Source organism: Vidua chalybeata, chromosome 2, assembly GCF_026979565.1.
Source record: "Vidua chalybeata isolate OUT-0048 chromosome 2, bVidCha1 merged haplotype, whole genome shotgun sequence".
Classification (NCBI taxonomy): domain Eukaryota; kingdom Metazoa; phylum Chordata; class Aves; order Passeriformes; family Viduidae; genus Vidua; species Vidua chalybeata.
The window spans coordinates 95,476,601-95,533,571 of record NC_071531.1 but is presented as its reverse complement, the minus strand read 5'-3'; the positions used below and the strand labels follow the sequence as shown (position 1 = coordinate 95,533,571).

Genomic DNA, 56,971 nt, shown 5'->3' with positions numbered 1-56,971 from the left:
GGGCATTACATTGTATCTCCTTATTGGACCACAGCCCTAACGCACGCATGCTTGGATAAAACTGTGCTGCGGAGCCGTAATTGCATTGTGGCTTTTTGATGTCTACTCAAACAACATTAGCTTTGCTGTCATGTTTTACAAGGCAAAAAATTTTGGTGAAAATGTCAGCAGGATGGTATCTTTAATAGTATTTATTGATTGACCTCAAAAGGCACAGTGCAATTTAGCTGGAGCCCCTCAATGCAGCCAGGGTCAGGTTCAGTCAGTACCTGTTCCTAGCACTGCCTGGAGCCCCAATTTCATGAGTAGCTCTTATGTCTAGTGTCCTTGAAGCCACTTGACTTCCCTTCTTTCAGCCTTCGTTATTACGGCTAATGCATTACGCGCACAGCTAGAGATGCTTACTTCTAGGGAATATGAGGGTTTAATAGGTAATCTCTGGAGAAGGAAATGCATCTGCTCATCAGTGCCAGCTGCAGTTTGGTGTTCTCTGACCAGTCCGAGATATGATGGGACCTCCGCACAGCCCGGCGTGGGAAGGCGCAGTCTGATCCCCAAACCCGTTGCAGCTGTGCTGTCCAGCCGTCCCAGAGGGACGACGTTGATTCCAAGTCTTTGCCCACAGCCGGCGTTTGTCTCCCGTGCCCAAAAGCCGGGTCAGCAGCACTCGTAGCAGCGCAGGACGGGGCTGAAGTTGGCCCACGCCCCGCTTGGCCACTGTGTCCATCCTCGGGGACTGGCGAGAAGGACCCCGGGGAAGGGCCGGCTGTGGGGGCACTGGGCCAAGGACCTGTCCCGGGGCGGCCCGGCGGTCACACACAAACGCCTCACCGGCCCCGCACGGCTCCGGGCAGGGCAGGGATCGGGGCACCCCCTCCGCGGGCAGCCCGGGCCGGCAGAATGGCAGCCCCCGAGGCGGCTGCGCTCCCGCGGGGCGCGGAGCTGGGGTCGAGCGGCAGCGGGGGGTGTGTGAAGGGCGGGTTCCGAGGGGGTGGTTCGTGTGTGCCTGTGCCTGCGGGTGAGCTCTGTCTCGGGGAGCCCGTGTGCCGGAGGGGCAGAACTCGGCGGGTGCGGAGCGGTGAGCGCGGCGAGGGGCGGCGTGCGGTGGGTGCGGGTGCGGGGAGGTGCATGGTGTGAGTGTGCATGTAAGTGTGTGCGTGTAACTCACCGTGGGCGTGTGCTCGTCCGTGTGTGCTTGAGCGTGTGTGTATCTGTATCTGTGTGGATGTACGCGTGTGTGCGCGGTGCCAAGTGTGCGAGCGTGTGGATGTGCGCTTGTGCGTGTGCGACCGTGTGTAAGCGATCTCGTGTGTGTGCGATCGTGTGTGTGTGTGTGTGTGAGCGTGTGTGAGCGCGGCCGGGGGGGCGCGGGGGCGGAGGGGCGAGGGGCGGGCCAGCGGCCGCGGCACTGCTGGCCGCGGTCCAGCCCGGCGCACTAATACAGCCTGGCGGCTCCCGCCTGACTGACGCCGGCCGGGGCTGCCGCTGCCGCTGCCGCTGCGCCCTGGCCCCGCCGCCGCCGCCGCGCAGCTGCAGCCCCGCTCCCGCCCGCGGCGCGCCGAGACCCCAGCCCGCGCCCGTGGCAGGTAAGAGCCGGGGCTCCCGGCCGCGTCCTGGGAAGGGTGGAGGGGGAAGCAGAGGGGACGAGGAATAGTGCCATCGCTCCAAACTTCGCGCCGGGGCTGTCCCGCATCCCTCCCCGAGCGGTGCCGGGTCGCGGTGCGGCGGCGGCCGCAGCATCCCCCCGTGCGCCCGGCGCAGCAGCCGCGGCGGCGCCCCGGGCCGGTGTCCCCCCGGCTGGCGGCCCCGGCCCCGCTGCGCTGGGGCTGTGTGCGGGCGGGGGCTGGGGCCGCAGAGCAGCGAGATGAGACAGACCGACGCCAGGACGGCGAGCGAAAGGAGGAGCGCGGGGAAAAACAGTTTTATGGATGGCTAAACGCTGACAAGTCTTCCCGCTGTCAGGATTTCTTTCTTTTTCGTTTAAGTAGGAGAGGGGAGGGGAAAAAAAAAAAAAAAGAAAAGAAACAACAGAGCCCCACATGACACGTTTGGAAATACTTTTCCTTTCAGAGGTTATTTTCTGTTCAAGAAATCCCGCTCCTGGACACGCTCCCAGGCAAAACGGAGCAGAATTGCCGGGATTCGGGGTTTTTATTCCAGCTATGAACGGTGACTCTGATTGGCTTCTTGTCTTTTGGCTCCGAAGTTAAAACGTTACACGTTTGTTGGTTAGCAAGTAACCAACATTTCCAAAAAACAATAACCCTCGAAATGGCAAATTATAAATCACTGTAATTTTATCTCCGTGCTCTAAGTGGGGGGAAAATTCGGAGTTCGGCTCATTGGTAACAATTCGGATATTGTTTGCTAACTTTGTGTTTTCCTAGTTTGATTTTATGGGTAAATTTATTTCATGCTAACCAGGTCTGCTTTAAAAGAGGTATTAGTGGGAATAAAAATAAATGACACACACATGTCACGTGCACACACACAGACATGCAAGCCCACTGTTAATTACTTGCATCTTATAAATTAGTGAAAGAAATTTTTCAGCCCAGAATGGTCAACTATTTAGTGAAGGAGCTCTCCCTTGGCAGAAGTGGGAAATTACGTGCACAGCTTCAGGAATGTATTCAAGTTTGCAGTGGTTTGGGAAGGGCACTGCAGATAATGCAAGTTTCAGTACTCTTCAGCATCTCCGATGTGTGAAAATGTGCCCCTCTATATGTGCAAGTATTTGTGCAAGTATTTGTGCAGTAGGACAAATCTTCCCATCTTCGGGAGCATAAGATGAAGAAAGTGCTGCAAAATTCTTCTCCTCAGCATGGTAGGACAAATGTTATCACTCAAACAAACCTCATCCGTTTTAATCCAGCCAGACTACTCCCTTCTTTCAGATTTGATAAGTACCAGTGTCTGGCTGGTTCATCTTTGCTTCCTGTTAGATTTTAGAGCAGACGCTGGGGATGTTTGTGGTTTGTTTTTTTTGGTTTTTTAAATATTGAGTTAATTTGACTTAGTAGCTGAAATAAACATGTCCAAAACTACATTTAAAGTCAGTTGTATCAAGAATATCTTGTATTTACTGGGTTTAGCAGTGGCTCCCATTCCCATCTGTCCTTTGTGATGGAATTAGAAACATTTTCTTCTTCACTTTATTACCTCGCACATAAGCTGATAAACAGTAATTCTGCAAAAGTGCCTGGAATAAGAGTCAAGTGTATTTTATCACAAATCCTTATCATATCCATATTATAGGTGCAAACCGAGAGATTTCCTAATGGATGCATTGAATCTGTGTCAGTATTTGTAAACTGATACAAGGTGGAGAGAGCTTTTTTTTACCTACAGCAGCTGAAACAAATATGCAGAAAGCTGTCAACTGCACAACTTTGTGAAGAAGTTGAGAATTAGAATTTCACTAAAGAGTCATGCACACACATGCCAAATATCTGCAGAAGGTGGGGATGTGGTGTAGAGGAACTCGGCAGCATCTCAGGTTTGAAAGCTACTCTCACGAAAACAGGCAGTAGTGCCCCATCTGCGCTTCAGTGGGTACAAGACAAGGCCCAGCTCACTAAAAGAAGAGTGTAGAAGTGTCAGTATAATGTATCATGTAACATCTGCGCAGTTAATTCTCCTTTCTCTCCTTTTATTCTTTTACAGGCTTTCTGCATCTTGCATTTGAATTCTTAGCTATCTGCTGTTATCAGACGGGGAGATAGTGTGTCATGCAATCCTCTCTTCTGAGTGCTAAAGTGCTGTAATTTTGATGGCCAGGCTAATCTCTCGCTATAAAGTTTTATTTTTCCATTGTTAAATTCAAAGGACAATGACTACTAATTACAAGTGACCTTTAACCAAAACACTAGCTGGAGTTTATCACCTGTGCTGATACTGACTAACAGTAATTCCAGCATCAGCAGTACTGGGCACCCTGTTTCAGAGAAACTTAGAAGAATAAGGAGAGATAGAAATATATATATATATATATATATATATATATATATATATATATATATATACATATATATATATGCTATATAATTTGTCTTCTGCAAAAAAATACAGTGATAGCATAGAGAAATTCCATTTTCTGTGCAATGTATACCCTTTACAAATAATAATTACACGGTTGAGGAAGGAAAAAAAAAACCCTGAACAATGCATCATAAATATTTTAAATGAAAACAACACAGCAGAAATAGATGTAGTAAAGGTTGTTCTGTCTAACTGCCTGGTTTCCTGATACAGGTGGGTATAAAGAACCATTAGTGTTACTGTACATAAACAGCAAGGGATAGTAATAACAACAACAATTTGAGATAATCATCACTGTCCTATTACTGTATTTGAGAACAGGTGTAAGGAAGCACTAGACTTTGATTACAATGCAACAAAATCAATTTTTCATTTTTCAAAATATCCCATTTTATAATTTGTCTGCAATGTTTGAATGGTTAATACTGTGGGAATTTTACAGGTGGAAAAGTGACCTAAAGAGACTTGCGCCCTGTGTATTTATTATAGCAGCTAAAAATCTGTCTGTGCTTTTGCAGATGAGTGGATTTAAAAGATTGTAGGATCAGAGCCCAGATTGAGATCCTGCCTAATACATGTTTGCATTTTAATTAAAGCAGGTGAAACATCAGGTGGATTGTTCTACAGAACCATTCGCAGATTTCTGCAGCTTAGACAGACGTAAGGTTGAGCAGTTCTCTTTGAGGTTCAATTCCTCTGGACAAGGGCATAGCAAGGACATGGTGGAGGTGGACATAGAGTGAAGGAGACTTCCCAATTTATGCAGCCACCCCTACTTTAAAAACCAAGAAAAAACAGAAGAAAATCTGATAATTGATCTCTGTTTTTCTGAGACAGTGTTAAGATGGAAGTGCGTTTCTGACTGGGAGAAGCAAAGCCTTAGCTTTCACATCTTTCTATCCAAACTTGTTTGCTTCCCACTCTTTTTTCCTTGTCAGTAGCATCACCATCCTCCCTCTGCCAAACTTAGCATCATCTTTGCCTCTTCTCTTTCCTCATAGGTCGTGATACTTCCAGATATCTCTTGACAGTTTTTCTTCGTGTTACTTCTTACATTCCTCCTTCCTTTTCTGTGTAGCTGCCAAAGCATTAGTCCACACTGTGGCAACCTTCCAGCTTGATACTGCAACCTCCCATTTCCCAACAAGCTCTCTTCTCCCACCCACGTTCTGCTCCCAGTTCTGCTCCCAGATGCAAAATTCTGCATCTTTTGCTTTTCTTCCTGAAATATCTCCCATTCTGGAGTCTCTCTATATGCCTGGCCTTTGTATAGGTTTTGAAAATATTCCCCACATCCTGAGTTCCCCACAACTGCTAGCCTCAAACTCACTGTCCATTAAAAGAGAGAAATGAGGAGGAAAGAAAATTAACAGACCCGTGGGTCATTGGGCTTCCTTTCACCCTCATTACCTGGCTACAATGGGAGCCAGATTGGCCACTTCTTGATAACGGTGGTTCTGTGTTTGCTCGGCCTGGTGGTGTGCTGGGTCACGCAGCCGTGCTGCGCAGAACAGCAGGCAGGAGCTGGCAATGGAGGTGCCCTTTCCAGAAGGCCTTGTCTGCAAAGCTCCACCTAATGAAGAATCCTTTATAATGTGAATAACCCTGCAGCTGAGGTCAATACATTTCAACAATGCCTAATCTTTTTTTTATGTGTGTTTTCTTGCTTGCCTTCCCATAACAAAAAAACCCACCAAAAAAAACCACCAAAAAAACCCAAACCACCCCCCCTGCAAAAAAATCCTACCTTTTTTTTTTTTTCTTTAAGCATTCCTTTGCAGAATTCCTCATCAGATCGTACTTTACAAAGCCATCCCTGTCAGAGTACCTGTGTGACAGATGCAGAAATCGAGGCACCTGAGGGAAAGCTGTTTACCCTGAGGCCTGTGGCAGGAAGTGATCCCAACACTGCCCAGTAGGCACAAAACTGACTGGAGGCACAAGCAGTTCATGTGGCTTTTCAAAACTCTTTCAGGGTTACTTGCTGGTCTTGCCTATCCAAACCTACTTGTCTCTGTCGAATTACTGTGGCCCAGCTGCCAAGGTGCAGTTTATCGCCCTGCAGCGTCTGTGAGGTAGCTGATTTATCTCTCTCTCTCTCATCAACAGATCTTGGATTAATTCACACACGACATGAAACTTTCACAAAGACATCTAGAGCAGAGAAATCAAAATCCATTCCCATGGGAGGCTGCAGCTCCTATGCCTGTCCTGCTGCATGGTCCTACAAGAACCACCTCAGGCTTCTTGGTGGTGGCGTCCTTGGGAGCCTTGGGCTGTAGGGGCTGCATGGGCTAGAGCTGAGTGTTAGAAGAGGAAGGGCAGAAACAGCTATGAGGGGATGGGGTATTCCTTGCAATCCTGAGATGGATTTGAAGAAGAGTGAAATATTTCTTTTAAAGACTCAGGGCCTGATTTGTGCCTTCTGCTCAGTGTTTTCTGAAGCTGGTAGTTAACATGACATGTCATCTTACATGCTAAAGAGAATTTAGCCTTTGTTTTTTACTCCCAGGCTCAAATGTAGGCATATGAAGCCTGTTTAATCTCATAAGCAAGTGTTCTGGCTTACAGAGAATCTGAGCACCCACATCTTCAGCTAAAGTTGGTGGGAATGGCCAGCTATTTCCTTCTTTCCCCCACAGGAGAGAACTAGATAGGCAAGTTCCTTGTTCCTTTTGTTCTTAGCCCTACTGTTGGGAAATAACTTCTACAGTCAAAGCATATCCAGATATTTTTCATAGAAAATATCCTGGTCCCTTGACCAAGGCAATCCCTGCCACTGAATCAGATCTTTACATGGATAAAGCACACTAATACTAGTGCTTACCTCTTCTCCACAGAGTTTGCTGCAGTTCTCCAAGATGTAGGCTATGTGGATAGTCCACCCTTCCTCCCCCCAGCAGGGTTTCACAAGCCACTGAGGGCTCAATTAGCACAGATTACTGAGGATGTTCATGCAGGAGAACCTATATGTCAATCTTACTGCATTAGCAATTTCCCTCAGTGATGCACAATGGAAGCCTTTTAGGAAAAACAGATTTGAATGTGATATGGTTTGAACACAGTGAAATGCTAGTGAGATTCCATGGACAAGTGCTAGTGTGATGTATACAGAAAGTGTCTTGTGTGTGAAATCTATCCCCCCTATGCCGTTGGCCAGGCTGTCTCACCTGCAGAGAAGGAAAGGTGGCCAGCAGTACTGTTGCTTCCTCCCCAGGCCTGCTGCCAGTCAGAGGGGAAGCACTTCTGGAAGTTCTTCCTTTTGAGTTTTTTATCCAGGATCCATATGATCTATTGATCTATATTTCACTTTCCAAGCTGTGAGATGCTAAATCATCTCACCAGAACTGAGTAATGCTTCAGATAGACCTCCCTGAGGTGGGATGTGTTACCATACAATGTGAGGAGAACATTTGCTTTATCCTTTTTCCCTGTGTGCACTGTAAAGGCACAACCAGGTATGCAAAAGTGTATTCTCTTCTGACAATTTAAGACACTAAACTTCCAGAATAGATTCCCATCAGACTACAGTGCCACATCCTTGGTGAAGTAATTGTTCTTTAGATGTATCCTTATTCACAACATTCTTAAAATCTAAAACTAAGCAAATCCTTTTTCTAAAATGAGTATTTGGGAATGACTCCAAGAATGCCAGTGATTGATAACAAGGTTTACAGGATTCGATTAGTGTAGCTATAAACTTTAGACCAGCATGGAAGCTGAAATTCTTCTCAAGCTCCTGTCTTCCTTTTTGGAGTGTTTGTTCTGGAGGCACTTGGCTGCATGCTTTGTATTAGAGACAAATCAGCTTTTATTTTAAAAGCAAGAATTATATTTTTTGTGTATTTCTAACCGTTCCATTTTTAGAAACACCAATGGGCTTTGCTGCAGTTTCTCTGGGAATGGTGGGTATGTGAGGAATGCAGGACCGACTGGCTATAAAATGGGGATAGCCAGAGCCATGAGAAGACATTTTGGCTTCCTAGGGCAGGTTGATGCATCTCCTCATCACCCCAATGCCTCCTGCCTTCTCCCAGAGATACATCCTCAGAGCTCCTCCATGGCATGAGTGCTCCTTAGCCCTCAGCTCTGCTGGAGGAAAGCAGCTGAGAGAGGGGCTTTTCCTTGGAGGGGCTGGTCTGAGTCTGAGCAAGGCAGCTTCAGGAAGGAGTAAGGCAGGGACTGGGTGGATGGGTCTTCTTCCTGCCTGCAGGGAGCAGGGTGTGAGGCAGAGAGGAGGATGTGTCCCCGTGGGATTGCATCTTAGAAACTTCGGTGTGGCCCAGACAGGGAATATTGTGCAGTTCACTGCTTATAAACATCACAGTCACTGGTTTCCTTTAAAAATTAATACCGAGGAAGGAAGTGCAGTCAGAGAGAGATCATAGTGATAAATCCAGCTTAGTATTTTTACATAGACTTTTGTTGTGGTAATTTTGTGGGGTGCCCTCAGATATTGTGGGAGATTTTCAAAGGCAAAAATTGGTGGGAATGTCCAGTCCTCTGGTTTGGGTTGCTGTCCTCAGCAGCTGGATGCAAGTAGCCCAGGGGTCAAAGCCAGTGTAGCCATGCTAGCCCAGTGCTGCACCGGAAGAGAGGGGCCCATTCACTTGGTTGTAGTAGGGGATGTAGGGTCATCTCAAGGGGTTTCCCAGTCCCTTCTTCCTCCCCAAGGCCAGCACAGTTATTCTTGAAGCCAGCTGTGTAAAATGCATTCACAGACAGCAGCAACTGTCCCAACACTTATCTATCCTACTCATATGCTCTCCCTGATTTTTCAAGTGGACATGAAAGATGGATTGCCCCTATCCTGTCTGCAGCAGATTTTGCACATGGGGGTACTGTTACCATGCCCATGTAACAGAACATAAGAGGGAAGAACACCTCTGTTCTCCTCATCTTATGTCACACTGACAAACCTTTTTGAACCATCTGCCAATGTGCCCGTCCACAGTCCCACAGTATGAATTGGCACATACCTTCTTAATCTGGTATCATGGGTATACCAAACATGACCTGTGTACTTAATTTTCTTTTGCGACAGAATTTATGCTTCTGAAACACTTCTGCAGATGTTTGGCCTGTGGAAGAGCACATAGCTGTTTTAAGGTGTGCAGCTTATATACTTGAATCTCCTCCTTTGTATCAAGTTAGAAGGTGTTATTCCTGTCAAGAGAAGCTAAAAGATGCTGAGTAGATGAGGTAATGCTTGAGTGGTTACATGGGTTCAGAAAAATTATGTGCATGTCAGAGATTTTTAGCTACTAGCATCAGATTTTGTTCTTACTTTATTTGGGAGGCAGTGAGTTCAGGTGAAGGCTCCATAGGGTGAACAAGTGGCTGGAGAAGCATGATATTTGCTTTGTGATACTGATGCCTGCACATGAAGTTCAATGTAGAAGGGTTTTCTGAACAAACTTGAAAAAGTCTCAAAAAGATAGGTTTCAGAAGCTTGCAGTATTCATTTACGCTTATACAAATAAATAAGATGTTGCCAGGGCTGTGTGAAACATGGATAAATTTGAGCCTCAGACACTCTACCTCCTATCATTGCATCTCTTTTTAGCTGGAGAAGTCCAAGGTCAAACTGGGGAAAAAATTTAATTTCTTAATTAAAAAAAAAAAACCCAACCTTCTTTTCATCCTATTAAATTAAAACCCTAGGTATGTGTTTGTGGAAGAAGTTGGTAACATTGTAATGAATAATTCATTCACTTTATTTTCTTGTGTGTGAAAGACAGTGGTTTCCAATAGATTCATAATAGCATCCTTGTCTCAAGGGTGGGTCCCAAGGACAACAAAAAGCCTCGGGGGATCCCAACTGATGTTGAGGGTGCCATGAGTGGAACAAGTGATTTACATGCTTCAAAAATAACATGTGGCCACTGTTGCTGAGCCATGAGCTGATTACTGGACTGTGCCACTCAGGCTGTGCCTTCACACTGCTCTCCTGGAATGAGCGTGCATGTGAAACTTCTGCTGCCCAGCTCCAAGTTGCTGTTTGGACAAAAAAAAAAAGGTTGGTGCATGAGGCCCAAGGGAAGGTTGGAGAGGTTCACCACTCATTTGAGACCCACATATTTGTACACACTTTTGTTTGTTTATTTGTTTTAAAACCCTTTTCCTTGCTGATGTATAGAAGATCCCTGTAGCGAGTAGCAGTGATGATTTGACTCGAGAGGTTCTTTGCCAGCCCTGGGTGTGTGCAGACTGCTGCCAGCTGGGCACATTTGAAAACATACCAAGAATCATTTAATTTAAGAAAACTCGTGTGCTTCTCTCTTTCATAGTAGGTAGAAGTAACTGAATCAGTGCTAGGTAAAAATAACTAAACAAGAGCATGTTGACTGCATTCCTCTTTACGTTGATTGACTGAAACAATTTTCTCCCTTCCAGTTCTGTTGTGATTTAGTTGCTGAGTGTCAAACTTCCAGCTATAATTGTCTCACTGCTCTGTTTTCCAGCCGCATGCATCTCCAAGAACTGCACAGCTTATGTCTAGACGACCCTCTGAGAAATTTCCCTCTGTGGCCTTACTTAGCTGTTGCAGTGACACTGAGACTGATGATGTCAGGCATTCTCGAGACAGATAGCCATGCCTTTCACCAGGCAAGTGCTGGAGTGGAGGCAGCACCTTGAAGCTTTATGCTGAGACCAGAAGTACATACACATCTGCCCACACTTGTGCTTACATGCACATACATAGATATGCTTTTGAGGGACATTGGACACTTTGCTTTTATGCAGTGGTGTCTTAAGTCTGTTGTCGTTAGCATCCATGAAAGTTTTCCTTTTTGACTTCTGAAGAAAGCTTAGAGTGAAATTTAACGAGGACTGGTACAGTTTCCCTGCTGTGCCTATGGGAGTGAAATTCCCCCAGCCTGAGGGAATGGTACGAAGCTGTGTCAGGGGAGGTTTAGGCTGGGTATTAGGAAAAGTTTCTTCACCCAGAGGGTGGCTGGGCACTGGAACAGGCTCCCCAGGGAAGCGGTCACAGCACCAAGCCTGACAGAGTTCAAGAAGTGTTTGGACAATGCTCTGAGGCACATGGTGTGACTCTTGGGGTGGCCTGTGCAGGGCCAGGAGCTGGCTTTGATGACCCTAGTGTGTCTCTTTCAACTCAAGATATTCTATGATTCTGTGATTCTGTGACGACTAAATTAGAGGAAACTTCGTCATGCATGTTGGACTGCACAGGCATTCTACTGAGGTGGGATGTGAATCTTTCCTGACACAATGGATCCTTTTTGCATTATATAATATCTAAACTTAACAAAATCTTTCCATAGTGGAGATGTCAGCATGTTTGCACTAGACAGAGAGGAGGGCAAGTTTAATTTTCATGAGCTCTGGAACCCCTCTTATTGATTTCATCAGGACCTGGCTCAGTTAGGAAACCACAGTCATGGTGGGCTTTCCTCTGCTCCTGACATGTCAGGCTCTTTAGTACCACAGTAGAAATTACTGAAGTGAAGTTCCTGGAGCAACATATTTCTCCTGTTGACCTGAGGACCTACAGGTTATTTCTATACCAGAAGGTGAAAAATGGGCATAGGAGGAAGAGGAAATATCCTAGTCCCTTCCACTTCATGTCCATTTTGCTGGCTCTTAGCCTTGCAGTCATTCAGACTTGAGGTGCCTTATCTGACACAGCATTAGCTGTACGCAGTGCCTGATTTTGCTGGGTTTTTTTTCTAGTTATTTACCTTTATGTGGAATGCTATATACACACATATTTTTCTGAAATACAGATTTAGGGACTCGGGGATGAGTAGGTCAGATATGGATGTCAAAAATTTGGACATACTTATGTAGCCAAGTAGATTCTACTGAAACACCATTTCTATGCTAATAAATTAAACATGCCTTATACTGTTCTTGGCCCCGAGGCATACTTCTGTGTAATGGCTGTCTCACCCTCCAAAACATGGTGGCTCTATGCTGACTTATTATTAGGAGTGACCCCTGTTCCCTCCTAACTCTTGAACTACGCACAAAAGTGTTTTGGGGTAGTGCTGTGGGCACAGACCAAAGCCATTCCAGATGCTGTGGTAATAACATGCTGCAGGTAATAAAGTGCCCAGAGATGTTTCCCGCCGCTGTTGTGCCACAGCAATAGTAGACAACTCTGTGTCTAGGGAGAATGGAGCCAGTGAACTGGGCTGACATGTTTCCAGTCCCACCTTCTCCTGCAGGCCACAGAAAAAAAAAAAGGGTGGATCCATGCTCACGTCCCAGATGTCTTCTACCTCTTCCCTAAATCTAGCTTCAGATCTTAGGCTATATTCAGTGATGGAATAAAGATTTACAGCATGGAAGACTGACTGTGTTTAGTGTTGACCAGTCACTTAGCTGACAGATAGACAAAGCCTTCCTTGTAGTCCCAGAGGAGGGAATTGTGTTAGGAATGTATCCTGAACGATGCCTGACTCATCCTCATGATAGCACATCATATCTGAGGGAGATAGAGCTGGTCAGACCAGAACTTCCATCATTGTATAATGGACATGTGTTGGGAATATGGATCAAAACTGTAACACTTCCCTCCCCACTGCTACCCTAAACTGCACCAAGCATCAAGAAACACAATGGATCATCAGCACAGAAAATAGATCAAGTGTGGGGTTGAAACATTTCAGTTGGGTAGGCAAGTTGCCAGTTACCAAAGGCATATGGTTTAAGCAACTGCTGTCCTGAAAGACTGTTAAAATTAAATTGTGAATTGACATCTCTGTTGTTGCAGCCCTGGAGCAGAGTGGCTACCACCCTATTTCACAATGGAGAATCTAAGCGTAGCAGCACAGGGCTTAGTCTACTGAATAGTGTGCAGTATTATGTAATTTAATAACATTAAACTAGGATGTTCTGATAATACTATTTGAAAGCTGTTTAGTTTATTTAATACCATTTATATTTTATATGTCAGTTGAATTTGGGGAAAAAATATTTCAGAAGAAACTGGGGGGAGCGCGGTAGGAAATTGTGCAATGTACTTATCTGAGACTACATCACATGGTCTGCAAAGCACGGCTTTTGCTTTTATACACATAGTCTTGGCAACTCTCCCACCAGCAACAATAGTGCTCAGACTCATACTGATGTCACTGTTGAGTTATTTAATTTGACTGAACGAGATTAATGTGTTTATTTAAAACCTTGGTCAAAATGGAAAAGAAAATCTTGGGACAATACTTTTATGTGAATATGTATGTTTTCACATCTGATGATTGTAATGTTGCATTAACTTATCAGGAGCAGTTGTTTACACATGCCAGTGCCCAGGAGACCCCCTCAGATAAGAAGTGTGAGCCATTTTCCCTCTCAGCATAGCGCAAAGACTTCTACACTGCTACTGGTCTGGTGGGCTTTCATCCCAGGCTTTCCTTGCTTCTTGTTGCTGCTTTCAGGGTTGATCCTCAGTGATCCCAGCATTGTTTTATTTTCTCATGTGAAGATGGGGTTTGGTGCCACCAGGCAATGACAGCAGTGTGATGGTGGATCCTCCACAGGTTCTCACCAGGGCAGCAAGGGACAGACACCTCCACTGCACAGGATGTCTGGATGGGGCTGGTGCTGGGGCTCTGCAGCCTGAGCCTGCTCCTGCATAGACTGGAGCCTGCCTGCCTAAATTTTATCCACATCATGTTTTACAAACAGATTGATGTGTTTTTTTTCCTGTGATAAATCACTCTGATTTTCCTTCATTCTCACATATAAGTGACTAAGTGTTTGGAATAGACTTTTTGGAATAGGCTTTGCCTAGAGGCATTAGTAACTATTTAGTTAAATACTCCGCATCATTGGACTTTTACTAATACAGAGCAGGGAAAAAAAATCTGGAATCTGAAGTTTCTTTTGTATGGTGAGACAGGTTTCCACTGTTCCATGGAATTGATCTTTGATGAAGGGCATGAGCTAGGGGGTTTCTGCCGTGCTCTGTCAAGAGCCTCTCTTGACAGTCGAGGACAAATGGACACACACATAGGTTGAAAATGTAGAAATTGCATAAATCAGAGCTCATTGCTCTGGTGGGTGCCTGAAGCAAGGTGTGCCAGTTCCACTTTCCAGTTTTGTAGTTCCTCTGTGCATATTTTCATGGTGAGTGGCATATGAAAGTCTTGGGGAAGAGCAGCTGCTGCTGCCAAAGAGTTGCTTTCATGATTTCTCCTCTGTGGGGCCAAGTGCTTCCATCCTCCTAGTGCAGTGGAAGGTTTTTGGGAATTTGAGCCCCATCTCCCACCATTGCTGCTGTTGTGGAGGAAGGGAAAAAGCTTGTTATGTTTCCACGTATCAGCATTTCTCAGGGTGATGGGCATCTCCCAAAGGGAAGTGCAGTAGGGCATAGGGATGGGCATGAGAACAAAACAGAAGAGCTGGGAGAAAAACAGCTCTAGGCAGTCCTTGGTCCTCAGTAAACACAGCCTGTCCAAGAGGCTGTGCTGCCCTGGGTCACGTGTGCTCACACTGCAGCATGCTCCGAGCTCCGTGGCGCTGAGGTATCTGAGTATGCCAAGGAACCAGTCTTTGAGACTGGCCTCCTGTCTCACTGTGTTGTACCTGCACGTGCCCACAGTGTCCCCAGGTGCCCTTTGAACTCTTACAAGACCTGTACATTTAAGGAAATTGCACAAAAATATGGTTTGTGAAGCTGTGCCGCTCCCCGTGCTGGGCAACATCTGTCTCCTCAGTGGCTGCATTTAAGTGGTGCTGAGGACTGTGAGCAGGCCTTTATTGGTGGGGCAAAAAGGTCCACAAGCTAGACTAGGGCAGTCATGCAGCTGTTTTTCTAGAGGCATCTATTTGGAAGCTGCTCCCATCGCCTGCTTTAAGTGCCCTCTGTGTAGTTCAGACCTTTGGACTTGCTGTGCACAGGGGGTCCATGAAATATATTTAAAGCAGTAAATAGCTTGACATACAAGGATGTTTTTTCCTCAGAGTTCCAGTCAGTGGAAATATGTAATTTTCAGCTAAAATTAGACTGGCTCCAGCTATATGAAGAAAAAAAAAAAAAAAAGAAAAGAAAAGTCCTCAAGAACTAAACTCTTTCTGTTGGACTTTGTCAGATGTAGCAACTCGTAGCAAAAATAACTCAGGATCCATTCAGCACAAACTGTGTCCAAAAGTCTGTGATTTGGATCCAGAAAGCTGTGAACTGTTGAAGAGAGAGAAACAGACTTTATAGGCAAAAAAGGTTTTTCTCTTCCATGTAAGAAAATATAAATAAGTTTAGAGAATACTAGTAAACCTTTCAAAAGCCTTAAATGAAATCTAGGAGTAGTTTAAATTAATTTTGCAGTTAATATTTTACAGCTCTTGACAGTACAGTGAGATTGGAGTGGCAGAGAGGGAGTTGAAATCAGAACAGTATTCTACTCATTGCTTCCATAAAATTTGATATTACAGATTTATTTTCACAGAAGATGATTGGGCTGAACCTACAGCTACCAGCATATAAAAAAGAGGGTAAATTTTCTTTTGTACTAAAAATAATCTTAGTTCTGCAATCATTTGCCTGGCTGCATTAAACTCTAAACACAAGTTGAAGTGACTGGATACTTTACAATTTCCATGGTCCAACTCTAAAATGAGTGGGGTGGATAGTGCGGAGGAGAGGCTTGGGCCCAAAATAAACATTAAAAACCAAACAGAAAACCACTGAAAATTAACTACACATTTTGAATGATTTCTCTTTCAAAACATTTTATTGAAGGAACAATGGAAATAGTGTGTGAAGCCTAACCATGTATTGTGTTGCTGTTCCAGGCTTCATCAGCAGTTTCTTGATGTTTGGAAAGTTCTGAGACCCACCCTGTTGGACTACTTGTAACCAGTGCCTAAGACTACAAAAACGTACGTGTGAAAGAACCTCTCTTCCTTCTTCCACTGAAGGAAGCATCCATCATAGTACTGTGGAAACTCCGTGCAGGCCTTGCAAGGCAGGAGAACAGTTTGTGCTTCCGTTGACGCTCGTGCGTAATCTCTGCTTCTTATGCACTCCAGCACCCCTATCAGTTCCTTGTTCTCCTTCACCAGCCCTGCAGTGAAAAGGCTGCTGGGCTGGAAACAAGGAGATGAAGAAGAAAAGTGGGCAGAAAAAGCTGTTGATTCCTTGGTGAAGAAGTTAAAGAAGAAAAAAGGAGCCATGGAAGAACTGGAGAGGGCTCTGAGCTGCCCAGGTCAGCCCAGTAAATGCGTCACGATCCCACGTTCCTTGGATGGGCGGCTGCAGGTGTCTCACCGCAAGGGGCTTCCCCACGTCATATATTGCAGAGTGTGGCGCTGGCCTGACTTACAATCTCACCATGAGTTGAAACCACTGGAATGTTGTGAGTTCCCTTTTGGCTCAAAACAGAAAGAAGTGTGCATCAACCCCTACCATTACCGGCGGGTGGAAACCCCAGGTAATTATGTCATCTGCAAATGATTCGCATTTCTTGCTCTGACAGGTCTAATCTTGGTGCGTCCTACAGCAGTGCTCTGAAATGTGAAAAGGCAGGCTCCATCTGATGGAAGGATCTTGGGTCTTACCCTGCCTGCTGCTATCATAGCTCTGGCAGTCAGGGCTAGGGAGGGAGTAAGGAGTCCCTCTACCGTTGGGGTCTGCATCCCATCAGACCCCTGAGGGCACCCGGATCTTGTCCAAGGTGCTGAAAGCAGCTTCCTCTCCTTGAGCGTGGGTGCTGAATCCTCCCGGTCTGAACTGGTGACCATCTGTATGAAGTCTGGGCACCAGACTGGTGTCACCACCATGGTGAGATTTTGTCTCATTGAAAAGCAACAGTTACTCATTAAACCCCAGGAAAGACTAGCTCTCTCTTTAAAGATAACAGTTGCAGTAAAATGGCATATTTTGCAGTGAATATGAAACCAGGTCAGTTGATTTTTCCTAAAATACCTGGTGGCTTGCCTTAGGTGGGATTTACTTACCTAAGTGGAGAGTTTATGTCAAATAAATCCACCCGGTTCCCATAAAAATTTGAAATTTTCTACTGATAATCCTCTTTGGACTGCACAAAAAACTTACGACCTTACTGAAAGGTCTTTATGTCAATGAATCAGCTGTTGAAAAAATGTAGTGTTCAGTGTTGACTTCTATAGGGATCTTAGAAAGCAGGGCTGGCAAAAGTCTTGAGCAATTATCCTGTTTTCCTCTGTCCAGACTCCCAAACCAAACCAAATTACCAGGTACGCTCCTGACAGATATTTTCCTAATGAGGTCTAAAAATCCCATGTGATAAAGGCTCTACAACCTCCCCAGGCAAGTGAAGCTATTGCTTTGCTATCCTTACAGTTCAAAATGATTTCTAATGTCTAACCTAGCTCTCCCTTACTGCCAAAAATCATGGTAATTTAATTTACTAATGGATACAGTTGGTAAGTGTATACTTTTTATTCTGAAATTACTCCTTGTCTGGCATGAACTTTACTCTGAGGTGACATTAGGATCAGATAAGTGAACTGTGGGATGTTTCTTTTCACACAGATGAAATAAGGGAAAGATATTTGTTAATATTTGTTAAACAGGGGCTGCTTCCTCTTCTGGTAATCCTTCCAGTGCAGCAGAGCTGCCACTGTGAAGTTTTATCAGATCTGCTGTAAACATTGTCAAAACTTTTATATTTTACAGCTACACTGAGTGGTGCTTGTTGTCAACAGTTTTCAGTGGAAAGAGCTGATCTCACACATTGCTAAAGTAAACTCTTCAATAATTTAAGAAAAGATGCTCATAAAATATCCCATTTTTTGTTTATTGCACTTCTTTATTTGTAGGCTGCAGTCTTTAGTGTCTTCTCATTTCTTCTGGTGTAACTTCGGTGCAGTTAATGGAGTCTCCTCAGTGCAAAGGCTGACAGCACTGAATGGTGCTGATTTCAACCCTCATCTGTTCAGTGCCAGCTAACACTGCTAATGGAATAGTTCAGCAGCTGCTAAATGGCTGTCAAAGCTTGTCGTTCTGATCCTGAAACTTAGAGGCTTTCAGCTGTGAAGATGTCTCTATTGTTTGTCTGTGCAGCAGACTAGCAGTATCTCTGCTAGTAAAATAGAAGAGGGGACAAGGTGCAGGTCTGGGTACTGCTGAATTGGTAACATGATCCCAGGAACAGCTTTTACCCACGTGGACTTGTGTGGACTAGCAGCTCTCAGAGTGCAGGGGTTAGCCCACAGGAGGGACTTTGGGCACTTTGGACTTGGCCACCTTGTTTTGGAGGTGAAAGTGATTGCAGCTGTGAGGATACAAGCTGTGCTGTGCCAGTTCTCCACAGGACCCAGGAATTGTTCTCAGGCTGTTGTATTCAATCCTACAACTCTGCTTATAGAGACAACTCAGAAGCTGAAGCTCACACCTATAGGATATATTTGTATCATATAGCAAAGAGTGCAACGCACTCATGTGCTCTGGGGCAGCAGCAGGAGAGAGAACTTGCACCGCTGCAAGTGGTGCAATGCAGCTCCAGTTAGAAAGCAGTGCTGCAAGGAGGTGTTGGCAAAGCAAGAGAACAAATGAGCTTAATGAGATAGTGGTAGCAGTGAGATCACCACAGAAAAGGCTGGGAGTGGTTGATTTAGGTGCTGGTCTGTTTAAACAGCCCTCTTTTAACTGCAGGAAATCTGCATCTTGGCTGTTGGTGATCTTAGGCTTATATGAGATTCTCTGAGTCTCATCCTCTGGAGCTAAAGAATCCCCCACTGAATAAGTAAACACTGTATTTTTTATAATCCACATACCAGTATTATTTCCATATGAATGTCCACCCTTTCAGAGATAATTTTCCATCACTGCAGTCTTTCTTGCTGAGTCAACCACTCCATGACCAGGTCCATTAACTTCAATCCAGAACAAATGAGTTGTGTCAAAGATGGGAGGGGCTCATCCTTTCTTTGACAGCCCGGCAAATCCCTAGACCTCAGTTACTAGAGTACAGCTTTGAAATCTGGTCAGAGATTCAAGGGTTTCATTACCTCTGCTGTGTCCACAGGCTGCTCAGTCCCACCTTAGGCTCTGCTACTGATACTACACAGATTACACATGGCTTTTATTGCTGCTACAACTATTCCTAGCAGATTTCTTCCCAGGTCTGCTGAATAGCAAGCACCACTTAGAAAAAAAGCAGAAAATACTTCCTCTGTGTGTGCAACATCCCACTGCAGAGAGGAGCTAGGCCACCTAATCTGAAGGAGGTAGGTATCTTGGTTATGCTCTGCTTCTCCCTTCATTGTTGCCTTCAAAGAGCTTCTCAGAAGTCTGATTTGTTGTCAGCAGAAGCTGCTTAAACGTGTACCCTATTGTTTTTATAAGAGAGCATTCATATGTAAGTATTGCAAATTTGAGGGTGCACCATTGCTGTGGACAGGAGAACTTTTGACTTAGACTGACAGCTTTCATGAAGCCTGAGTGGAATTAAGATATGATAGCCTCCCAGGTGGAAGACCACCTGATGGCTTCACTGTTGGCCATGTGCTTGGGAGTAGTCATGGGCATAGGGAAGAGATGTATCTCACTGGAGAGTGGTCTCCAAAAGTAGTAAACTATCAGAGATGGATTAATGTGTGAGAAATTGCAGTGTGGATGTTGTACCTGAAATTAAAATGAAGCAGGTAAGTTTGCTTGCTAGCATCTGAAGTCACAGGCACAGCCAGGTTCCCAGCAAGAGCTGTTGAAGCTAAAGGGAATGGGAGAAAGGTATCAAAAGCAGTGGCAGGACTTAGGACATGACCATATTTGTCTTCAGTTGAACAAAGATCATCAACACTTCAGCATGCATAGAAGGAAGGATCCACCTCTGGCTCTTGGTGGACAGTAGCACATAGAAGAAACGGACCCCAATGAGTGGAGAAAATATGGGTAATTTATGAGGATAGACAGGTCTCAACACACTCAGTTACTCAGTTTTATGCCTCTGGTCACACTTCCTTCAGAGTGCTTGAGCCCTGGAGAGCGACATGTTACCAAAACAACAAGGACAACGAGGCCCTGGGGGCACTCTAAGCCACAAACAAAAACATCTCTGAGTGCCTCCCCACCACAGAGTCTTTAGCCCTCTAGGCAGTCACAGAACAGTCAGTGGAAAGAGACGGGCTCTTCCAGTGAGTGAGGTGGCAAACAAACTGTTCAGCAGAGCAGAAATTAAGAGTGCCATGGTCAGATCCGCAAGGAGTTCAAGGCTTGAAAATTCTTCCTGCTGATTCACTCAAGGCAAATCAAAGGCTTTCCCTGGCAAGCGCTGTTCACACATCCAGAGTCTCAGCTTTCATTTAGAGAAGGAGTTGAGTTCTCACAGGGCTGAAGGAAGAAGCTCCCTCAGCTGTGGTACCCACAGTGAGGCATCAGCCTCTCAACACTGCACGACGTTGCTGCACACAGCTGTCCCTTGCTCAGCACCTCTGCTGGGTGCAAAGGGATCACCAGCTCCTCATTTCTGAAGACTGCTGGTCAGAGCTGGCTGATCAGCAGCTGACCTGACAAGCATCATACCAGTTTCAGGGAGCAGCTGAGGAAAACTCCAGAAGCAGCAACAGCTCACAGCCTGGGGCTGTTCACAGGAGCATGGCATAGGAGGAATACAGCTCACCAAAACCATATCTGCAGTGATGGTACTGGCCTTGTCCCAGTATGTAGCAGTTAAAGAGTTTATTCCTCTCCACTGCCTGTGAAGAGATCCACAGGGGACTGGGCAGTGCATGCCAGATGTGAATACTTGTATTGCCTGTATGAGTCCTACCTGGGTGTTTAAAGCTAAAAGAACAGTAAAGAAGCAGAAATACCTTTCTCTACCAAACATCTTAAGAAAGTGGCAGCAGACTCTTCATGTCACGCATAGGGGCATATGAGAGGCAGAAAGAAAGAAAGTAGTCTCCAGAGCACCAATTCTTATCCTGGCCAGAGGCTAAATGAGCAATGCATTGGGCCAGAGAACCATGTATGTCTGGTGTCTTAACAGGTATCCCAGTGCCTGTGTTTCCAGGCAGGTGAGAAGATAACTTCTGCAGTGAACTCCCTGCCATCAGTCCAATCTTTTGCATAGTGTTAGGGCTCAGTTCTTCAGGTCATGGATGACTAGCAAATTCCCAGCAGTGTATTCCAGTGGTTGGGCAGACAAGTTGTTTAACCCTGCCTCTACTGCAGCATGGTGCTACATTGAGCAAGAAGCTGCAAACCCTTTGTTAGTACTGTAAATGTCCCAGCTCTCTGGGCAACTGATGTGCATTCCAAGCAGAGTTCCTGCACCTCTTCTCATGCATATGTTTTGCATTATCTATACATTATTTGCTTTATTCAATAGCAATTATTCCACTCTTTCATTAAGCTGGAAAATGAGAGTTTGCTGTAATTAAAAGTTGTTAGCTAACCTACCTAAAAATAATTTACCTTACCTAGACAGCTTTTTGGCCCAAGCAATATGTTAAAACATGTTCAAACTGTATATTCCCATCAGCATTTAAAACATTTAAAAACAAGAGCATACATTGCTATTTGTTTCCATAAACTAGTAAGGATAGACTGGAAGGTGATGTGCTGCTGGGTTTTAGGCCAGAGGAACTCTGGATACTAGATCAGTCAATACAAGCCTGCTGAATTGTCCCTGATGCTGGGACAATTCATCCTTCTCACTCAAATTGCCTCCTTATCTTCTTTGGTGGCTTTTAGATCTGCACGATACCAACTGGGAATTCATTCCCCCTACCTGTGTTGAAAGCCCTAACTAAGATAATTAGGTACTATGTGAGCTGGTAACCAATAGAGAAATCTTGGGGTACAGGAATCACCCATTGTAGGGGCTGCTCTCCTCACCAAGGACTATGGAAGACACAGTTAAAGCCTCAGGTTGAACTCTCATATTCAAAATTAGTCAGCAAGCCTCCTTGTGTTCCAGCACAGGGATGGCATCTTCATAGGTATCTCACTAGTCAGGATTTTCAAAGTGTTTTGAGTCTTAATTCTATTTTTGCTTCTCATATGTCAGAATCCAAAGTAATTTGGATCAGCTTTGGGTTTCTTAAAGGGGCAATGCTGTTAACAGCACTTATAGTGTGGGATGAAAGTGAAGAGAGTTTATGGATAGGCAGTATCTTCTACTAGATTAATTTTTAAATGGGTTAATTTGGATTTCAGTTTTCTGGCCTGCATTTTTCATGTCTTAAATACCAACCACTGACATATGCCTTCTTATGCTAGATCTTTTCTAACTATATTGCAAGACCTAAATTGATATTGCTGCAATGCTTGAGTTGCCATTTACATTTCTTTTCAAAGATCCCACTGTCTGTCTGGCAGCATTTTCAAGTACTTGACAGCATTTTAGATCTGCTGTCTGGCTTCAGATCTGTACTTACTTTTGCTCATCTGTAACATGCTGGTAGTAAAACATGCAGTGTATTGTAGAGCACTATTAATTGTTATTAAACTTGGCTGTGAATTTGGCACATCCTGGTGATAATATTTAGAAAACTTCTGATGTGTTCAGTTTTTGAAGAAGGGAGAAATAGGTAGTTTTGAAAGGGAGAGATGTGCCACACTTGTGAAATTTATGGTACCTTGCTCAAATCAAGATTTCTCATTTTGCATGTGGAACTGCTGTAACTGGCTGCAGATCTGGAGAAAAGTGTCCAAGAATTCAGCTTTTGATTCTTGGGTTTGGACAGGTTTGTTACTCTTCAATGACTTGTATACAGAGAGCAATATTTGAGCAGCATGGAATATGCCTTTTTTTAACTTACAATGAGATATACTTTCAAGAACAAAGCTTAAACCATTTTTTCTGTTGTTTTTGTTTTCAGTCCTACCTCCTGTACTCGTTCCAAGACACAGTGAGTTTAACCCTCACGTCAGCCTCCTTGCCAAGTTTCGAAACACTTCTCTGCACAGCGAGCCACTGATGCCCCACAATGCCACTTATCCAGATTCTTTCCAGCATCCTCCATGCACCCCTTTTCCATCATCCCCCAGCCACATGTTCTCCCAGTCACCTAACAGCATCAGCTACCCCAACTCACCAGAAAGCTCTTCTGGACCAGGAAGTCCCTATCAGCTCACAGGTAAGAATGAGCTTTGGGACACTATGACTGAGGCATTTGAGGTCAGGTGACAATTCTGTGCTCCCCCCAGACTGTAGCTGCAGATTGAATTGTTGGATAGAATGGACTTGGAATGTGATTTCTTGTGACTGTCTCCTGTGTATTGTTTCTCAGTCCTTCTGACAGATGCTCAAGAGATTGAGAACTATAGTCATCCTGCTCCTAGAAGTGCCTGGGTGAGATGTCATGATTACTCTGGGGGAAAAACTGAGGAGAGAAGCAGGTGTGGCAGAAAAGAGCACTTGCAAGACCTAAGTTAGGGACCTAGGACGGTCAGGGTAGGAACCTTTAGAAACTCCACCAAGGAGACAGGATAAAATGGGGAAACTGGTGTGCAGCAGTTTTTTAAAGTTTACGGCAATCCTACTGACTGTAGAAATTTCAGAAATTTAAGGTGTTTAACAATCTGGCCCAACACTTGGAGAAGTCAGCAGGCAAGTTCCTGTGACTTTGGAACATGTTCCACAGTTCTGAGATTAGCAGGCTTATGTCACTCAGATTGTTTGTGTTGTGAACTCCTGACTTAGTACAGCTCTAATTACCTGAAAATTTAACTGTGCTTTTGCTGTGAATGCAACACAGCTAAGAGCTAGTTTTCATATCAAAACATGGATCAGATTCACTTCAACACTTTAACCTTCAAACTTTCAAGTTTCAGTTATAGCAGCTTTTTCACAAAGATGAATTCAGGTCAGAATCTTGTAATTTAAGATTTTAGTATCTCAACTATGAAGCATTTAAATTCAGGTCCTTAATGATATGCCTATTTCATTTTAAGTGCAAGAAAGATGTTTATTTTGCAAGGTGTTTGTAGCATTTGAACTTCCTTTTAAGCTGAATACTTTCAACACAGTGTGATGATTTTCCTTCCCTCTTCATTCATTGGATGTGCCTTCATTCATTTCTTCTCTAGATCTGTATTTCTGATTAAATCATATTTAGCAACACTGAAACATTTCATCAAGTAGCAAGACTTGTTTGTCTTCTCCAATATTTTTGTTTCACCTGTGTGTAACTAAGCTGGATTCAGTGGAGCTGGTCCTGACAGGTAAATCAGGCCCATTCCAGCTGTGTAATGACTCTGACTCGTGCATTTAACTGAACCTGGGACCTCGCAAAGCTACTTGATAATGGAAGTGGCTCAACCTGAGCTTCAGTATATCACAGCACAAGGCATACCGATAAGCATAATTTGCCTGTGTAACAATCAGGGATGGAAGGCTATCTAAAGCAAACTGGAGTTCCATCAAGAACCTTGAGAGGGATTGCTGTGACCAAATACAGATGTAGCAGGTTTCTGCATCTCATGGAATTGTCTATACTCTCCCTGTAACCCTGTAACTAGTGGAGGAAAACAGACACTCCTAGAATAAGATTCATTGCATCTTCTTGTATGTGTCCGATACACTGTGTCTGCAGGTTCCTGTTTTTCTTTAGTGGATATAAAGAGATCTAAATGTGAATAGCTTAGGAATAGACATCAAAAATATCCCTATGACCATGTGATCCTGGGATTATATTCCTTTCTGTAACCTATTTTTTCTTCCACTATTTCTTGATTTTGTTTTACTGTTTTTTGTTGGAAGGTTATGTCATTTAAGTGCTAGAAATATCATATAGTGTATGAAATTCCTAGGTATTGAACGGTGTTTAGCTAGAATAGAATAACATGGTTTACTTGTAAGATTCAGTGGTTGTCTCATGAAACAGTTGACAACTACCCACTCTGGGTCAAGTTGTTCCATCTTGAGGGCCAGCCAAAACACAAGAAGGCATTTCAATCTGGAACCAAGTTAAACCCTTCTTAAAGAGGCCCCTGGTCCTGCAATCTTGTATATGGCTATAATTTTCATATAAGCCCATTGAGTTTCTGTTCAAATGAGGCAAAACTATACACTTTTAGTGCTTATGCACTGAATGTTCTCATTTTATAATATGAAAATGAAGTCCTTTTTAATTTGGCTTTCTAAGGCCTCAAGCCTTTCTGGATAATCCCCACTGTAGAGTCACCTTCTGTTTTCTAGCTCATGTTGCTGTAAATGAAACAAATCAGGAGCTGAGCAATTTTGACTTGATACTTTTCCTCCCAATGTTTTCATGACATCTATTGCTCTTTGATGGGAGACTGAACGAACAAACCAGGAGAGGGACAGACTTCCCTTGTAGGACAGAGGAAAAAAGAGCAAATCCAGGTGGAGTTTTGCCAAGTCTGATTTCTATAGCTTTCCATAGGCTTTTTTTACAGATTTTGAAGGAAGAGAGCTTTCTCCCAGAGAATCAAATAAAGTTAGTTTCTGCTCTTAAATCGTCCTCCTCAAGTTTTAAATTAAAGACAGAATTCTGGAAATAATAGATGAAACTGCATTACTTTCTTAGGGTAACAACAGGTGTTAACAGAGAACTTGATTTTACATGGGTCTAAGCTTTTCCTTCCCATCTTTGCTGAACATGCAATAGTCTTAATCTGGAGCCTGAAGGGAGGTCAGATTCAGATTTGTGCTTTTTCCAGTCTTCTCAAGCCAAACAGTACTGAAGTAGTAAAATACTCACCAGGAAAAAAAAAAAAAACAGGAGGAATTTACCAATATGCTGACTTAGGTGTCTTTCTTCCTTTCTTTCTCCTTTCTTTTTTCTTTCTTTCTGTAGTGGAAACTCCACCTCCACCCTACCATGCAAGAGAACCTCCGGGAATCCACAATGGACGGTCAATGGATGCAATAGCTGAAAGTCAGCTAGTGCTGTCTTTGCCCAGTGGAGGTAAATCTGCCGATGGAGAAGCTGAAAGTAAATAAACATTTGTACTATTCTTTAAATAAAAACTGTTAAGAAAAAAAATGGTTTAAAAATTGTTATTTGCACAAGAAGGGTTAGTGATCTGTAATAATAAGTTTCAGGCAGTTTTGCAGTAAGGCTGTGTGCTAGACCCATCCATTAGCTAGCAGCATAGGTTGATGTAATATTTCCATGAATTATGTGCAAAGTTACAGAGTTTAGACCTTACTTGCATCCATGGACTATTACAGTTAAAAAGCTGTTAATGCAAGCAAACACTGTTATCTACATTGTAAAGATAAACATAGCAAATCAAGGATGGTGGGGCAATATAACACACAAAAGCATTATCAATATCAGAACTCTTTTCTTTATCGCCTTCAGCTCTAGGTTTCAAGTACTTTAAAGCCTGATGGTAGGAACCTTTTTACTGCCATCTTTGTATTAATGTTATGGTACTGAAAAGAAAAGGACATGTTCTAGTGGAGTATAAAGATATTTTGACAGAAGACCAAAGTCTTTGTTGTCTTATAAGAATTCTTTAGTGGGAGGGGCATGAATGGTCAAAGAAGAGTCTGGGGTCCTGCTTGCACCCCTCAAAGCAACTTGATGACCTCTCCAGCATGGCCTCTCCTACCTTTGGGCTAGTACTGGCTAGTACTGATGCCCCTACTATTCAGAGCCCATTGCTGCAGAGCTGGAAGGAGAAATGGAGTTCCTCTGCTGGCATTTGCATTGGCTTCCTGCTACTGCAATGAAAAATCAACATTGTTCTTTTATTCATCATATTGTGTTCCTAAAGAGATGTCATTTCTAGAATGAGGACTAAACACTGCACACATGTGCACATTAAAAAAAAATATTGCCAGCCTTCTGAAACAGCGAGGAGTGTGTATGTAGCATGGAACTGGAGCAGAAGGAATGTGAAGGGGTAGTGCTAATTATGGATGGGGACACAGACGGGCCAGATAATAACAAGTTATCAGACACCAATACTTATAAATAAATTGTCAAGCAAGTTTAATCTCTTTATCACAGCTTACCATCCCTGATCACTATCCTAGTGAATATTAGTTGGAAGTTTATTAGAGGTTATGCACAGAGGTGCTCTGGGGGCAGGTGGGCTCACATGCCTGTGGTGAGCAGGCAGGATAAAGTTTCCTATTAATTCCTGTAGGACAAATGAGGCTCAGATTCTGTTACATTTTTGAGTCTTTCTCTGTCTCTGACTTAGAAAACCTGGGCAGGGATAGATCCAAAAGAAATGACCTTGCTGACATTTCTGCTTACAGTCCCACATGGAAGCAGAAAGCCTGAAAGCATGCAAAAAATTGGAGTGATTTATTACTTCTGAACTACGGAGTTTGGTATTAGGCTGAAGGCCTAATACCAAAAACTTGGCTCAGTTTTGACTTGCTTTGAGCCCATCTGTCATCTCTATCTCCTGCTGGTCTGCAGAGCAGATGTATCCCTTACTATTTTCAGTGTATAGTTCAGGCCCCAGCTCAGCGAGGAATGCCAGTGTGGTTGATATAATGCTGTGGAGTTTCCACTTTTAAGAAGAAGTGGAGCTCCTCGAGGCTTAGAGTTAAGCTGGTGCACCAACCTTTGGGACTTTAGTTATAAAATCAAAAAGCAATGGAAACTGCTATTGGGGTAAAGTATAACAAAAGTGACTGTTTAGATGAAGATATGGGAGGCTGAGAGTGGGAGGGAATGAAAGAAAACAGAGAAAAATTGCTTTTAAAATATTGCTGAAACCTGAGCAGCTGCTTAACTTTATTTCCTACAGATTTTCGGCCTGTTTGTTATGAGGAACCCCAATATTGGTGCTCAGTTGCCTACTATGAACTCAACAACCGGGTAGGGGAGACTTTCCAGGCCTCCTCTCGAAGCATCCTTATAGATGGATTTACAGATCCTTCAAATAACAAAAACAGGTTCTGCCTGGGTCTGCTCTCAAATGTAAACCGCAATTCTACTATAGAAAACACTCGGAGACACATAGGAAAAGGTAAGTGGAAATCCCCTCTCCTCAGGAATAATATTCAGAGCTCAGAAGATCCATGCATTGCATTAACAAACCTAGCTGATTCATCAGATCAAACCTAAAATCAAACCTCTGACATTACTTCTGAAATAGAAGAAAAGCAGAGGATTCTTTTCTGACTGGATAACAATCAGCAGAGTAACTCCTTACAAAGGCTGTTTACTTGGCCAGCAAAGAGAAAAATGTTGTTTATAGTTGTGTGTTCTAATTTAGCATTATGTATTTTCATTTTATTTATTGGAGCTTCTGGCAACTGGGAATATTGCCATTGAAATGCCACTAAAAGGATAATTGCTGGTGCCTCAGGGCTGCTTCTCCTCCCACCAAATAACAAAGGGAGATGGATGAAACACTTAGTAGTTGAGTTACTTAGCTGAAGAACTCTGGTAGATTTGTGTTTGTAGCTTCCCGCCCCCCACCAGTCTGATTCCCTGCTTTGTCAGCTTTTCACTGGTAAAACTGAGATTCGTATTCCCCCACCAGTGGCTGCTGGTGCAGCTCTGTGTGCTCCAGCTCTGGTGTACATATACCCTCAGCATGCAGTGTGACATGCTGCTGGTGCCAAGCACGAGGAGACCACACCTGGACACGCATGGCCACACACACTCCATCCCAGCTCCCCAGGGCTGTGTAGGGTTTGATATTCTCCCAGAACTTACTGTTGTTTGTGGTGGTGAGTCAGAAGCCCTGTGCCAGCCACTTCTCCATGCAGATGAAGCTTTGCCTGTTCTGGTATATCCAGTCTAGACTCATTATCTTGCCAACCCAGCCTCTCACCCTTAGCTGCCTGGGAATGCATTTCCCACTGGGCTAATTAACTCTAATTGTTCCACTCCTATTATCTTGTCAACCTCACCTCATTTCCCAGGCCTAGAGCAATATTTTAATTGGCTCTTGATAGTCTAGTGTTGAATGACTGAATATGAGGAAGCTCTGAGACAAATGTGATATATTTTTTGCAAACAGCAGTGAATCTGAGGGCTGGAGTAGGCAATGTTGTGCTAAGCTCTTGCACTTTTCTCTGAAATGTAAAACACTTATGTTGCAGATGCTACAAGTGTGTGCCACAGTGGTTCGTTGTGTGGAGCGCAAATGTGTTGTACATCTAGTTCTAACTTACTTAGAAAATAAAGCAAACTTTACATCTTATCAGTTCTAAGCTGTCAGAGGGATGTAGATCAAAGCTGAGCCTGGCCCTAAAAGAAGAATGACAAAAGATCCCAGCTGTCATTTGGCGATGTTACAGCCTGTGACTTTCTGCCCCAAAAGATGAAGAGACAGAACAGAAATAAAGTTGGGTAAATGCTAATGATCTTCATCCATTTAAATGTGGAGATCTGTCTTAATTGATTAAAAGTCCTTTAAAGTCCTACAATCGGAATGTGCCCAAGGGAACCTGGGAGCAGGTTGCCCAGAGAGGAGCTTAATATATCAGAGATCCTTAATTTTACTGTTCTTCCCTGTTTATGCAAATCCTAAAAAGCCATATACAAGTGAAATACAAGTGGCACCAGTACAGGCCTGCAGAAGAGCACAGAGCAGCTCCAGAAGCATATAGTTCAAAGGCATGGTGGACAGATGAAAGCTGCTGAAATGGATACAATTGTCACATGTTAACACGGGAGAAAAAAGAGTGAGTAAACAAGATTAGCTCAGTAGGATAAGGATATGTGATTGAATTGTCATCTAGAGTATCAGCGTGAAACCATTTCCTGGAAATACCACATCAAAGCTAAAAACAATCCAGAACACAATGCAACATCTACGAGCAATTGGACCTGTTTCAGCAGTCAGACTTCAAGGACAAAAAAGGAACTTTTGATCAGTGTCAAAAAGATGTGGATGCTTGGAGACTGCTGAATTTTTAGTTTCTGCAGAGGCAATGAAATACCACCAAAACATATGGACCTTTGATTTGGTCTTCTACAAATACGGATTTAGCTGCATGGTTTCCTATACGGTGCTTTCCTCTGGTGAATGAATACTAGAATAATAGAATACACACTGATTAGTGTTGTATTTATTGCTCTTAAAATGTTCACGAGAAAAAACAATTTGTAACCTCTGCTTTCAGAAGTGACATTGATACTTTTGTTACTGTAGCACAATGTTTGGGCAATGCCTTTGAAAGCATTCATTTTTTTCAGAAAATGGGTTACTTATTATACTTTGAAAACTCAGCCTTTAAAATTTTTCACCTCAGCATCCCCTGTGGTGACCCTAAGGCAGTAGCTACACTTGAAGATTTGAAATGTGGTGCACATTTATGTTCTTATTCTTCTCTCCCTACCCTCTGTTCTCACTTCATCTGATTATTTCAGAAAGCTATATGGACTCCATCAAGATCTTTTCTGTCCTTCCCTTTTATCCATTTCCATGGGAAGGAAGGTTAAGTGGTAACAGTCACGGTGTGCAGCCCCCCACAGTGCCTGGTTCAGCTGGAGCTGATGCTTTCCTGTCACTTCTGTTCCCAGTGCAGTTACCAGAGTGTGCTCCGAGCCACAGCCCTGCCACTCGCAGCTCATTTCAGATCCTGTGGGTGCTCAGAAGTCAAGTGATGGCTTGAAGACAGACTTTAAGGTTCCCATCTGAGTCACCTTGGAAGACTATGGGAGAGTGTATTTTTTCCCAGATTCTTTTCTCACTCAACCTGCTTTCCCCGTGCCATTCCCACTTCTGTTTAGAGGCTGGTTTTGTCCTAAGGATGTGCTTCTGCCCCTTGTTGTTATGACTGCAGAATGATGAACAGACTGGGAATACGTAACCAGTCTTTGTTTGTATGAAAGGCACCAGGAATAAAACTAATTACAGCTGCATTATTACAGCACAGTTACCATAGCTTTGTAGGCAGTCTACTGAGGCTCTGTGAACATTTGTGTGTGTTTGAAGGGCATACCTAGTATTAGAGAGGAGGATTTTATTTTTATTTAGTGGTGGCTTTTACAAGAACAAAGTACTGAATTCTTCTACCTCTCTTGGCCATGGGAAGGGTTCATTTCCCCTAATCTAGCCATGGGAAGGGTGACTGGGCATTTTCACAGGATGACTTGTCCCCCTTCAGGTTGTGGCTTCATGCTCACTTTTCAAGCAGTCAGGGTCCACATTGCCACACTTGTATTGATGAAGACCTCACAAAATCTCACTGAAAATAAATTTTGGATTGTTTGTTTTTATTAGCTGGTTCAGTTCCTCAACCTGGACAGCAGCCTGATCCTCAGCTGTTGCTGCCAGCATGAAAGCAGGTGTGTCAGCAGGGGCAGGGAATGAGAGAGCCTTTTCGGCACCTGCACAGACTTCCACAGCTTTAAGCTGGCTCTGAGCCTGCACTGTGTAGCAGATGGAGTGAATCACAGTGCCTCTCTCTGTCTGTCAGCTAGAGAAGCATCTACACAGTTATCATCTTACAGATGATCCCCAAATTCAAGGTTGCTGAATTAGGCTAAGATAAATTCTCCCACCAATTCAGGTATGTTTTCATGCAAGCAGATATCCTTGGTGGATCAGAGTCTTTGAAGGGATAGAAGTGCTTCCACCTTAATTTCCCCAAGTCACAGTCAAAATTTGAGTTAGTATTGGTAAGTCACTTGGGCACTGAAAAGTTCAGAAGAAAATCAGTCATTTTCTTGCTAAAGGTCACTTGGAACAGGATCTGATGAGGAAGTCATATCATGTAAATGCAAATACATGGTTCTATGTGGCAGATAAAGCAAAATACAGAAAAGTATTTTAAGTACACACTATGCTGTGGTTTTAATGTATGACAGTAGGATCCTGTAGTAAAACAACAGTGTGCAGTGAAGTGTGTCTTGGCCAGTGTGCATTTGCTTAACAGCGAAAATACATTTAGCTGTGTAATGCAATAGTGATTTTTCAGGTCTTGGATAGTTTTGACTGATGTTTAGGATATTGTTGACATGTGTTTGATGTTTATGCATGTGTATTTTGTCATAAAATACTACGCCGTTAGGTAAAAGCAAAAAATCTGCACTGAGAAACAAAGATCCTGGAAGGATCCTGGGCTTGTATGCCCAAACCAGTAAAATAATTAATTATTGGCATAAAGTGTGTTGTGAACGATGGAGAAATAATAGGTTTGTTTTTTTTTTTTTCAAGGTGTTCATCTTTACTATGTCGGTGGGGAGGTTTATGCCGAATGTGTCAGTGACAGCAGTATTTTTGTGCAAAGCCGCAACTGTAACTACCAGCATGGTTTCCACCCAGCCACAGTCTGCAAGATCCCCAGTGGCTGCAGCCTCAAGATCTTCAACAACCAGCTCTTTGCCCAGCTTCTTGCCCAGTCAGTCAATCATGGTTTTGAAGTGGTGTATGAGCTGACCAAGATGTGTACAATTCGAATGAGCTTTGTTAAAGTAAGGATTCTTTGCTTTCTCTTACATCCTTGCTTTAGCTTTCTCTTGCATCCTTTGGTGCAAAACTAGATCCCATCTGTTCCAAGGATATAGAGGATATAGATACCCAACTTTCGAATAGCAATTCATACTGCTTGTTTTCCAGTATTGCCTTAAACATATAGGTGCTCAAAATCAATAGCTTTTGTGGTCAACCTGAAAATCTCTTAGATTACAAAATTTAGGTGCTCCACAGACTCTCTGTGGAAAAGAGGCAGAGAATACATGATCGTGTTGCCCCACTGATTGTCAAAAAAGCTCAACTCAGGGCTTAACAGCATATAAATATTGTAACACACATCTTAGGCAGTTGTGATCTCTCCTATTGTTACTGGTTTGCAATAGAGCTTGATAGGGCCATTGATCTAAAAAGAATGTCCTAATTTACAGTCTCACCAGTACCATAGACTGTTATATATTGTCTCAGTCAAGAAACCCTGAGTCCTTTGTCATCCCTCACTGAGCTTGCAGAGAATTGTTGTTTGCCATCTGCCCGGTTCCTGACAAATATTTTCTTACTTTCTGATAGCATTCACTCTGGCCAGCCACACAACCAGAAGGGCTTCTTGCAAGCAGAACAGAAAACCCAAAAGAACATTTGATCTTCCCCCTGTTATTTGGAAGAGACAGGAGGTTACCAAATCCATTACTGTTCTGATGTCCTTCATATTTGAATTTCACAGTCTGACTGCTCTGTGGTAAATCTATCAGTCTTTGTGGGAATTCCTCAAATCTTCTGAATGGCCTTCTCACCAGAAGATCTCTCAACTCCTTTTAGCACTTAGGATTTATTTACAGGCCTGTTGTAGCATCTAACCCCCAAAGAATGGCAAGTGTTTCGAGATAGTTTCCAGATGATGCTAGACCAACTTGCTATAGTGCTGCTGGGGAGAGCTGGCAGCAATGTTCAGCCTGCAAACTAGAGCAGTTCCACCATTAGAAGCTAGTGGTCCTGCTAGGTACCAAAGAAATGGCTTGAATATGTTCCTTTGTCATGTAGATTTGTTTTTATACAAATGACTGAATTGAGATGATTGAATTCTCATCTAAGATACCAAAAAGTGCTTGAGGCTCGAGTCCAGTTCCTTTAAGTTCTACAGAGCTGATGAGTAGAGTCCTACATATCTTTCTGGTCTAACTTTTTCTAGCCATCCTTGGGGACCCATCTTAAGTCTTCAACAGCATTAAGAGTGCCCTGTAATCTCTCCCAAAAGTCCAAGCCAAAATCTCCATGCCCATGACCATGCTGTTGCTTTGTTCTTAGGAGTGAACTGATATCTTATTCACATACAAGCATTAGGGCAAAAAAAAAAGAAAGCAAGAAACCCAACAAACAGCATTTTCTTTAATGGAAGACATGAATGGGCACGTTGTTTGTAAAGGCAGTGTAGCCAGTTGCACAATATTTTCATTATCTCAGTGATTCAGGGGAAGGCTCTTTGATGTGTTATCTGCCTCCATGCCCAGCATGGCAGCAGAAATGGTGATGTTGATGCACTATATAATGCTGCTGCCATATTATCACCTTGCTTTGTTGAAATAATAGCAGCTATTATTGTGCCTCAGGCACCAGAAGACCAGTGCAAGGAGTTATTTTGAACTCTTTCCCATGATGTCTGGAAAATTGCTATGCAAATCTCATCTAGGCTCTTTCTTCCTGGCCTGCAAATACATTTTCCTGTATTCAGTCTTCCCAAAATATTTTCCTCCCAAGGAGTGAGCCCTCCTGTGTTCAGTCTGGGGTCAGGAGTGGCCCTGGGTGTTGGGGATGCAGTGCCCAGAGGGACCTGTTGTCTGTCAGAGCCATAGGCCAAGAGAGCCCTCGTGTGCAGGGCAGTGCTGTGGCTTCTCCGCTGACTCATGTCCAGATACTGCTGGTCACCTACAGCCCAAAGGGCTGGAGACCCTGCCTCTGACCCCACCAACGCTTGAGCTACCAGCTGGGAGGCAGGGATAGGCAGGGACCAAGACATGAGAAACTTGGCAGGACTATGCCATCTTCTGGATGCAGGGCATGGAACAGGGGGAGGTGAAGGTCTTGTCCCCTCTGATACCCTTTGTGTGCCCACAGAACAGCTGAGAGGAGCTCAAATGTGGGTGTATCGTCAGTGAGAGCAGCTTCCATCCACTGAGCACTGCTGATAACCAAAGCAGGATGGCTCTTGCCACCTCTCCACAGCTGAGGCAGCCGAAGCACAAAGGGAAGGGATGGAGAGTTTCTCCAAACCGAGGTCTGAACCCAGCTCGATCCCTCCCACATCTCCCTGGGTCCTGGGGCTAAGGGGAACACCCAGCAGACTTGAAAGCTCAGCACTCTGGGACATGGAGCCTAGGATGGACAGAGCTGTTGCCCACTGGAGGTGGGAAGTGGCAGGAGCAGCAGGACCCATGGGGGTACCGGTATCCCCTTCCCACCATCTATGGAAAACACCAGTGCAGCTTTGAAAGTTGTACTCATTTCATTCCCTCGTTAAGAAAACTCCAGCTCTGGGCTGTTCTTAGTCCTGGGGTGAAGGAGGTTACCTGCAACCCAAGAGTGATATACAGCGAGCACCGGGGTCCTTGCCCTCCTGGCATTTCTCCTGGGGGTGCTCCAGCCAGAGACAGTATCGCTGGGAATGTTTGGGAGTTGCCAGCAGAGGGAGATGGCCAGCCACTTGCAAGGCTCCCCAAAATCTGGCACATTGTGTTTGAATCCTGTAATTGCAGTTCCTCTGGATTTTCTGTACTGCCTGTCAGCCAGGTGTGCCAGCTCCTCTGACACTTGCTCTCCTGGCTGTGTATCTTCACTGCAGTTGACTACTTGTGACTTTACCGTCTCAGAAGTCTGACCGTGCTGGCATTTTATGCAAACATTTACAGAACATCAGTCTGAGGTTCTGTGAATGCAGGCTCTTTCTAGTCTGATAAATGCTCTGCAGTTCAGAAAAATGCTGTCTGTTTGGAAGTACTCTTTGGGCTTTGGTGGATCCATATCTTACTCTTCTGCTTTCTTTCCCCTTTTCTTCATTAATTAGCATGGATTTTATACAGATCACTTATGGTGACGTCTTGTTTTAGTGTTGATCCTAGTTTTCCAGCTATCATCTAAAGAAGTGGCTGCGCTGGCAGCCACAGTTGTCTGAGCTGCTCAGCACTCTCAAATTTTGATGACTTTGGCAGCCATCAATCTTAATATACTTCCATGTCCTTTTTTCATGACAAGAATACCAACCTGCCTGCCTGTCATAATGACAGGTATGACTCAGTGTCTGATCAGCATCCCACAAAAGAGTATCCTCATCCTGTAGTGGGACCATGTTTTGCACATTGCCCTATGGAAATCTGAGTTCAGTTCTGCCAGTGAGACATCTGGTGAGCTGCAAGACTCTGGGCTGTGACTCACATGCCTTGTGTTGCTGTGAGGTCAGGCTGCCTGCTTAGCACTGCTTAGACACTGTGCCTGCTTGAATCATAGAATACACTGAGTTGGAAAGGATTCATCAGGATCATTAAGTCCAGCTCCTGGCCCTGCACAGCATTATCCCCAAGAATCACACCCACGAGCATTATCTGAACGCTTCTTGAACTCTGTCAGGCTGGGTGCTGTGACCACTTCTCTAGGATGCCTGTTCCAGTGCCCAGCCACCCTCTGGGAGAAAAGTCTTTTCCTAACTTAAACGTGCTCCTTGAAGCATGGGTACTTCAGGTTTTCTCTTCCCCCTGCCAGCACCCCATCCCCACCTTCTCTCAGATGCTTCATATCCCTTATCTTCCCCAAGAGAGCTGGAGGAATTACTGCAGGACTTCCCACAACAGACAGCTAGGGACTTGTTCGCTAAGAGGACATGTTCAAGGATAGAAAACCTGTGGAAAATATTTATACATAGGCTAAGTATGGTACATAGGAACTGCTGGAAGTTTCCAGATGTTTAGACAAATACTTAGAAATTCTAAGGTCTTAGAGTAACAGGATGAATCTCTACCAATACATTAAGCAGTGCCCAGGACCATTCCTAGTTCTTGTTAATGAAAGAGGCTGGCCTGCTTTTTGTCAGTGCCAGACAGCAGTCTGCCAGACTTTCCTGGGCAAGTCCCTGGGGTGCAAACAGGGACCATTCCCCACAGGCTGTTTGCAGCTTGGAAACAGGCCTTTCCATGCCAGTTGTTCTCTGCACCTGGAAGTGTGACTGAGATTTTCAATTTAATAGCATTGAGTCCCTGGTAATTATGATAACAATGACCTTAAAAGGGAGCAAAGTTTCTAGAGAAAATTATCTCTAGGATAAAACATTAAATCTTGGGAACTTGGGTGGTGGACTATCTGTAGTTGTGTTAGACTATCAGCACTGGAGTTATGATTTAATGTTTTGGGTGGTTTTTTTTTAAACACCATCTCACTTTTTGGTCCTTTTATAGGGCTGGGGAGCAGAGTATCATCGCCAAGATGTTACAAGCACGCCCTGCTGGATTGAGATCCACCTGCATGGACCATTGCAATGGCTGGATAAGGTGCTGACACAGATGGGCTCACCTCACAACCCCATCTCCTCAGTCTCTTAAGAATCATCTCTAGAATTCCCTTAGGATGGATGCTATTGCAGGCAGTGGCTTATAGAATTCCCATGAACAGAAGCTTCTATATGTAGATGTATGTAGATGTAAATATATCTATACATAGTCTCCTCTCTTTTTTAATTTTTTTTTTCATTTTGTGGTTTCTAGTTACTCTGATGCCAGTACAGTAAGTTTAGAAATTCAGGTATAGCATATCTGTTCTCTAGTACAAAATAAGCCAAACTCCTGCAAAAGTGTCAAACATTTCCTGTGAGCATCTTCATTTCCCAGCCAAGCCAGTAAATGGTGCAAATTCCCAGCACTTTCATGTGGATTCAGAAACCTGGCTGTAGCTGTTCCTAGTAGGTGAAATTCACCCCTCTGCAGGCCACCAAAGTCATATCTCTGTGCCATTTATAGTCATCTTACATCCTGATTTCAAGTCCAGAAGAGGACCTGAGGTGGTGCACAGGACTTATGCATAGAGATGACTTTTATCTAGTGAATTGAAGGACTAAACTGCCATTCCAGTCTGTCTCCCTACTGCAAAGCACGATGGGACAACAAATCCTCAGAAGAGCTGATGCACACTGTCTCTCCTGGGATTTGGCAAGAGGAGGGAGCATATTCAGCACAGGAACCTTATCTCAGAGCATTCTGGACAATCTGAGTAGTCTGATACTGCTAACATAGTAGGGTACGGTACTGCTGCACTGAAAAGCAACAAGCTCCTAAGAAAAAAAAATTAAATATATGCCCATGAGTTAAAAAAACTAATTAACTTCCAGTGCTTTTTTGCAAAGTACATACATACTTGCATATGTGTCCGGCATGTAAACTAAATCCTATCCATTCTACAGTATTGATACAGTTTGTTTTAAAGTTAAGACTGTCTGTATTTAGACTGATGTTCTGATATCAAGGTTACACCTCAAAGGGATTTGAACTGTGATGCAGAAAAGGGAAATTACATGTGCATTGAAGAAGCAAATAATTACTTTATCATTCATCTTGGGAACAGAAAGTCCCACACTCAAAGGATGTAATGGGAGTCAGCCGTGTCCATCCCCTGCACTGGGCCAGTCCTCAGGATCTGATGGCATTGCTCGGGTCTGACTGAGAGGGCTCCCCTGCCAGTCACTCCATACATTCCCATGGATGGTTTCTCATCTTAGGTACAGGCTTCTTCATTTGCTGAGCTTTTGCCTTGCCTGCAGAGGATGGTGAGGCAATTTAAGCCATGAACAAGTAAAGAGTGAATCTATGTGCAGAACCTCGTCTGTGTTCCTTCTGTAAGCAGGGAAATCAATTGCCCATACCCCAATCCCATCCTCGCAAAATGCTGTCCACTTGGAAACCTTTCCTGAGAAGACAGGAACTCTTACTCAGACTCAGACTCTTACTACAATTTGATAGTCTCTCCTTTTGCTGGAAGAGTCGAGTATTATTTCTTTCCAGGCATAACAGTCCACTGAAAATTGTTTTTATTTAAGGGTCAGAAAAAGTGATAACATCTAACATCTCCAACATCATTCCTCCATAAAACAAGTAGAAATATTAGTGGGAAAAAAATGTTTTTCAGAATATTTATTTTCTTCTCACACAATACCTGGTGCTACACATTTTGTTGCATAATTAGAAGAGGACACCTGAAATCTTCAGCTGTATCACACATGCAAAAGGAAATAACATTCACTGGAAAGACAGTGAGTAAACTAACAGTGTTACTTCATTTGAATGCATCTTCAGCTGCCTGCAGCATTAGGAGGGCACAGAGGATAAATTGTTGTTAAGTTTGAGCAGTAATAGCAAGTTGTATAGGAAATCTGTAAGTGTGGAGAACTCTATTCTGTCACCATTTGACATCAGCAGTGTCACTGTGAGATAGGAAAAACTTTACAGTCTCTTGTAGCAATGAAATCCAATAATAATAATAATAATAATAATATAAAGAAATTCCATGTGTGCCATTTACTGTTTAGCAGACTTTAGAGACATCAGTTTGGAAAAATGCATTTTCCTCAGCTCAGTCATAAGTGATCAGATACTAGTAACGTTTTTTACTATATTTATTGCCCCTCTTCTCCAGTTGCACCTGTGCTCTAGGATGAGCACCTTTTGATTTTGCTCATTCCTCTTTTTTTTAGCAGCTAAGGACAGAGGAAATCACCTCTACTGTCCAGGATCTAGCTCTGTCCCTTATCCTAGATTCTTCCTTGCCTTTTTGGCTGAAGCCTCCTTCCCTTTTAATATAGAGAGAAGCCTAGGAGTTCCTTTTAGACATTCCCAATATTGCCATCTTCCTCACAGAAAGCAAAGGGAAATGTTCTGAGGTGCATCTGCTCTTGGGCAGCTCCTGAACTCAGTTTTCTGTCAATGCTGCAGAGAAAAATTGGATGGCCAGTGAAGAGAAGCAGCTTCTTCTGGGGAATTATTTGTTTAATCACAAAGTATTTCAAGCAGGTGAAATACACTGCACTCTGAGCATGCTTGTGTTTTCCCACTGAGTATAAGGGGAACTGAGAGTCATTAGCTCAAATACAGACTGCTACACTGGATGTATCCAAAAATAGATGAGAGGAACCCTAATCAAGGTGTGGTGACTTTCTCAGCCTAGTTATGATGCTTACTCAGCAAGTGTTTGTTTGGTTTAAATGGAAGATGGTAAATTCAGAGCAGTTTTTCCTTTCCTTTATGTCTGCCTTTATAGTAATCGTTTTACAAATAGGATTTGGCTTCCATGTAGTCCATACATGCATCTCATTTAAGGCAGTCACTTTAATACTGCCTTAATAGTAAGAAAAGAGGCATTTCTGAAGCCTGATTCTTCTGACCCATTTAAAACACCTGTATTAGGATGAGATTAATTTCAGCAAATTTAACTATTTGTTGAAAACTGGATCAAAACACTCGATTCTGGGCGATTCTGGCAACAGCCATCTGTTTTTAGCCTTTGGAAAGGCTGATACCACTGTGTCAGTTGTTTTCTATTTTGGTGGTTTCTGGGGGCTTAGCCCACTGTGCTGTGCAAACATGCAGAAGTTGACAGCTCCTCCCCAAAGCCCACAGTACATGGGAGGAGCAGTAACAGTGGATGAAACAAAAAGTAAATAAGATGATCCCTGCTCAGATGCAGAGATAAAAAGTAAGGCTAATAAACCATTTATTTCCCTTTCTTTTTGAACAAAGTTTCTTTCACAGGCTTCTCTAATATATGTGAATTGAAATCAGTTAAAATTCAGGTTTCTTACAATTTACAGCAATATAACTTTGTATCTCTAATGTCTTCCCCACTTTGGAAGGAGACAGTTTCTGCTTAAAGATCTTAATGAACCTTTAAACCTGTAGTCAGTTTAAGGTAAGGTCTTTATAAATGTTCTACTCATTAATGCTTAGGCTTTGGAGACAGTCTTCCTGAGAGATTTAAAACCACTTACAGCAAGACTACTTAGTTGAAGGCAGATTTTCAAAATTTTTTTTTTTTTGAGTCATCAACAGTTCATAGCCTCTTAAAAGTTTCTGTGGAGGAGCACCATGCATCAGCAGGCAGCTGTGGGAGCCTAATGAGGCAGAGGCACAAAGCACATTCAGCATGGTATGTAGACCACTTGTTTTCCTATCAAATAGTCAAGAGAAGATGACTTTATTGCTGCTAGTTCTTCAGCAGCACCAGTATCAATGTGCTGTTTGCATCCAGAGGTGACAGGAGCAAATCTCCCACCCTGACTGCCTGGCACTGCTGCTTGGGTGGCTCAGTCCCATCCCCTTTCCTAGGGAAAGCTGCCCAGGTACGGCCCAGCAGTGGCTGTAGCATTGCAAGGTGCAGCACATGCTTGCCCTCCCCATCAGCGGCTATTCCACCAACACGTTTACTCCTCATCAGAATGCTTCCCTGAGCTCAGTCTGAAGGGTAATGATCAGAAGCATAAAGGGCAACTGTGGCCCAAAGTAGCATCAGCTGGAGTTGAGGAAATCCCTTCCATGTCTTCAGCAGGTACTGTGTCAAGACTTTCACTGCCCTGAGCAGCCTTCTCCAAGCATTCCATGTCTGGAACAGGGTGTCAGACTTGATGCCATGGTAAGATTCCTTCCAATATACCTTATCCTCTGGGTCTCTGTGGAGATTCAGTGATAACTGGTTGCCACAGGAAGGAGCTCTCTGTTAGCACTTTCAGGATGAAACATGTTTCTCCTTAGCTATTTCATATTAGTGTTCTTTCAGCATAAAATCAGCACTCCAAACATCTCTTGCTGTAAACATCATTTTCACCACACCCCTCTTAAAATGCAGAAAACAAGGCATTTGTGATTGCAACCTTATCTAATCTGCCCTTGTTCTTCCTGACTTACAACACCCACCTTTGTCTATCAGCTCTACAAATGAATCTCACCAGTGACTAAGGAGTTGCACAAACAGCTGGATTTACAGGGGCAGCTCAGGCAGAGACTTTGCTTCTTGACTGCATGAAAACAATTAATAAAAAAGCCTGATCAATTTAGGAACTTTAAAGGGGTATCAAGTGTTGTTGACGTCGGCGAACCCAATGGGAAGAATGATGATGTCTAACTCCATTTCAGAAGGCTAAATGATTGCTTTATTATAATTATGTTATAATACATTAATATGCTATATAAAAGAGGATACTAAATACTACATGCTACTTTCTCTAACTATCATATCTAACTAACTCACAACTCGTGACCCTGTTCGCCAGAGCCCAGACACAGGTGGATCCGATTGGCTCTCAGGCCCAAACAATCCACCATGATCCAACCAAGAGCTCACTCCAGGTAAACAATTCTCCAAACACATTCCACAAGAGAAAAACATGGAGCAGAAATAGAAATTGTTTTCTCTTTCATTTCTCTCTGTGCACCTCAATAAAAAATCCTGAGAGAGAGAGAAATGTGCTTGCCACAATCAAGTATAAGACTAATGTTCTTGGATCAAGGCTGATCTGGTACAACTATAACTTTTAGGAATACTTTAGCACTACATGGTGCTCAGCAAAGGAAAGAAACATTACATCCTCTGTACTATTCACCTCTTCCCCTGGCTCCCCATAACCTAACTTAGTACAAGCAAAATCAAACACAACAAAAAAAGACCAATGAGTCATAAGGTAGGGTAATTAAATACCATTTTTCAAAGTTGAGAAGTGCTGCCTAAAATGTAGATTCATATGACAAGAAGGCTATGTAGTTATAGGACAAGTGGGTAATGGCTTTACTGAAAGAGGATAGTTTTAGTTAAGATATTAGGCAGAAGTTCTGTATTGTAAGGGTGGGAAGACACTGGCACAGAAAAAGCTGTCCCAGAGAAGTTGTGGATGCCCCATCCCAGAATTGTTCAAGGCCAGGTTGGATGGGGCTTTGAGTAACCCGCTCTACAGGAGGGTATCCCTGCCCATGGCAAGAGGTTGGGACTTAATCATCTTTAAAGTATGCAGCATTAGGAGGGCACAGAGGATAAATTGTTGTTCTAACCCAATTGTTGTTCCAACCCAAACTATTTGATGACAAGGATGTCTCAGCAGCCCACCAATCCAGCAACAAGACTTCCTTGCTCTGGAGAAACCTGGAGAACAGGCTGTTACTTGAACATCTGAACCCAAGCCCTTTTGAGTGGAGACCCTACTGAAGGGGCTGAGAAAATTTTTATAGAGGATTTACAGTTCATCGGTGTTCCAGTAGCCAGAAATGCACTGAGATGATAAAGAGACTGAGGAGGAAGCATACAAGCAGATAAGCCCAGTGGTCATCACTGGAGGTATCAAGGCAGTACACGCTCAGGCAGCCACTCAAGGCCTGTTGTAGGAGCTGCTTGAAGTACTGCAATCCTTGCTTGGGTTTTTCCTATACACCCGGCCTGGGAGAGTGTGCCAGCTTCCTGATTAAGCCATTTGATATAATGGGGCAAATAGTGTCCCATGTGCTCCAGAGAGTGGGCTCTGGTTGCATTTGGGAACCACACTTGGAAGATTACCCTCTGCCTCACCACAAAACTAATGAGGAGCTCAGCTTTGGGGCACTGTTCAAGGACACTATAAACACATCCAGTACATGCTCCTCAAAGATGCAGTCTGAACAGAAACTGCACAACTGAAAGATGTGGACTATATATAGAGAGAGCATCGAACCTGGGAATTGTGACAAACCAGCTCATTTCAAGATCAGGTGGGAAACTGCAGTGCCCAAAGGAAAACAGCAGGAACTTTCATGAGAACTCCTGACTATGAAATCAGATTTTTAACAGAACATAAGGATGGACAAGTGTGCTTCCCTAAAAGCAACTAAGAGGTTACCATGAAAAAAGAGCTTAAAGAGTTAGTCCCATCTTGCAGCGAGGAGAGAGATCCTGTGAGACTTTAGATCTGTGAATTAAAAAGCTCTCAACCTGGAGGCTTCATTGCAGAAACTGAAACAGGGCTTGTTCCTCATGGCAGCTCCATGCACCTTTCTGCAAGATACAGGAAGCCTGAGTTGGCATTTAGTCTTTGTTCAGTTGAGAGAAATCATTTTGTGTCTCTAGGACAGACACACTTCTGCATGTTGGGGACATGCATGTGGCATACTGATGCCACATTTCTCTGCCAGGGAGGTGAGGCACATGAGAATCCTAGCAAGAGGACACCTCCATTTGCACCTGGGCCATGCTTGCAAACTTGGTGCCTGTATAGATAACAAATCTAATTTGCAGGCCATGTCTCTCACGCAAGGTAGACATTACCACTATGTCCTCCAGAATCAACTACTCTTCCATTACAGTCAATGTGAACATTTGCAGCTAATTGTGAACACATTTTAGATCTTCATAGTGTTTTTATTATCCTTGGATGCTGCTATTTTATATTCTGTGTTAGTATTCAAATAATATTGCATATGAATAGCATAGGGTGAAATAGACCAACCAGTTAATAATTTTAAATACAGACCTCATCAGCAAAGAAAAGCTAGAGAAAACTTGGTAAAATCTGACCCCTTGCACTATCATAGTAGTGAGCAAGCGAGCACATCATATTTCAAAGTGGTTTATTTGATGCTAAAGTGTGTGTTGTCTTATTAATTCACAGTTATACCCATGAGAAGCTTTGCAAACAAGAGCAAGGGAACAAACATAATGATGAGCAGAGATAACGTGCATTCAGATAATTTTTTTTCACTTACTAAGCAATTGGAGTTTTTAATTATTTATAATACTTTTAAAGTACAAGTTAAATGTACCACAGCCCGCTTTCTGCATATAAGCCAGTGTTAGCAATTTAAACCTTCATTTCATATCACATCTGTGATATAAATGGGGTTGAGAAGTGAGACAAGAAAGTGAAGAAACAGACCTTTTTTTGTGGATCAATGAAGCCATGAAGTTGCAAAGCTCTATGCAAGGGGCTAAAATGGTGGATTTGAGCAAGGAGTGTTAACTATGGGGTTGTGTCAACTATGACCTACCAGTCTGGTAAGAAAAGCACTGTGAGTCATCCATAGATTAACAAGAGTCGCTTATGTCTATGAATAATTCTGCCCTCTGTTTTTCATCAGAAGCAAAGCAAAACATCTGCACTATCCACAAGTATTACTCACGGTTTGTGACATTCTGTAAACCAGCGTAGGTTGCTGTATAAAGAACAATACTTGGGCTCTTGCCTCTGGAGAATGAAAAATCACAGACATAGCTTCAGGAGTGCAAGGGATCCAGGAAGCTCGGAGTCTTCCAACCAGCCCCAGAGTACTCTATTCTATGCCGTGTTGTACCAAGAAAGATGGAATGACTGCTAACCAAGGGGACACTTTCACAAGCATTCCTCCTGCTGCATTTGATTTGAGGCATTCTGAAGACAACACATTTAGTCTGAACAATACACTTTTTAACACACTCCACTTTCTTTGGCCAGAATTATTCTATTGTAAAAGGGATTATTCACGTCTTGTGTTTTACAGCTAATAAAGATATTTCTGTTTTAAGAGCTTCTTCCCTTGTTGTCTCCCATTCTTCTCTTTTAAAGAGATTGGCTGTAGGTCCCAGTATGACCACAAGTGACTTTGGGAACTGAAGCATTTAGAAAGCCTTTATTCATACAAATCAGTCTTAGGCAAGAGGAATCAGTAATTGCACTAAGTGAGTAATGGGATGCTTGACACAAGAAAATGTATTGAAAATTAATTCAGCATAAAATCTCCATCTATAGTATATTAATCTCTTGCTATTCTGTGATAGATCTGATGATTCAAGAGGACGGTTGAGCTTTCTTTTGATGGGGACACTCTGATCTGACAGGCAGTCAATGAACAGTGATGCTGCCCTGTGACAGAAGCCTTCCCTCTGGACCAGACTGACATTAGTGGAAAGACAGACTTGCAGCTGCGCAGTTCTTGAACTGCTCAAGGACAAAGAGATACATAGTAAGAATGTACTCTTACAGAAGTGTCATGTTTCCATCTTCCTAAAATTCAGATTTTGTTCTGCAATAACAGAAGGGAGTAGACAACTTAATGGGTCTCAGAGCTACACAGACAGTGCTGGCTTGGGAATCCCATCCAATCTTCTGCCCAAACAGGAGAGCACTGCTACCAGCACATCTCCTTGTGTCTGACCCAGCCTGACAGTGCTGCTATCAGAGACTACAAAAATACAGGATAGGTGAACTGCACTCTACTGAACATCTCTATGCACAGCTTCAGCAACTGCCATTTGTTTTGACATAGACAACTTGTTCAGCACTGTCTTAACACTCCCTGTGCCAATTTTCTGCCCTGAGGGTTTGGGTTTTAAAAAAGTTTAATCAGATCTGTCCACCCAAATGAGCTGTTCACCTTTTAAAAGTTGACCATTTAAAGCAAAATCAAATACATTATTCTACAATTTTTGCCAATTACTTTTTCACATATATTCCTTATACACTGAAAAGTAACTTGATTTTGCTTAAATCTAAAATAACTTTCTATAACAAGACCTTGAAACAAAAAAGGCCATCTAGTCAGAACTGGCTGTTTTAGCACAGGAAGAAAAACTCATACAAATTTAACAAAACAAAAAAAAAAAAAACCAGACTTGTTTTTAAAGAAAAACCAAAGATTTTACTCATGTATTGGTCCAGAACTGTTTATACAAAGTTTTTCAAGTTCTTTTTAAAAGAACAATTTGCACAATGCTAAATACAATAAATCCCTACAGAACAAGTTGTGTACATACAAAAAGTAGAGCTTGTAAAAATCCATAAAACTAACAAATACTGCTGAAGAGACATTATTTAGTGGATCAAACTGCTGCAATATAAAAGTAATACATGATAATAAGCACCTAACCCATTTGGATAACCTCTATTCAGAAATGTGGCTTAAAACAAAACTATTTTTATAAATAAAACATGGTATTTAACACATAATATATTGTTTGGATTCTTAACCCAGTCAATTGCAAGTACATTTTCACTGGCTGAAAACCTGCAAAGTCTAGCACTGCAGCTGATTAGAGATCTGTTGTCTTAATAAAAGAATTTTAACTATACCTTTTTGAGAAGAAAAATATTAATTTTGAAGTATTTACTATTATGAGTTAAAAGCTTTAAAATTTAATTTAATTTAGTCACTTAAAAGTTAGTGGTATTCTAATCTGTAATTAAGCTATATTTCACATATAAGAAGTTAGTAATTTCAAATAACTCCATGCTCTCAGTTTCATACTTTTCACCTGATACTTTTTAAAGCTTTTTGCCATTTATCACTTTAGGAACTTTTAAATGCAAATTCTTTTATATGCTATGCATGCATTTCAAACCTACTCAACCTGCAGGTAATAAACGTATCACCTACTTGCAGTTTTCTGAACTGCTGGATTGACTTCTTGATGGCATATTTTCTTTGCCTTTAGTGCAAGATTCTACAGGACATAAAATTTCTCATATCCCTGAGCAATTGCTGTTAGGTAATGCCACTGGACTGGTTCAACTTCAGAACTTTGTTTCACAATGTCCACAGAAAGTAACTGACTTCCATCAATGATTGTCATCAAAGACTGACTTACCTGTAAATGTTTATATAGAAAAATGTTAATTTATTATAATTTTGGTAGAAAAGGGTGTACAGCTAAACACTGCTACCATAAACAAATTTTTATTAACAAATTAAATATTAAAATGAAGGTTTACAAATAACTGGAAAATACTTCCCCAGATTTCAAGGGAAACATCACCGTAACAGATCATGTAACCAGTGCTACATGGAGTAAGAGGGTAGCACTGATTACATGAGCTCAATTGGGAATTCTGGAAAAAATCATGGACTGGCTAGAAGGCAAAGATTTTGGAGCATTGCCAGAGAAGAAGACTTGTGTACAAGAAGCACCCCCACATAACAAGTTACCAGAAGATGAAAGAGGCTATGCCCTATTTAGTGATGGATCCTGCTGTGTGGCAGGAAACCATCAGAGGTGGACAAGTCATTGAGGCTGCTAAAGGAGAAGGTGAGTCAAGCCAGTTTGCAGAGGTGAAAGCCACCTGAACTAGCCCTAGAGACTGCTGAACAAGAAAAGTGACCTGTATCTATCCTGACTCCTGGATGGTAGCTAATGCCCTATGGAGGTGGCTGCAAAAATGGAAGACCAATTGGCAACACAGGGATAAACTCATCTGGGCTGGACTGCACCTGCAGTGGGACAGGACATCAGTGTACAGGTCAAAAACATGACTGGAAAGGTACATCAGGGAGATGTTCACATCCCAAAAACCACACCGCTGACGGTAGATAAGGCTGCCAAAACTGAATTATCTTAGGTACACTTGGACTGGAGTGGAGGGTGAGCTATTTATAACCTGATGGGGCCATGAAACAGCTGCAACAGACAGATGGGCTCATCACTGAGGGATGGACCTGACCATGGAGGCCATTGCACAGACCATTCACGAATGAAAAGCATGTGCTGCAATCAACCAAGCCACTGAAGTAAACTTTCCCTGGAATAGAGGGCAGCAACTGGGTTCCCAGTATGGTGAGGCCTGGCAAACTGGACCACTGCCATGAACATGCCAAATACATGGTACATACTCACCCCGGTAGAGGTAACAACTGGCTGGCTGGCAACAAACCCTGTAAACCATTGCCACTGCTCAAGACACAATCTCAGGTCTTGAGAGACACATTTTGTAGCAACATGATACCCCAGAGAATCAAATCAGACAATGGGACTACTTTTCAAAACAACCTCATAAACTCCTGGGCAAAGAAACATGGTATTGAGTGGACATCACATCCCTTATCACCCACAAGCCTCTGGAAGGACTGAGAGGTATAATGGACTGCTGAAGACTGTGTTAAGAGTGTTAGGTAATGGGGCATGGAAGGAATGGGATGTAAATTTAACAGAAGCCACGTGACTGGTTAACACCAGATCTGCAAACCTCCCTGGTCCTGCCCAAACAAAACCCCTACACACTGGGAGAGGAGATAAGGTCCCCATGCTATACATGGGAAGTGGCTGGGAAAATCAGGGTTGATTTCTCTCCCTATAGGAAACGGCAAACCTGTTTATGAGATTGTCTTTGCTCAAATACCTGGGTGTACTTGGTGGGTAATGCAGAATGATGGGGAGACCCAGTGTGTGCTCCAAGGAGATTTAACCTTGTTGGGAAAATAATTTGTGGTGTAAATTTTATGTTGCAAAAGTAAAGCAGCAAAAATGACATGAACTGATGAAGCATGAATAACGAATGATGAATAAGGAGAGTGGGAGGCACAGGGCCAACACTGGTGTCCAATAATTAAGTGTGCTGCTTCTCCAGTCCTGAGCACCCATCTTGATGGAATCTAACCCAAGTCATGGCCCGATTTTGGACATCTGAATGGGTGGAGGATGCTCTTGAGATGGGAAAATAACACCTACGTGTGAAAGGACAGGGGATAGCAGGTAATGAAAATTTATAAATCTTTATGTCCAGCCAAAGACAACCCATCACAGCCCCTCTGCTCTGGTGAAAACCCCATCTGGTAGACTGCATCCAGCTCTGGAACCCACAACATAGGAAGGACATCCACCTGTTACAGCAAATGCAGAGACAGGTCACAAGTTGATTAGAGGGATGGAAGACCTCTCCTATGAGGAAAGGCTGAGAGAATTGGAATTGTTCAGCCTGGAAAAGAGGTGGCTTCATGGTGACCTAATTGCAGCCTTCAATTACCTGAATGGAGCCTACAGGAAAGATGGGAAAGGGACTTTTTACAAGGGCATGTAGGGAGAGGATAAGGGGGAATGGGTTCACACTGAGAGTACATTTATATTAGATACTGAGAAGAAATTCTTTACTGTGAGGGTAGTCAGGCACTGGAACAGGTTGCTCAGAACAGTTGTGTATGTATATCCCCTCCCTGGGAAGCGTTCCAGGGTGGACAGAGCTCTGAGTAACCTGGTCTTATGAAAGGTGTCCCTGTTCACAGCAGGGGAATTGGAACTTCATGATCTTTCAAGGTCCCTTCCATCTGCTGAGGAATACATCTGGTGCAGGTAGCTGATTTGTAAGCTGCAGTTAGAGATGCAGACTGAGATGCAAATTGAGCTCTGAGTGGGAGCTAAGAAAGGAGGCAGTGAACTGCCAACTCTTAGCATAACAAAAGGCATGAAGGTGAGTGGCTAGCCAGGTGAATGGACACAGGGACATAGCAAGAATGGAAGACTCAGAAGGGAAGACTCAGGAGGAAAAGCAAGGCTTGCCTTAGACTGTGATGGTATAAAAGCCCAGGAGTTCCTTTGTCTGAGATCCCTCCTCAGAGGCACCAGCCCAGGCTGTTTCTGTGTTATTACACTGTTAATAAATTGCTTTATGGAACAAGGTGTCTGAGACCTGGCGTCAAACCAGTAAGGAAACCTGGTCTGACTGCAAGCCAGGTGTGCAGGGAGTCAAGTGGGGCACCTGTCAGATCACTGGAGTTACCCACAGCAAAGGAGCTTTGGTCCCAGAAGTTGATGTCTCTGGCACTGGGAGAATGACTGTCAAGAGAGTCCTATGAATGGTCAGACTGGGAAGTTTCCATAACACAACCCAGGCCATTCTATGATTTGCTCACAAGTCTGCAAACACCCAAGCAGCAAAAAATCTCAAAAGTGCAAACAAGAAACAAATACGTAACAACAACAACTTCCATTTTTGTTAAAACATTGAGATTCTTTGTATTTATACAAAATACAGATCCTGTCCCTCCTTCAGCACCAGACTCATCCACAGATCATTGATCTTTCCTCATTACCCAGGTGCTCCTTGAAACTGTTGCTGCCTTTGTGCCAAAGCTTGTTGACTTAAGAGTTGCTGTTGTTTCTGTAGAAACCGTACTACTTCTGGGCTTCTGAGGAGGGACTGAAAGAGAAAGAAAGTGAACTTGACTTTACAAAACTCACATATGTTAAATAGCTACTATCGTAATATTTTTCCATTACATTAATGTGCACATTACCCACTGCTGTTGCTTAATATAAAAAAAACCCTGTAACTATAGCAAATAGGAGCAATCCATTGACATACTAGAACCAAAACATCTTTCAGTTGTGCTTCAGTTCTACAGCTGTGTTTCAACTGAGCTAATTTCTACATTTCCCACTGCAGATAGCTCAAAAGCAGTTTAATAAATGAATAAAATATTGTAATCCTGCAGCGAAGCTCATGTGCATGTCAGAGTTCAAGCATCAGGACTATGCCCGTAGCACATATTTTAGTTTTAGGCAGTCCTGTGAGGAGCAGGGAGTTGGACTCAATGATCCTTGTGGGTCCCTTCCAACTCAAGATGGTTTTCACTGACTGCCCAGAATTTCCCAATATTTCAAAACAGCAGTCCATCCACATGGAATGAGTTAAAAAACTCCTCTGCATTCAAACAAAAGACAAAAGTACCTAAAAGTATTTGCATCTGGCTCCTGTCCTAAATAGTTACTGTCTATAATCCAGCTCTGGTTGTTCACTCTCATGCCTGAATGGTGGCAGCACAAGTGATTGTAAGGTAAAATGGCAAACCAGGTTAGGAATTTAACCTTCCAAAAATTAATGCAGGAAAAGGCTGAGGTTTTTTCTTTTTTTTTTTTTTTTTTTCAGCTGAATGAATTCCTTAGATGCTTTCTCATTATCTATGGTCACTTCAGTGATAAAACCAAAGAGGTATTGCAACTGCAAGTCAGAGGAGAAAGAGAGAAGCAAGAAGCAGATCAAGGAGAATCTGAATTTCAGGAATACTGAAAGGAATTCTGAGTTCTTAAAGAGCCTTAACATAATTAGTGTAAAAGCTCTGAACATCTATTGAAAGAGCTTCTGGTTACTGTACTTCTATAAAAAATAATGTTTCATTCAGAAGATACCTTTCAAATTTAATTAAGAGCCACATCAATAGAAACAGCCAGGAAAGGGGGCAGAAAGCCAGTAAGTGGGGTATGAAGAACAAGAGATAATATGAAAACTACTCCATAGTTCATTACTTGTTTTTCTCATAAAAAACTGAAAAGCTATGAATACTCCTCTGAGTTTTAGACACAATCACTAGGAAAGTGCTATCATGGAGAAAGAATTATCAAGAAATACATCTAGGTAGTTGTATACCTAAGACTGACATGATGTTTCTTTTAAGGCTTTCCAAATTTCTGAACTAGCACTACAGCACTATAATGAGGATTGTTAAATTGCCTTAATTGCACAGGTAACAGAGAGAAGACAGTCACAATAGCTTTTACAGTCCCAAGAGCTTCTGAAGAATAGGGACTGCAAAAACATGCAACAAAGAAAGTTGAAGTGAAGAAGCTGAACAAACTGTAGGGGTACTGAATGATTTCCCTGCACTGGGCTTAACTTGTTAAAGGAGAAACCAGTGTTTAAAAAACTTATGAGACATACTATTCATGCAGTCTGCAAATATTATAAATCACACTGTTTGCTTAGAGTTTGCTTTATCAACACACATAAACTTTGATATGATACATCTACAACTTCTAAAACACACCATAGTAAAGCTTACATTAGACCTAAAGTCCATTCATTGTTCTACCTAAGGCTTTGGTTTAACAAGCTAAAACCATCTCAGCTATAATTTAAGTATTATTTAGCCTAAAGAAACCATCACATCTGTTACTACCAAAACTTCAGATCATTAAATTCAGTCATCTTAGTATTCTTCACAGACACACCAAAGCACACATCTCTAAAGCATGTTTCAAAATTGAAAATATGCACTTGCAGTGCATGCTTATTAAACTGATTTTCTTTTTTCACTATGGTGACAGGTAAACACTGTTACATTGCCTTTATTTATTTGAAATCAAAACCTCTCAAATAAAAGACTTACCAGTCTCTTTTTATTCAGTACTTGCTCTAAAAGAGTAGGTCTTGCTGGGCGATCTCCAATGGATCCTGTTCTCTGCTTTGTGACAGACACTGAACCTTCAACACTATCCTGCACATGACAGGAAAAAAAAAAAAAAAAAAAAAAAAAAAGGAGGTCACACTATGAACTCTGATAGAGGCATACACTGAAAATCCCAACAGTAAAGAACATTTGCCTCTTTAATCTGCAGAGGAAAGTAAGAGCACAGGAATTGAAATCTGTCTATTCAAGACCTGGCCTCTTCTTTCCACCTCCTTTCACTATTTCACCAGCAAGAGTGAAGCAATGTAGCTGACTTAGTCTTCTATACTGCAAAACTGAACAGGTTACTAGGGCTAGTTAATGGCTTTAATTTATTTGACTAGACTTCTTAAAAATGAAGTAATTCACAACAGGTCAGCCACCAGCTTGTGAAAATGAATGTTATTTACCATTTGTAATTGGGCAGGAGTGACAATAATCCTTGTAGTACCAAAACCAAAACATACTTCAGAACACTATACTAAACTTGCCAAAGCCACAGGTTTTTGTTTTTTTTTTTTCCCAAGTTAATTCTGTTGCCTGTACAATCACCAGTCATCTGAATGAGACATACTAGTACAACGTGGCTCTATAATCTGCTCTAAGGAAAGTATGAAAGTTTTGTAAAATTTCAATGTTGAATCCTATGTGTATTACATTGAAAACATACTGACACTTCCATCTACCTGAAAGGGTTAAAAAGCAGGAGCAACAAAAAACTATCTCAGTATCTTTCACTTCTATCCTGTCCACAGAAGCGAAAATGAAACTTCTACTAGGAACTTCTACTGAAAATGGTCTCAATAAACACCACTGCAAAAAAAGTAGATTTAGCAATAAATACCCTGCTTTCTTCTGCAAGTTCAGGCCCTAATTTCCCTACATTCAAAGCAACCTGCACTTGCACATACTGGTAAAAGAAAACCCACCCTCTTCCAACATGCAGTAATCACTATTTCATGCTACAGATCAAAAAGTTTTAATCCATCACTACATGAAATGCAGCATTTTTACCCTTCTCCCAGACTGTCCCCTTTTCTAAACTAGGACAAGTATTTGTGGAGACATGAATGAATCATGAATGAATTGTGTGGACATCATGAATTGAGCAAGATGAACTATTAAGGAAGGAAGGGAGGGAAAGTCATGCTGGAATATAAATCTAGAATTCATTCTCCCCTTGAATAATGTGTACAGCTTCTCTTACCTCACTGAAAGGAGAAATAGCTACTAGAATTAGACAAGGCTCAGAAAACAGCAAGGATTATAAAAGTGCGTAACTTTTTCCTTGGAAACAAGCATGCTATGCCTTTTCAATGTGAGAAGGAAAAAATTTGGAAGCAAGCCTTCCAAGTAAGTATTAGGAACACAAGGAACTAATGTAAACACTAACACTAATGTAAACACTACCTGCCAAATTCGGTTGACACCAAAGATTCAAAAACAAAGTGAGTATTCACACCAGGTAGCAGACCTGAACAAACTACCAGAATTTAACTACCAGAGGCTCAGAGGGTTCAACAAAAATCCAAAACACTATATGGAACATGTATCACTTAAAGTTACAGAATACATCAGGAAAACCTCAGCAAGTCCTCTGAACTGAAAGCAAAAAGATGAGAGAATATTCCCTAGCAGCATTCCCTTTTTTAAAGCACCTGCCTCATAGCTTTTACAGACTTACAAAAGAAGATTTTTTTCCTGTGATACCCAGTATGGTTACTATTATATTTACATGAACAAAAAAAAACAGAAACAGGAAAATATTTGGGTGGTCAGTTTGCAGTTAGATCAGTTCCCAGCAACATGACTCCAGACACAGCTGTGATGACATAAAAGGGTTGCTTTTAGCAGGGGTGCCAGGTGAGATTTTTTTTTTTCTTCTGACAATCACTATTTTACACCTACCCCTTTGAGCACAAACCACTCAGCACCTTCAAGCTTAAAACTATTTCCCTTTTTCTGTTTCATCTACATATAAGATCTGAAACACTAACTCTGTACAGGCGATCATCACAGAAGTGTATGGTCCTAGCTGAGTCACAAACTGTAGGAGAAAGAGCATTTAAAAATTTGAACGTTACCATCAGTTTTCCCACTGATAGTATTTCCCCATCTAAACAATACACATTAGCTTATACAAGTTAAGTATGAACTAGCAGTGGTCGAAATATTTACCTGCCATTTAATATAAAAGTAATAACCAAAAAGCATCCCGAAGTGATACACAACTGATTTTTACACACTTGATACCCAACGGCCTTTGTGACTTTAAAACCCCACACTTCAGCACCAGTTGTCTGACATCTCTCTTAGATCTATACTTTCCTACCACGGGAAAAAAAGCCACGCTGCAAGCGAAGCATCTTCTAGCGATATTGCTTGTCTTGGTATCTGGCATAGCTGTAAGCTTCTACAACTTACGTCAGAACGGAAAACTAACGGAGTTTGCTCTAGCAAACAGGAAGAAGAGTGAGCTGTAGGACGGCCCTAAACTTCTTCCTTTTCCTCCGGCCGTCTGACAGACCCCGGCTTCCCAGAGAAGCCCCTACCCCGAGGGACCACGCGGCACCCGAGGGTGGCCTGACCGAGGCCCCGCCGCCCCCCGCCTCACCTCGGCCCGCGGGCCGCCCCCCGCGGCCGCCGCCCCGCCGCCCCCCAGGGCCTGGTCGCTCTTCTTGCGCTTGTACTTGTCCTTGTAGATCTTGTTGCGGTGCCGCTTGCACATCCAGGGCTTGCGCTGCTTCACCACCTGCGTGGTGGTCTCGCTGCAGCCCTCGTACGTGCAGCTCTTGCACTCGCCGCCCGCCGCCGCTTCGCCGCTCGCAGCCCCCGGCACCGCCACCTCCTCCTCCTCCAGCTCCTCCACGCTGGCCGTGCTCTCACCGCCCGCCGCCTCGACCTCCTCCTCCCCCACCTCGATCTCGCCGGGGGCCCCCAGCTCGTAGAACACCATGAGGCCGCCGCTAGCGGAGGGCGGCAGCTGCGGGTCGGCGCTCGGCTGCAGCACCACCCCCGCCGCCCCGGCCGCCGCCTCCTCGCCGCCGCCCGGCTGCATGACGAGCAGCGTCAGCTGCTGCTGCTGCTGCGGCGGCGACGAGGAGGCGGAGGAGGCGGGAGTGGCGGCAGGGCTGCCCTGCAGGGCGGCGGTGCCCGGCCCGGCCCGGCCGGTCCTGAACGCGCCGCTCCCGCGCCCCGCCGCGCCGCCCGCGCGCAGGCGCAGCGCGCACCGCGCAGGCGCACCCGCCGGAAATGGCGGCACCGCGCCCTGGGGTGCTGTGGGGGAATTCGCGGCGCGGGCGTCGCGGCACGGCAGGCGTGAAGCGCTTGTGGCCGTGTCAGAGCCACCGGTGTGGTTGGGCCCCGGGTGGTAGACGCTCGTGATCGAAAGGAGCGATGGAAGTCAGAGGGTCTGCAAGCAATCAGAAAGTTTTATTAGCGTACTGCACGCTTGGCGTGGGAATTAGTTTGTTAGTCCCTGACCTGCTGTGTAGGCGCACGGCAGTGGGTGTCGGATATAGGGGCAGGGTGAAATGAAAGAGAGAAAAGATGAATTAGAGGGGGTGAGGGGTCAGAGAGAGGAAAAGAAAAAAGAACATTAAGAAAGGAGGGAGAAGAGAAAAAAAGAGGTGCTGCCCAGGTTTGGAGGGGGGTACTTTTTCATGGACAGGTTTCTCGCTTTCTGTGCAAATTAATTATCGTGCACAGTCTGTTCTTTCAGATCTTTTGGGAAATAGCTCAGCTTCAAGGAGCTCGATGGTCTTGATCTCCTCCCACAGTCCATGCCACATCTTGCCCTCATTCCTGGGCTTGTGTGATACAGTGTTGAGCTCATCTCCAGAAACTATAACAAGGCTGTTTGTCCTGGAAAAGTGCTGCCCTCCCTCCACATGGCCTCCGTACATCTTGCTCTTTCTCACTGAGTCTTAACACCAGCAATCCTCTCTGTTAGTGCAAACAGTCCTTGGTTGGCTCCATTGCTATCCAGCTATCATTTTTAGAGACATACACATTATCCTGTCATCTTCTGGGATTCAACACTTTGTCAGCCTCTTGTCCTGCTGTGGTCATGTGATGGCTGTTCAGACTCAAGCTTTCCTGCCGCTGATCTTCACAAGTGCTGGCTCTAGGCTGTACCTGTGTTATGAATGGAGTCCCATATGTCCCATTTCATAAATCACAAGATTGAAATTTAGCAGCAATTTTTAATTGGGGTATAAAATAATAATAATACAATCAAATATAATGAAGTGACTACAAAGAGTTATTTGGCAATGGTTCAGATAAAGCATAAGCGAAACCGATCAGGGCTTCTCACCCTGCCACCAGTACAAAAGACAGAGGATCCAAACACAACTTATCTGCTGCATGCTAATACATATTCATCAATAGTTCCTCCTATTTTTGATTCTTGAAATCTGCGTCACTCTACTGCATAGCACATTCTCCCATTGTTGCTATGGGGTCTTCTTGTCTCTTCGGGTGTCTTCTTAGAGGAAGGCCAAAGGTCTTCCTCGTTGTCCTCTGAATGACCTAGCAGGTTGTGCATGCACATTGAGCTTGATGCAGTATGTTCCAATTGAGCCGTATTATTTCACAGATAAGATCACTATTTAAGGTTCCCTATCTGGAATGGTCCCAATGTTATTCGTATTCAAGGTCGATCCTGCTCTGGGAGTTGTCTTCTAACTTCAGTTGATGCCAGTTTTGGTTTGGGAGTCAG

The 56,971-nt window shown here is 43.2% G+C and overlaps 2 protein-coding genes across 2 annotated transcripts; one reads left to right on the top strand and one right to left on the bottom strand.

Annotated features, from left to right (window-relative positions):
* The first annotated feature begins 1,525 nt into the window (after window positions 1–1,525).
* Window positions 1,526–39,796, top strand: SMAD9 (SMAD family member 9). Its single transcript, XM_053936376.1, has 7 exons — window positions 1,526–1,586; window positions 15,805–16,442; window positions 22,819–23,076; window positions 25,762–25,899; window positions 27,680–27,901; window positions 32,051–32,307; window positions 36,745–39,796. The coding sequence occupies exons 2-7, from the start codon at window positions 16,031–16,033 to the stop codon at window positions 36,886–36,888; spliced, it is 1,431 nt and encodes a 476-aa protein (XP_053792351.1). The 5' UTR covers window positions 1,526–1,586; window positions 15,805–16,030; the 3' UTR covers window positions 36,889–39,796.
* Window positions 39,797–49,994: 10,198 nt separating this feature from the next.
* Window positions 49,995–55,477, bottom strand: RFXAP (regulatory factor X associated protein; the record flags this gene model as incomplete). Its single annotated transcript, XM_053934775.1, has 3 exons — window positions 49,995–50,222; window positions 52,189–52,296; window positions 54,863–55,477. Coding segments are annotated over 3 exons (834 nt in total), but the record flags the coding sequence as incomplete, so codon positions are not given.
* Window positions 55,478–56,971: the final 1,494 nt, after the last annotated feature.

Excerpts from the sequence above, each read along its gene's own strand:
- SMAD9 (XM_053936376.1), top strand. The coding sequence starts at position 16,031 with ATGCACTCCAGCACCCCTATCAGTTCCTTGTTCTCCTTCACCAGCCCT. Across the intron at positions 16,443-22,818 it reads CCGGCGGGTGGAAACCCCAG|TCCTACCTCCTGTACTCGTT; the intron begins GTAATTATGTCA and ends TTTTGTTTTCAG. Across the intron at positions 32,308-36,744 it reads TTCGAATGAGCTTTGTTAAA|GGCTGGGGAGCAGAGTATCA; the intron begins GTAAGGATTCTT and ends GTCCTTTTATAG.